Here is a 64,345-nt window from a genome sequence, read left to right on the forward strand (position 1 = left end):
CTTATCCAATATGGCTCATTAAATATAATTTAGGTCCAATAATAATTATCAATATTCTGACCTTATAATTATTGAATCAGTTGTTAGAAACTCCCCTCCTTATAAAAATTCCATCCTCGAAATTTGCTAGACCTCAAATAACTTACAATACTTATTCGCCACATGCTTTCCATGTCTCTTTAGTCCTTAATCATTTAGTCGAATCTAATATTCAAAAAATTTCCGATCGCGATCATATTTTGGTTTGATGCCTCACTAATCATTTAGGCGTACATGTTAGCTTGCTACGTGTTAACACTTAACCATCATACACCCCAAATCCAATTCAAGTCTAAACAAATATCAACCTTAACAATGGGATTGGTAAACTCACCCAACAATTATCTTAACTCCACATACAATAATAAATAACTAACTCGCATAAATAAAATTCTACAAATGACATAATAATAATAAAATTTTTCACCTAAAATGATAACCTCAATAAATCATAACATAAAACTCTTCAAAGTTTGAGTCCTAAATCTTACAACTCGTACTTGGCGATAGAATCGTGTTACCTATAAAACACAAGAGTACCACCAATCATCATGAAATACCATTTACTATACATAAATTTATATCATAACTTCAAAAATCTTCTAAATTCATTCTTCATTTCCTCAGATAAAACCCCACAAAAATACAAGACTATTTCCTCATGAACATATGCACCGTTAATCTTAAAAGCAAAATTTTCTGACTTCACCTTTACAAACTTCCATATCTCATGCTCTACAACTCTTTTATGTAGTAGGTGCATGTGTCTAAAAATATATCTGAAACTTAATCATAACAACAAAACAATAATAGTTCAAGATATCTAATGCAGAGCAGAACATGCCTTGGGGAGACTTTGGCCTATATTTTTTTTTTTTTTTAAATATCATTCTTTGAAAATTTTTCCTTTTTTTTTTTAAAGTCTACAGAATCTTTAAACCTATCTCTGATACCAACTGTCACACCCTGGCCCTATGGTTAATAATAAAGTTACTTTTAAAAATTCTTGGAGAAACATGAATACTATTAAACTGAACTTGACTTAAAAATATTTTCTTTTATTCTGAAAAAAGTGCTAGGTACATATATTTTATAAAATGGCTCTTTATAAAAAAAAACAAAAATACTAAGATCATAAGAGGGAGTGCGCGGAAGCATATATTAAAATTTCTCAAAATCTGTGCCATAAAAATTATTTAAAATCTTTGTACATGACTTAGGCCACTGTCAATGCCTCCCTGGGCTAACTCTCATCCTGCAACTCTTTCTTCATAAATATTATGACCTGGGTGATTTAAAATATAAAAATAAACTAGAATGAGTCGATGACTCAGTAAAAAACTCTTCATAATGTAAACATACTTAACATAAGATTTTCATAAAATATTTTATGATGAGCTTAAAACTATGACTAATCATACTGATGTTTATATTATGGCTAACTGATTTATTTGAATTAACTGACTGACTGGCCAGCACATTTAACCTTGTGTGCACACCGGCCCCACATCCAGCGGCCGAAATGGGAGATGTTGATGGTATTCTGGCAGCTATAGTGGACTACGCTTGAGTCTGTAGCTTGCACATCCACCCTGAAACTGCATTGGTACTATGCATCTGAAAGACCATCTGAGTAAACTGATCTGAGATTATCTTACACTTATTCTTATGAAAACTTATGTGTTTTATGCAACATGAGATGTATGAGATAGATAATATATATAACTATAATATATGGAATGAAATATGATGAATGACGTGCTTGCAAATGTCATGACATGCGTAGTACATAATAACTGGCTTCCAAAGAACTAGTTTTAATAATAATATATATTACTAGCTAACGTATGTTAATTCTAATTTATGATCAAGCTACTTACCTTGTAGAGTTGGTTCCTAAGATTTTCGACACAAAACCAATCACAGTGCGATGAAGGAACGACGATAGTTGTGATTAGGAGGAAGGAAGAGACGATGGTGGCCTTGCCGTGTTTCATGGTGGGGAGATGAGAGTACGTCATGATGAAGGTAAAAAGAGAGCTAAAAACAAAAAGCCTAGGCTTGAAGAGATAGGTGCACATGTAGTGCATGAGACTCTATTTATGGAACGGTATGGGTTTAGGAATTTTAAGGTGAAGAGAATTCTAGAATTGTAAGCCTAATGTATTTGAAATTAAAGACATACTCTAGTAGTTCATTTAATATAGAATTAAGAGTGATTGAAATTGTGTAGGAAACTTCAATCAGTGATAATTTTAAATTGAAATAAATTTCTAATGATCAATTTTTAAATTCTAAAAGGAGTCTAACTCTTTTAATAAATCATAAATGGGGTTTAACCTAGTTATTGAGCCTAATTAAAATTTCTAATCATTCTCAATAATTTATCGTTCGTGAGCTTATCCAATGTGGGTCATTAAATATAATTTAGATCCAATAAAAATTATCAATATTTCGATCTTAGAATTATTGGTCTGAGTGGTTACAGAAAGAGAGAAGGAAGAAAGGGACAAAGAGATGAGGAATGAAAAGAGTGTCAGGAGAAAAAGTGAAAATGTGACATAAATGAGAGAAGATGTGACATAAAACAATGGAGGAGCAGAGGATAAAGGGGGATTTTGCCATATGACTAGAGGAACTACAACAAAAAAGAGTTATTGGGACGATTTTTGTTTGGAACGAAATGAAAATCGTTCCAAAAAATGAGATGTAGGGATGAATTTCAAATTTAATACGTAAAAAATGACGGAAAGTGTTTACCATTTGAACAGTATATTTTGAGATGAAAATTTTTGTCACTAATAAGATAACCGTTCGAACATCTAGAATAAAAAGTTCGAACAGAATAAAATAAACATTCGAACAATAATTTGAAGCGTTTAGTGAAAAAATTTAGCAGGATATTGACTTAACGTTCAAACAATATACAAAAATGTTTGAATTCTAAGGTTAAACAATGTTCGAATAGATATTATTTATGATCGAACAGTAAATTGGTTTCTTCAACTTCAACTTTTTCAGCTTTTTAAACATCACGAGAGGGACTCCAGCTACGAGATCTAAACCAAAAGACAGAGCTCATATCTCCATTGTAAAACGAGGATGAGAGATTATAAAACAAGGATGAGAGACTATAAAACAATCACTTTATAGTGGATCCTCCTCTCTCCAAAACTCCCGTGGACGTAGGTTTAAAGCTGAATCACGTAAATCTGTGTATATCCGTCTTTTGTTTTTTCTGCATTTGTTTATCGCTCACCGCCATATATGTATTCACTGACATCGTACAGCCATATCGGACCACTGCCAGGGGCTCTACACTATACTGATTGAGGCCCGAATAGTTTCATTAGACCGAAAATAATTATTTCTCTCCTTCCGGCCTGTTGCGCTACTTTTAGGCGTTAACATTTTCAATATATATTCATTATATATATATAGTATACACACATAAATACATACATGATTTACACAGTGGCAAATCTACATAGAGTTTGAGGGGGCCATGTTTTTCAAAATTCCAAATAGCCCCTAAATTTTATTCATAATTCCATGAATATAGAAATTAGCCCCCCAAAAAGAAATTATAATTTTTTTTTTATTCCCATATGCTTTTTAAGATTTTGTAAAATTTCAATATACATAGAAATATCTCTATCTAATTTTTTCCTATAACTCATAGATTTTGTATAATTTCTATGTATTATCTATTTTCAAGGATGATGTCCTAATATTAGGAGAAATAATAAACTATTGACATTGACCCCAAAGTTTTTTATTATACAATATTAAGTTTTTTAATATAGAATCCAAAGTGAAAATACAAGAAAAACTATTTAATATTGATGATTTATATAAAAAATAATAGAGATGATTTATCCTCTAAACTTCATTGAGTAAAGAAAATTTTATTTAAGGTCTCGATTGTAGTATTCTATAGTGCTTAATGTGACACCAAAATAGATATATTTTGAAATTTGATAAACTAGCTTAAATATTAGAATGAAAGATGACATTCTAAAAGATCACTTGATAATTTCTAAGAATAAAACAATTCCTAAATATTTCATATTTACAAAAACAATAATGAATGAATATTATTCTATGAAGTATTGTCGTAAAAAATCTGAAATAGACATTAATTAAGTTATGTTTTTAAAATTTTATTTATACGTTATTTGGCAAATTATTGAGATTTAATTTTATATACAATTATATTTATGGTTTTGTAATATTTTTTCATTTTACATAAATATCTTGTGCGGTAGAAAAGTTGGCCTCTAAGAAAAATTACAGGTTCCGCCATTGCATTTTCATATACATGTATTTATTTTATTAATTATCAGTTTATATCATGTATCATGTATGTATGTGTATGTATATTTAGTTAATTCTGAAACAGTACACTGAAATGCACTGATATCGAAATATTAGATTCCAACGCTTAAATTGGAATGATCATCGGAATGGAAATTTAAAACATAAAAAATGATATTTACAATCATAAAATGCGTAAGCGCCATACACTCATTTTAAAAAAACTAAGTATGAGACCTATATGAAAAAATTAATTTTTTAAAAAAAATGATATTTGCAGTTATAGAGTGCGTAAGCGCTGTACACTCATTTTGAACAAATTGAGTAAATATGAGACCTATATGAAAAAATTAATTTCTTAATAGTGGATCTCACTATTTTTCAAAAAGAATACACGGCGCTTGCACAACCTAATATTACTCTTTAAATGTTGGTTGTGGGTGATTAAATATATATACACATTCTTTTGATGTTTTAATATGTTTTTTTAATACATTTTATTCTTTTAATTTATAATTTTTAAGTATTTAGTATTTTGAAGTTAATGTGAATTTTATTTTTCTTCATATTTTAATGTTTAATTTTCTATCTGTTTTTATCTTTAGTTTAGTTAATTTTTGAAGTGTTTTCAAACTTCTTTTCTATTTTATTGATTTATTATTATTATTATTATTATTATTATTATTATTATTATTATTTTATCATTTTTTGATACACGTCCTTTTCTGTTATTTATTTATTATTATCATTGTTTATAAAGTGGTAGCTGTATGTTATGCTAGCATTTTTCATTTACTAGACCAACGGAGTTTTGAAGGAGAAATCAGTTTGAAATGCCAATACAATGGCCTATTTTGAAACTTTTAGACCACAGGTACTAGTTTGAAAATATTTCAAACTTCAATGACTTGTAACTAATTTACCTTTGAAATAAATCAAGAATATAAGAGGAGACTAAAATTTATTCGAATGTTGAGAGGAGATGAAAAATTTATAAATAGTAATAAAATTATTTGTAAATAGTAGTAAAATGATTTGAATTAAAATGATTTATTATGTTTTAGGAAATGAGAGAGAAAATATTGAATAAAAATATTATAAAGTTAAAATAGTGTAAGAATATAATTTTTTAATGTAATTTTTGTTATGAAATTTAAAAAGTTGAATTGTTTTTTTGTGTTTTATTTAAAAATTTGAAAAAATTGTAATGATTAGGTAATAATTAGTTGAAAAAAAATTTAATATTTGAAATTGAAAAATATTTTTATTTGAATGATATTTAGAAATAAAATAAAATATTATAAGATGAGATAAGTTGAAATGATTATACAAACCCGAAACACGACACCTAAAGAATCCCAACAAAGATTACGTTCAAAGACGCAAAATGAAGATGACAAGGAATATGGAACTGAATTAATTGGTGCTTGTAGCTAAAAAGGGAACTGCCTAAAGCTATAATTTAAAGACCTTAATAAGATCACACATGACGGTATTACCATTACCGCCGGGTTTATACCTCAAAGATCGTAAGAATGACTTGCAGTTGCAATTGAACTTTATTTTTACCTTCTTCTTTTTTTTAATTTTGAAATCGTTAAATATTCTAAAAAAATAATATTATATATAATATTAAAATATACAAGTTTCTCATTCTCTTTAAAAGAAAAATAGATTTCATTATTAAAAAATAATTTCATCATATGAATTATTCATTTTTTTAAAATAGAATATGTGAAATTTAAATACGTAATCCGTAAAATTGTAAATATTATTTCTGTTCTAAATGTTGTGTTTATCTCTCTCAATTTAAACCATTCATTTGAATCACAAAATCGAAGACAATCTAATCAAAAAGGAAAATAATTGAAACAAACGAAAATAACGTAGAAATGGTGTGCGTAACTTATTTCTTAAAATTTTCAACCTAGGATAGATAGAGGGCTTGGTGTCGTGTAATCTGTGATCAAAAGCGGTTTTGTTACCATAAAATAACAAATCTAAAAACTATGTTTTAGAGGAAGAAAGTCGGTGTCTGTCGCCTCTTAACAACCAATTCTCACACACGCATCCCTCTCTGTCTCTTTCATCTCCCCCAGAATTCCTTCATCTATCAAGCTTGTTGGGTCGCAAGTTTATATCATTTATATATAATATCTCTTGTTGTCGATATCCAATTCTTCTTCTCTTCTTCCTGTTGATTTGTTGTTGTTGAGAGCTTTCTGTGATTGTAAAGTTTGAAAATTTATCATTAATCTGATTGATTACGTTTGATGGTTGTTTTGGGAGCTGGATTGTTGTGAGAACGATTCCTGTTAATGAAGAAGGATGGGATTGGAATCGGTTGGGGTTTGGGTTCGTTGAATTGGAGGAGGAGCTCGACGCCCAATTCGACAATCGGGTTGGCGGGTTGGTCCGATCGGTAATTGGTTGATTGAATCGTTTTTTTGTCGCTTTGTCTTTGTTGTGTGCGAAGAAGGTTATAGTGGAATCAATGTTGGAGGCATTGGGTGAGGTCAGTTTCTGGGTCGGTGCTTGATTGTGGGACTTCTGGGTCTGTGCCATGGATGAGGTCGGCCGTGTCAATGACACAAAAGAATCGGGAGGCTGTGGTACCGAGGAATTACCATCGTCATCGGCGGCGGTGGCTGGGGGCTTTGCTTGGAAGCCGAGTCAGCTCGTGTTTAGTCCTTATGAAACTGTGAGCAAGGCACGAACTTTGCGCGTTGTTGTACGAAAACCTGTAAGTGTATTGGCTTTTAGTTTCTCTTGCAATTCTCTTCAGTTTCATTTTCATTGTGCATGTTAAAATATGGTTTTGTGTATCCTGCCTGTTGTTTATAAATTGAGACGTCCATTGGCACATACTATGATAGAGCAGCTGCCTTCACAAGTGAACCGTGGGTCAATTTTGGAGGAGTAGGTCTAATGTGGGGGACTTAGAATGTCCTGATTCTCAGAGTGCAAGTTGGAGAGGGGTTTTTCATTTTTTTGTTTTTTAACATCGAAGTTGTTAAGTAACGAGACGTTTTTTTTTTTTTTTCCTTTGTAACTAACCTACGAACCACGTGATATTTGAACCTATGACCTCACCATCATTCCCTTCTGGTTTTGTTGGGGGGGGGGGGGGGGGGGGGGGGGGGGTGGGGGGGTGGGGGTGGGGGTGGGGGTGGGGGTGGGGGAAGTAAGGGGGGATTGGAAATGCCATTTGGCCTGAAGGCCTCTGACATTACTCCCTCAATGTTCAAGAATGCTTAGAGAAAGTTTATGTCTAGCGTTTTCATTAAATAGAGGTATTTCAGAAGATAGGAAGGGCCAGAATGTTTAAGATAGTTAGGCAACTTGTACACCGACTTCCTGCATACTTGGGCTACACCTATTTACTTGATTTAATAAAATTTCATTCTTACTTATCAAAACAAAAATAGTATTGCTCAAAAAAGTTTGCTTTATGCAGTTCCTTACAAAGAACCTTCAACTCCATTTTTAATTATCTGGTTCCTGAATATATTCTAAGATCGAACTTCCTTAAGATCATATCTCAACTACAAGATCTCTCTCTCTCTCTCTCACACACACACACACACACACATTCTTTCTTTTTTGGTAAGTATGGCCATTTTGGGTAAACATTTTCAATAATAGAGCTCGATGTATGAATTGTAGTAGGGTAACCATAACACTAACTGAATTGTAGTAGGGTAACCATAACACTAACTTTCATAGAAATATGTTCACTAGGAAAAATGTTAAATTTCCTTCCTCAGCCTCCCTTCCCTAAAGAAGTCCCTTTGACACGTATGTATAGATTCAAGACTAGTGAAAGTTGGCATGATGTTTATGGTGAGTTAGAAGACGGTTGTTGCGGTATATATAAGTATGGATGGTGGAAGTGATAATACTTGATTTTTTCTTGCTATATCTTCCTATGCAGATTGCCAGATTATATCGACCCTTTGTTCTCTTTTAGTGGCTTGCCTTCTCTGTTGTGCTACTGGCATATTGGTTTGCATCTCCTTGGTGTTGTTACTGAAGTTATTTATTTGAAAATAATGAGACTGATGGTGCCTTTTGATATTTCTCGGTATCGGTGTGCTCTAGCTTAGTAGGAATCCTTATGGCATGTCATTTCCTTATAATTGGTCAAAGGTCTGTTTGGATTAAAAGAGAAGGAAGTATTAGGCTCCATATACTCCTGTGAAGCTATATGGCCTTTGGAAAATCTCAAATTTGGTATCTGATTTGGGGAAAGAATAAAAACCTTTGAAGTATGCTACTTACTATCCAACTTCTGATTTTGATGTCTGATTTCTCATGTTTTAATCCCATTCTGAGTTAGATTTAATGGATTGATTGTAGATTTTCATTATTGATTGCAAAATCATAATTTACTCCTATGTCCAAGGATGCCTCACACTTTGTGGATGTCACACATTGTCCAAAATCATAACTTCCTTCTAACTTCATCTTTATATCACATGTTACCTCATCTTCCATCAAATGCTCTTCCTTGAACAGGGGGAATTTCCCCTTGAATTCTCTGAGATGCACTTGTAGAAAACTCCTTGCCGAGGGCCTATGCACCATAGGATTAGTCGGGACTTTGTTCTGACCCCTGGTGCCAATAAAAAAACAAGATGTTCTTCCTCGGAGAAAATTATATCAAATTTTATCTAGTTGTGGCTTTTGTAAGTCAAAAGATTTTGGCACCTTCAATTCTCTCAAGGGCTACACAACATGGTTGGAATATGGGGATAAAAGAAGGTTTTGAGATGATTGGATGAGAGATTGTGCACATGACATGGCTGTCTCCACTACCTCTATAATTATTAAAGATGCAAAGGGTACTTCATTGAACCTCTCAACTATGAAATGGAAATGCCAATAACGCTCTAAACTCTCCTCTTCAAGCTTGAGTTAGATGTCCATCATGCATATTTTGATATAGGTATCTAGAGGTTTAGATGAAAACATCTCCTAGCTAACAATTTAATTTAACTTATAAGCCATAACCTTCTTCATAACCATATCTTGCTCGAAGTGATAGTCAACCTCAATATACTTTGTCCACATTAAATATAGGATTAAATTCCCACAAGTTGTGTGTGCAATGGCTTTGCTTTCCACCTTCTCGTTAATGTTACGATGTTATTTTATTTTATTTGAAATTATGCTTCCAAGCAGCAATGTTACCTCCATACCAAGCTTAGACCTCCTATCAAGACAATCACTTGTGTAATCTACATCTAGAAAGCAAATGATATCAAGATTATAAGAGGTTTTAATAGAAAACGCTTTTAAGAGTAGAGTAATTGAATATACTACTCTCCTCTCCTATTTTTTTATCACACTTTGTAAATGTGGCCTTTTCCATCACTATTGGACCATCTCTTAAATTTTTTTTTAAAAAAATAATTCAAAGGTTGGTGGGCAAAGCCACCTCATAATAGTGGGATAAGAGCAGGATGATGATGTAGTATATCGAATTTTCCTTAAGAGTATTATTCAAATATCTCAACATTCGACTTGCATCATCCCAAAGTTTGCGTCTTGGGGTTTGCGTGAATTGACTCACTATGCATACAACTGTGCGTACAACACAAACGAGATAGGTCAAATGGTAGTTGAGGGATTCAATTACCCAAAAAGTCTTCTATTGTTCCCAGGATTTGTATACTGTATCCTTATATTTAAGAAGCTCAATACAAGGTGAATTTCTATGAGAATAGCTGTATTCTTTAGCTTTTAAATCATTTCACACCAAAGTTCTCAATCAATATAGATGTGCAGTTAATCTCTTTCATTCTGATGGCATAATAATGACATGATTTATTAGTGTAAAAAGACGAGTTCCTATATTGGTTTTGAGTCTTTCCATATGAATCTCTAAACTTATAGTTTTAGGGTTTGATATGACTGTTACGTAAAGCATACCTTGGAAAGGAGAGTGAACTCGCGATTAACATGTGTAACACTTTGCATTGTGGAAATCCAAAGGGATTTTCAAACTGGGAATACATGGTTTGGGGAAAGGGAATCATGGACCCCAACTAGCCTTGTCAATCTTTTCAATGACTTGGGATTTTCACTTACCTTAGCAGCTAAGCTTGGATATGGAACATAACAAATTAATTTGCTCAAAAGTCTGATCCTTTAATCTGATGAATACTATTATGTTTTTTTTATAAGTGAGATAAGAATTATTAATGATTAAAAAAATGTTCAAACAGGCACAGTCAAAGTACACTGAGAGTATACAACACATGTACCTAGGTAGAGAAAGAAAAGAGCAAGAAAGCCTTGGAAACTAAAGCTGAAGAGACATAATTTGGCTCTCATATAATCTTAAATCGCATTAAAAATTGAAAGCTTTAAGATCTTCATTTTTTCTTCCATATGCACCACATCACACAAATCAAAATCATTCTCCACAGGGGCTCATTGTGGTGGCTACCAATTCGCTCATTCTAGTATGCTAACAGTTCTACCATTTGACTAGGCTCCATCCAACTTAACCCATAAAATAAACACTGCTTGCCATAATGTGCTAACTACCTTGTAATAGAGTAGGAGATGATCCATAGATTCCCTGTTCTTCTTATACGTACAACACTATTACGTGTCTCTTCCTAAGGTCGTCCATGGTAAGAATCTTTCCAAGTGCAGTCATCCAAACTAAGCCAAGTGCAACTAGTAATATGTAAGTCTGAACTCTAGTCTTACAGACTGTTTGGATACATGGAAAGAAAAGGGGTGACCAAAACTTGGGGTACATTCCCCTGTTTGGTTGTGGTGTTTAATGTGCTTCGACTCCCTTGGCATCATTCTACCTAAAAGTGGGTAGATATTGGATTCCCCATACTTTATAGGACGTTTACTTATTAACAGGATTTGATTGACTTGTCACCAATAAAAAAAAAGACTTAACTGACTTGTTAGGAAAAAGCTATTGTGCAGAATCTTGTTTGAACCCTTCATCAATACAAGTGTAGAGTGGCATAACTCTAGTGCACAGAAGGCATACAAAAGGAAATGCCCCAACTAGTAAGAAAAAGAAACCTAATATAGGGGCACTCTTCGTTATTTCTAATCCCCATTGAGAAACTGGATAAAAGTCCCATTTACAATAGCCGATAGTTTACATATAATGGGGATAAAGGATTCCCTTGTTACTGAAGAAACCTACTAGGATGACGTTTATCAAAATTGAGAAATGCACTGAAGAATATAGTGCGCAATCCACTTGCACCATCTCTCCCTGACATTCCTTGAGTAATTATAGCAAAAGAAAGACTTAAAGCTCTAAACTGAAAGCTCTAAAAAAATACTTAAAGCTTTGGAACACTCAATCTTTTGGTGACATAGGGGAACGCAAGAAAATCAAGTTGGAGGAGATCCAGGAGTTAGAGAGGATACAAGAGGATCGGGTTCTCTCCCAGGAAGAGCTATCTTGAAAGATAGAGTTGGTCTCAGAGTTAGAGAGGGTTATCTTATTAGATGAGATCTCTTGGCATAAAAAAGCAAGAGGATTGTGGTTGAATTGAAGCACGAAGTTCTTCCACAAAATTGCTCTCTCATAGGAGAATCGATACCATTGAGATGTTGAAAATCGATGGTGTGGATTGTAAGGAGGATTAGGTGATTCGTGATCATGTTGTTGACTTTTTTGATCATTTGCTTACAGAACAAGAGGGGTGGCGGCCAACGCTTGATGGCCTCTGTTTTGAGTCTATTGAGCCGCATGATGTCTCTTGGTTAGAGAGGCTTTTTAAGGAGGCAGAGGTTTATGATGTGGTGAGGGAAATGGTAAAAGACAAGGCACTGGGTCTTGAAGGCTTTTCTATGGGCTTCTTTCAAACATGCTGGGAAGTAGTGAAGGAGGATCTAATGAAGGTGTTCCAGGATCTGTTCTTGACTGGAAAATTTGAGAAAAGCCTTAATGCCACTTTTATTGCATTACTTAAAAAGTTTGGGGCATCGAAGGTAAGGGTGTTTCGGCCCATTAGTCTAGTGAATGGGGTATACAAGATAATCTGCAAGGTGCTTGCAAATTGCCTAGGGAAGGTATTGGGGAAGATTATTACAAAACTCCAAAATGCATTTGTAAGGGGTAGACAAATCTTAGATGCAATTCTCATCACCTATGAATGTTTGGATAATAGACTAAACCTGGCACTACAGGGATCCTTTGCAAGTTAGATATGGAGAAGGCCTATGACCACGTCAATTGGGACTTCTTACTTTACCTACTTGGGAGGTGTGGATTTGGAGTGGCGGTCGTGGATCAAATGGTGTATATCAACAGCGAAATTTTTCAGTTTTGATAAACGGAAGTCTAGTTGGGTTTTTCAACAGCACCCAAGGCTTAAGACAAGGGGACCTATTGTCCCCACTTCTCTGTCATTGTAATGGAGGCGCTTAGCAGAATGATATCAGCATTGGTTAATAACGGTTTTATGGCTGGTTTCTCAATTGGTGACCCAAATAGGGGAACTATTAATATTTCTCATTTGTTGTTCGCGGATGATACATTAATTTTTTGTGAGGTAGACCAAAACTAGGTTCGAGCACTAAGGCCCTTCTACTTTGTTTTGAAGCAGCGTCCGGTTTGAAAGTGAAATTTGACAAATCAAAAATGGTACCAATTGGAAGTGTTAACAATGTAAGGCAGTTGGCTAGCACACTGGGTTGTAAGTTTGCTTCTCTTCCAATGAACTACCTTGGCCTTCCTTTTGGGGCTACCTCAAGAGCTATTCCAATATGGGACAAGGTGATCGAGAAGATAGAGAGGAGATTGGCAGACTGGAAGAGACTATATTTGTCGAAAAGTGGTAGGATTACCTTAATTAAGAGTACGCTTGTCTAATTTACCAACTTACTTTTTGTCTATATTCCCTATTCAAGCAAGTGTGGCGTCCTGGATTGAGAAACATTAGCGTGATTTCTTGTGGAGTGGAGTGGGAGATGAATTCAAATTCCAACTAGTCAACTGGGACAAGGTATGTTCCCTAATCTCCTCTGGTGGGTTGGGTATTTGAAATTTGAGAATTTTTAATCGGGCGTTACTTGGAAAATGATTGTGGAGATATAATATAGAATTGGAAGCCCTATGGAAGTCGGTGATTGAGAGCAAATATGGAGGTTTGTGGTGGGGGGGTGGGGGGTGGGGATGGTGTACTAAAAAGGTGATTGGGGCTCATAGAGTGGGAGTTTGGAAGCACGTAAGACGAGGATTTGGGGGGGGGGGGATTTACTCGAGATACAAGATTCGTTCTGGGTGAGGGCTTTAGGATTAAATTTTGGAGCAACATATGGTGTGGCAATAGTGCTCTAAAGGACTCATTCCCTTTTGTTTTCCAGGTTGCATGTGAAAAAGAAGTTTCAGTGGCTGATCTTATGGTGATATCGGGGGAGCAAGTCCAATGGAACATCAATTTTAGTATGGCGGCCCAAGATTGGGAAGTGGGCAGCTTTGAAGACTTCTTTAGTTTATTGTATTTCACAAAACTGAGCAACCAGCGAGCTGATATGTTGTGGTGGATACCCGCAGGCAAAGGTACATTCTTGGTTCGCTCTTTCTATAAATCTCTCACACACTCGCCGAATACTCAGTTTCCATGGAGAAGGATTTGGCGACATAGGGGGGCCTATCAAAGCGGAATTTTTCATGTGGATTGCTTCCTTGGGTAAGATATTGACAACATATAACTTGAGGAAACGCAGGGTGATCATAGTAGATTGGTTGAAAGAAATGTGGTGAGGCAGTGGATCATCTCTTACTACCTGCGAGACAGCTAGAGTGTTATGGAATGAAGTCTTCAACAGATTAGAGTTAGCTTGGGTCATGCCTACTATAGTGGTTGCACTTTTGGCAAGTTGGACAAATTTAAGAGGCATTCAACGAATCAAAGCTGTGTGGAAGATGGTCCCTATCTGTATTCTATGGTGTTTGTGGCAAGAGTGCAATGACCGGACGTTCGAAGACAAGGAGTGCTCAATAGAGGAACTAAGAGCTTTTTTATTAGAACTCTATGTACATGGGCCATAGCTGTAGACTTTAATGGCCTCGATTTACATGACTTTCTTGCCTCTATTGCTTCCACATAGATAGGGCATACCTTTGTATATCTTCTTGTGTACTTGGGCTATACCTATTATTTAATAAAATCGTTTAGTTAAAAAAAATTATAGCAAGAATTCCCTCTACACATTGGTTTATGGCTTCCAAATCTAGTTTACATAAAACCCTTAATACCCGGATATATCTATTTTTGCCTTTTCATTCCATTGTTTTATGTTTGAAACATCCGATCAAGGGGTAGGAAACATCCCTTTACTTTTTGCTCCATTCCTTTTGCTTAATTTGTCATTTCCTTTGGATCCCCTTCTTTTATAAACTCTGCAACACTATGTAATGAAGATAAACTATTATGCTCTTAATGGTCCCTACTTTTTTCTGTGATGATATTAAAAGAATCTGGAGCTTATCTCAAAGTCTTGTTGGCTATGTGCCTCACCTGGTTGGATGTTTGATTTGGGAGAAAAAACCAGTTGCCACTTTTATATATAGAAGATGTACCAATGCAAACGGCAAAACATATATAATTCTAATAGCTTAGTATCATTTGACATTTTGCTGTTGAAAGAATGTCTAGATCTGAGTTTTTTGAAGCAGATATATGTAATGACATTTAGCTTTTTATTGTGCAGCTGGCGGCAAGACTAACCAAGGAAATAGTTGAGACGTACCAAATATGCAATCCTCAGTTTAAGTATTCAGAGGAACTAAATCCTAAGAGATATTTGACCAGCCCATCCATTGGAGTCCAAAATGATGGCTTTGATAATGTGAACTCGGATCTTATCCTGACTGTAAACTTTGTCTTGGTCAATTCAGAAACACAGCGAAGGTTTGTTATTCTTACTTTTTTTTTTTTAAACATTTTTTTTTTTTTGCCATCTTCATTGCTACAGAGGGCATTTGAGATTTTTGGTTAGAAGTGAAAAAAATTGAGATTGTCTTCTTGCCTCGGAATAGTTATTCAACTTTGTTAATCACAACTTATTGTAGCTTCAATCTAGGCAAGCAACATCTCAACATCAATTGTAAGCAGGACGAGTTACCCCTGTTGACATACTATTGCTGGTCTATATAATAATTAGTCTCCTATAAGTATTACAAGTGTCTGCGGAGTGTCTGCTTTGTGAACCTTTAACACCTGAAATTACTGATTTAAACTAGTGGTAGCTGATAGATCACCCCAATTAATTTTCTGTTTGGTCGTTTTACTTTTACCTTTTTTTTTTTTGGTGAGTCCTTTGCAACACTGATAAGAGAACTATGTCAGATTATTTTTTAAATAATCTTTGGACAGGGAGTTAGCAGAGCAAATCGATGGATAAATAAATTCAGGAAGAACTTTCATTAGATTTTCTTTATTTTATTTAAAGAAAGACATTAATCTGGGTTCAAATTGAAACTATTCAGATAATCTGACATGCTCATTTGGATAGCTGCTTTCGGGAAGGTTCTTTTTTTTTTTTATAAGTAATAATATAATATATATATATATATATATATATATATCAATAGAAGTAACCAAGTACACTGATGTATACAAGAAAAGCACCTAGCTCATACAAGAAAGCCCCTAATGACCCAAAAGCCCATGAAAACCTACCCAAAATACACCAAGCCCGAATTGGAAAACTATCGATACACCTCCCCGACCCCATCCGCTACATCCCACTACGAGAACGTCTTCACAAAGCCCTCCTTTTAACTTTCCCTCAACTTGAGCTAGCTCCCTTAGTATCGTAGTTGATTGCCTAAGAAAGATTCTTTAACTCTCTACTTTTCTTAAACTTAGATTTGGTTTCAAGTGTGTGGTTCGCCTCGATTGCAATCAGTAGTGCTTTAAATTGGTCTTCATATTCTCCCTGCTCTCCATATGAAAGTTCCAGGGTTTGTAGAAACCCATTATGTTTATTCAGAATTCAATCCGCTGTTGAACCCGCTATATCGTTAATTGGAGGAAGAGAAACCCTACAAACCCATTATCTTTATTTAGAATCCAATCCGCTGTTGAACCCGCTATATTGTTAATCGGAGGAAGAGAAACCAGGGGAACGACATTATCCCCAACCACAGTACCCGACTGCACTCCCGACTCCAAACCTTCCCCCACACAAGGCACCAATGAAAAATCGGTAATTTCCTTCTCTCCAAATGGTTGCTCGACAGGTATATGGTTGTTTTCCCCTCCATCTGTTACCATTATAGGTTCCTCCCCTCCATCAACATTTTGTATATATGCTCCACCCCTCGACGATCCTTGCCGTGCCACTTTGTCTGATCCTACTGCTTCCTCAAGAGGGGAAGTACTACCTTTTGTTACCCCCCGTTTGCATCTTCTAAAAGAGGCTCGACTGTTTCTTCCAAAATACTCGAGACCTTGGAGGGACCCTCATCTTTAACTACAAATGAACCCTGGACAGAAAGGCCAACTACATCTATAACTAGTGCATGAGACCCTACAGCTCCCTCAGAAGGCATAGTGACACTGGCATGAACAAAGATGCCAGCATCCAACGACCCGATCGTTGACACACCCTTTGCCTGCACACTTTCCAGCACACTTGCTGGCACACTTGTACCCACGACTAGGTCCAGCCCCTTATCCACCTTAATCACTAAATCTCTTACATAATCCATAACTCCCTTCAATTGAGATTTGACATCCCTTAGTATTGTTTGAAGGTTCTTAGTTGAATGTTAAGGATTGTTTTCTTAACTCCTTAGTATTGGTCTTGAGGTCATTTTGGTTGCACCATCTCTAGTTTTTAAGACTCTTTAGCTCTTTTCCAGTTGCCTTATTATATTTTTCTACTTTATGCATCCTTTTTACTCAGGCTATACATGTTTTTTGGTTGATAAAATTCTTGTCATCAATTAAAAAGTCATCATGCATTTGTTCAGGTTGCACATTCTTTGAATTCGTCATGCAGTTTTACCTAGATGTCGATTCTTCCTTTGATATTGATGGCCTAAGAGCACTGGCATTGGCCAAATTTTGGCTAAGTAGCTCAAAAGTGGTCTGCATTGGAGTAGTCAAAACTCCAAGGCTCCACTTTTGCGCTACAGTAAATCCATCCCTTTCTCCAAATTTGATCAGCCACTATTCATCTCCAAAACAATATTTTACTCTAAAAATATTCCCAATGGCTACTATTGGATAATTAGGTTGAGGAAAAATATAGTTGGGAAACAAGTAAAAATTAAATTATTAATTAATATATGGAGTATATTTGCAAAATATATATAAAAAAAAGTTATTATTAAAATATCTAATCTTATATTATTATTTTGACTTTTAGATGGATAGTCCAATGTGGATTAATCTCTCCAATGGTTTTGGCTTTAGTCAAAACCTCAACTTTTAGTCAAATTTTGGACTTGCCAATGCTCAGGCCCAAATCAAATGCCATCCTTATCATTTAAAATAATGATAATAATAAATAAGTTTAAACTTCATCTTTATGAATACTTTTTTGATCATGTGACTAGTCGATAGTCAAATTTGAATTGGAGGTCTTGAACTTTGGATATTATAATTTGCAGCATGCTATCCCTCTTGCCTAGTATGGAAGAGTTTTAATCGGAGCCTTTTAATTGTTTGGTTTATCCTTCCTGAATTAACTGTTCAATTAAATTCCTTTGATAATTTGTAGATATATTGTCAAAGATGTTCTTGGCCACGGGACATTTGGGCAGGTTGCTAAATGCTGGGTTGCAGAGACTGACAGTTTTGTTGCTGTGAAGATCATAAAAAATAAACCTGCTTACTATCAGCAGGCATGGGTTGAAGTATCCATATTGACAACGGTAATTATTTTCTCCCTTAACAAGATGTTTTCCATAGTAGTGATCTTGCTGGTGAAATTTAGGCTTTACTATGAAAAGATAGTTAGTAGTGAAAGTCTGCATCCTTTTGCAGTTGAATAAGAAGTATGATCCTGAGGACAAGCATCATATTGTTCGTATTTTTGATTCCTTCGTACATCAACGTCATTTGTGCATCTGCTTTGAACTGCTCGAAACCAATCTGTAAGTTACAAGGACTACAATATTTTGTAATCTATTCAACTACGCATATAATTTGGTTTTAAGTGTGCATGGATCATGGCTATGATATGTCATTGTTTTTCAGGTATGAGCTTATAAAAATAAATCACTTTAGGGGATTATCCTTGAGCATTGTCCAAATGTTCTCTAAACAGGTATAGCAGTTCTAACTTGGGATTGAATCTAGTCTTGTAATGTATCATCTATGGATTAGTTTTGTATGGATTTGACCTTGTATTGTAATGTATCATCTTTGGATTAATTTTGGATGTTTGTTCCTCTCTCTCTCTCTCCCCCCCAAAATAGATTTTATGTGGACTGGCTCTGTTAAAGGAGGCTGGGATAATTCATTGTGATCTGAAGCCAGAAAACATCCTTTTGTGCACAAGGTGGGAATTTTGATTATGGTTTAGGACTTCAAACTATGAAATGTATTTCTGTTGACATTGCTTTGTCTGTCTTAAACTACAGTGTGAAGCCAGCAGAAATTAAAATTATTGACTTTGGATCAGCATGCATGGAAGATCACACCGTTTACTCCTACATTCAGGTTTGCAGTTATGCTAACCACCAGGCAATTTTCCCCATTCCTAGTATGTAGTGGATGATTTTATAATTGCTATTTTTTTTTTCCATCCATTCTGCAGAGTCGTTACTACAGGTCTCCTGAAGTTCTTCTTGGGTATCAGTATCCTTGTCAATTGATTTATTGCCATACTTATGTATAGTTTTGTCTCTCACGTTCAAATTCAATTTCTGCCACGTTTCTTTTGGCCTTATCTCCCTGCTTGCTTTCTTCCTGTGCTACAACTTAATTGGAATCATACTGATCGTCTAAGTTTAAGCTAAAACCTGAGAGTCTAGGATGGGAATGGGGCAAAGGTAGATCCCCTTCAGTTAAGGACAAGTTCAGTTGCGGTGTGAGGCAAGGCCTTCCGTGACATCTTATTCGTTAGGAGTTTTACTTCTTTTTCTTAGTAAGTTTTGTTATCCTATTAACCATCATTTTACTTATTCTAGACATACATACTAAATTATTTTCAAACGTTGACCAAAGTTTATCCAATTGGAGCCACATATATTTGGCTACTTGGGCTATGCCTATTATCTTATGAATATAGCTTCGTGATTACCTCTCTCTCTCTCTCTCTCTCTCTCTCTCTCTCTCTCTCTCTCTCTATATATATATATATATATATATTGACTCCCTGACCCTTGGTCAACTGGAATGCTATTGTATATTATGTAGTCTGAATTGAGAAGATCTGTTGACCCATTCATTGGGAGATTTTTTTTCTTTAGAGTTAATTATTGAATGATTCTTTTGCTCACAATAATTTCTGAGATAGGTTAGTTTTGTATTTGGTGCATTAGAAATCAAAATCTTGTTTCCTTTTTTATCTGTCATCTTTCATCTATTATCACAAGTTTTCTGTTTGGTCCTTAGCCCTGTGTTCAGATATACTACAACTATCGATATGTGGTCGTTTGGCTGCATTGTTGCTGAATTGTTTCTAGGCTTGCCATTATTTCCAGGAGCTTCAGAATTCGATCTCCTTAATCGAATGATTGAAATACTTGGGTATGCCCTCAATTTCCTTGGTGGTTTTAATTCACCTTTGCCTTATTCTGCTTCACTTGATCTGGGATAAATAAACAAATGGTTTTTAGATGCACATGTCATAATTACATGTAGACTTGATTGCAAAGGCAATGAGGCTAAGCTTAATTTATCTTCTTGTTTGTACCTTTGTAGATTTTTATGCAAATATGGAATCAGGAAAAAAAAAAAGAAAAAGAAAAAAGAACAGCCCAGTTGTAGGGTTGACCACATTTGAGTGGATGATTCAGGTTGGAGATTATAGTTGAATAGATGCCATAAGTGCATAGGTTCCACATTGACTTTCAGCTGTCAAAGTGGAGATGGAGAAAAACTATTTCTAAGCACAGTGACATCGAATTTGGCAATTTTGGCCACCACTGTTTAAAGTCTTTATTGTACGACCATACTGATATCTATTGGGTTCTTCAAGTTTCTTAGAAGCTTGAAGTGTGCTTCCTTCCCTGTTTTCTAAAGGGAAGGTGTTCTGGAAATTGCTTATGATAGTTTTTATCTAATTCAGTATAGGGGGATGCCAATGGTCTTTGGACCAGATGACGTCTCCTCCCGTGATGAAGGTTAATTATTTTATAGTGAGTTATTTTCCTCTTATAGAAAAAGAAAAGCATATAAGAGGACATTTGAGGATTCTTTTGGTCTGCATGCATTAATCTGGGATGGAGTGGAGTTGCGTGGTTCTCATTCAAAGTCGATTTAGAGGAATTTTGATGTCAAGAATTGTTAGGGATTGTTCATCTTAGCTTCTTCAATCCCATGCATACGTCATCTGATAATTTAAATACTCGCTCCATTCATAAAAAAAGAGGAAAAATGATCCTCATTCACTCAGACATGTCAAACTGAATGTGATCCGTTTTCTCTCTTGGTAATTAAGCTTAAACTGTTAGCAGTGTGTTTGTAAGCTCCAAGAAGACAACACCATCCTTTATACTATTACTTATCAGGAAAAAAATCTATTGCTTTGTAATGGTCTTTCATCCCTTCATCAAAATATCTTCCTTTTTGAATTATTATAAAATGTTGTTCCCCATGAAAGTAGATTGGTCTGAGATCTCTTCCTAAGTCCCCAATTTTTCATTTGTGGGTGTTAGTCAGCCAGCCTAGCTTCTTTGATGTCATTTATGCTATAGTTGGTTTGTGAACTGTGAAGCATCTTTTTATGTCTGTTTAACTAATCTTGATTCTAGTTTGGCCTTGATGGCACTGCAGTCAATTAAAATAGCTGGGGAGAAAATCCTATCTTTGATTAAAAAGAATTTGATTTCGTTAGGGTAATGACGCCCTTAGTTGGTATCTAGTTTTATATCATTTGAACTATCTGTACATTTTTCCAATATTTGATTCATATGTGGGAGTTTTATCTGTTTATGCTTTATCATTAATTTAAAATGGAATTTGAATCTATTTATGTTATCTTTCGGCAGACTAGTGGTTACTTCAGTGGTGTAAACTGTTTAGACTTAGTTGGATAAATACTGTTTAAGTTTTTCTCCATTCCTCGAGGTATATAATTGTGTAATAAGATAGATATGAAAGGTGTTGATCTGATTGCTTCTTGCTCTCGGCACTCTCTTCTTAGATTCAATATATGCAATTTTATTCCTTTTACTTGGGTACTTAGGGTACTGTCATTACATAAACTGGTCTTTCTCATAAGTTTTGGAATTTTCTTCTGTTTTGTTTCAGGAAAATTTATTGTTAGGTTCATATGTGTGAACTGAAAAGTCTTACTAATCATTACCCGCTAGTTTATTGCATGTTGTTGTTATTGATTGAAATGTCAAACAGCCTTGATATATAGTCAACATTTTGTAGAGGTCAACCCCCAGATTATGTATTAAAGGAGGCAAAAAACACAAGTAAGTTTTTTAAGCGCATTGGAAGTGTCCACAATATAGAGAATGGTGAAGTTTCAACAAATGGCAGAAGTGCTTACAAAGTGTTGACAGAAGAAGAATATGAAGCTGTAAGTGTTCTTATTGTAGTACTTTTGGTAAGATGATATTTAAATAGAAGTGGAAATATACCAAACTTATCCATCAATGGTGTAATCTTTCTTTTCTTACCTCATGGAACGATACTCTGCTTATGTTGTTATTCTGTTGCGTTTTGATTGTTTTGTTGCTGGTTTCTGTTCAGAGAGAGAAGAAAAAGCCAGTGATTGGAAAAGAGTATTTCAAACATATGAATCTTGAAGCTATTGTCAGAAACTACCCTTATAGGAAGAACTTGCCTCAGGAAGATATTATAAAAGGTTTGGTTTTCTGTTCTCTGTTTGAATTGGCAGAGTCCACTTTAGTGAAATGTTTCTACAAGCTCTTGAAGATGTCACTGATGGTTGTCTGATCATGAACTTGTAACAGAAGGGCAAATACGACTAGCTTTGATCGATTTCTTGAGAGGACTTGTTGAGTTTGATCCTGCAAAACGGTGGTCGCCTTTTCAGGTTATAGAAATTTGCTTCCACTGTTGCCCTTCAGTCGTCTACTATTCTTGATGTCTGCTGACATAGAGTATAGAGTCCAAGCTGTGAAATTAGAAATTGAAATCTATGTGCCTGCAGGCTTCAAAACACCCTTTTGTCACAGGGGAACCTTTCACATCCCCATACAAGCCTCCCCAAGAGACTCCCCGTCTGGTAAGTTGATCTGTTTATTGACTTTCTGCATTGATTTATGAAACTTTAATCCAAGTTTCCCTTTATGTACCTTCTTTTCTGCTACTAGTTCATGACACGTGATTTACCAACAAAATATAAAGAAAAGTATGAAACAGAATGTAAAATCTTCAGCCTTGTTTCTTGTATTTATTCCTAGTTCTTGACTAGGTGTCTTCTCTTATATACGTCTTGTACATAGGCTACGTCTATTTCCTTTTATATTAACAAAATTTCATTTACGTATAAAAAAATCTTCAGCCTTGTTTGTAAGTCAAAATCTCAAACTTTTTCATTTTTTTTTTTTTTTTATAATTTTCAACTTCAGTCCAAATATCTTTGAATTTCAAAAGAACAATTCTGTTACAACTTTTCATCCAATCATTTTCCTAGATTTCTATGAAAAGTCAAAAACACAAAACCAAAACAACTTTGACAAAAATCAAAACAAAAAATGCCCTAAACAAATTACATTCAAACAACTTTTGCTGGATAAGGTAAGCATATTTCGCCCAGACATTTTGCTTACTTGCATACTCATGCTCTCATAGTTAGTCCATTATTTCAGTTCTTCCAGCAACTTTCACAAGCTCCAATACGAAACATTTCAAAAAACTATTCAAATTTTCCTATCTACTTGCACAAAACCCAACAAAAACACCTTTCAAAACTTAAATTTTCATTAACAAAACACACCCTTCATTTTTGACATCCTGAATCATTATTTCTGTTAAGAGTTCGGTATGTGTTAGTATGCTTTTGAGCTGCTTTCCTCCTCTTTTAAGGATAATACTTCAAATCAGTGATTATTAATATATTATAAACATGTTTATGTTCTAGTATTAGTATATTATGTTTATGCTGTTTTTCTCTTAGCTTGTAATTAGGTTCATCTCTTGTATACGTCCTGTGTACTTGGTTTTGTCTAATTCTGTGGATTAATAAATTCTTTTTGCTTATAGAAAAGAGTATTAAGTTTAATCAGATAACTACTTTCAATAAAGTTTCAACAGATAATAGATTTAGGGTTTGTTTGATTCCTTAACTGCACTCAGCTCAGCTGAGTTCGGTTCAGATTTAGACCTCTTATAATATCCAAACACCGAAATCTCAAATCACTAAACCCATCTCAATTCAAAACCTCTTTATACGTAGAACCCACAACCTTTTTCAACTCAACACCTCGTTACACGTGGGACCCATAACCTTTTTCAACTTCCCATAAATACATATGAACTCATCTTAATATCCAAACACATCTAAAATCATTTTAGGTGGGCCCCATAGGACTCATTCTATCATCTCAACTCACTACTATTCATAGAGAACTCAACTCAGTTCAACATTCAAACACAACCTTAGATGATCAATAACATTAAATATTTTGCATTTTCATTGAAAATATCCATTTATTGGTGAAGTGGGAGGTGGCTCCAATTTAGAGTCATCAAAGATGGTTTACCTGATGAAGACTGATGCTTGGTCAAACGAAAAGAGATGAATAAAATTGGAGAAATAGGGGTTAGCAAGAGGCTTAAGTGATATGGGTTGACATTAGGGGGTGGCCATTTTCCACCTTACCCCTGCCTTCACCCTTGCTAGCTTGTAGCCATTGAATTGGTAGGTGGATTTCCGAGGCCACCGTCCGGATCCTATGTAATCAGACCAAATTAGACAAATAAAACCAAACCTATTCTGCAGTGGCCTTCAGATTGACACCCACGGTTGTGGTCGTTGGTTTGTGCCTTCAAGACATTGCACATGGTGACAATGACAATGTACCGTGGTGGCTGATGGCTGAGGTGGCTGATGGCTGAGGTGGCGATGGCATGGTTGAGGAGAAGAAGAAAGAAGGACGGGGTACCGTGGGTGAGGACGGGGTGGCGTGGCTGAGGAGGAGGATAAGAAAGAGAAGGGGAGGGAGAGAAATGAGCGATTAGGTTTAGGGTTTATTTAATATACATATAGGTAAAGCAAGCGGGTAAGTGGGATACCCACCCGCTAGTTGTCCACTTTGTCAAAATTTTTATACAACTTGCCCACCGCCCACCCCCAATTGGCATAGTGGAGAAAAATGTGATGGATAGGGAAAGGTGATGCATAATATGAATAGTCGGTTGATCATTTAATCCTTTATTGCGAGGTTGCCGCGACCTATGGTATGAATTCTTTGCTAGAGTAGGACTAACTTGGGTGATGCCATGAAGGGTAGTTATGTTTTCTTATCAAGTTGGGGAGGCTTACGTGGTAATTCACAAATTGCATCAATGGGGAAGATAATCCCATTTGTCTATGGCGGTGTCTTTGGAGAGAGATGAATTCAAGAAGCTTTAAAGATCACGAGTGGTCAATGGAAGAGCTTAGAACCTTTTTTGTTAATAGTTTACTCCATTGGTCAATTGTAATTGATTTCAATATTCATCATAAAACAAAACACTTTTCTCTCTCCTAAAACACTTTTCTCTCCATACACATGCGAAAAATCATGTAGACTCCGTCGTTGATGGTGTTACGTTAATGGCACAAGAGTATTGTGGTGGTGTAAAGATGGGATTCACAAGAGAGCTTGTGATAGAATCAAAACTCGTTTTACTTGTAAATGAAGGTGGATTGTTGCGTATTCCAGAAAGGGTGGAAAAGAGAGAATACATTACTGCTGGGACCAATCACAGTGAAATGGCTTGGGGGAGCGGTGGGGGAATGCTTGAGTGGGGAAAAGAAGGATTTTTATACGGCAAACAGAGAGGGTTATCGAAGCTTTATAGCATAGAGGTGCTCGAATAGTAGAGGTCGTTATATGGTGATAGCAAAGTACTGGGAGGGAGGAAGACGAAGCTTTCTATTCGTACCTAAAGAGGAGGGGGGAAGGGATGGAGGAGACTGAGGGAGGCTCTGTGGGATTATTCTCTGGAAGGAAGAAACAGGGGTGGGTTGCACGGAGGAGCCTAGAGGAGGAGATCGAACACTTTGTCCTATAAGGATGCACTGGATCAAGTGGCGCCACTCTGTGAACAAGGTGGTCGTGACGGTGGGGAGAGGTACAAGGATAGATACCTGCGTTGAGCCCCTCTTGCGGTATGAAATGTGGGCTTTGGCAAGGAGTTTGTCAGCCAGGAGAAGGGGGACGTGCGACGTGCTCTGATGGAAATGCAAGGATAGTTGTGGCATCTACAGAAGATGATGGAGGAGATTCTAAAGTGTGTTGGGAGTAAAAAGGAAAAAAATAGAGGGAGGATTCACAAAGGGCCGGAGGTATCTAGAAGGCCCATCGCAGCCCATATAGGTTCTTCTCTTCAGGCTAAGGGGGTGGGTTCACAAGTTGGGCCAAGTATAAGTAAAAGAGTTGGGCCTCACAAGAGGAATCAGGAAGGAAACACGGGTCGATGGGCTAGGCCTTAGCCCATGGGCAAACCTAAAGAGCACGGGCCTCAGCCCAGAACCCAACCCAGATGGAAGGAAGGCCCTAGGGCTCCTTCTAGCGGCGGGAATGGTGCGCCTCCACCAGACATCATGCCGTGACACAAGCCCCAAAGAGCATGGGCCTTAGCCCAGAACCCAACCCAAATGGAAGGAAGGCCCTAGGGCTCCTTCCAGCAACAGGAATGGTGCGCCTCCACCTAACATCACCCCGAGACACACACCGACGGTGGAGGAAACAACCGGCAGCATCACAGAAGACGCTAGCACCACCAGTGGTGGTCTCCGATGAAGGCCCACACATGTTGAGTGCGTAGAACCTCAAAGTGGCCTCCTCGACACCACGGGGTGGTGTTTCACCATCAAAGGAGGGACAGAAAGTGGCGATATGCAACATGGGTGATGGTCTCACTCCAGCGAACCCACTGGCATAGCTTCTTGAGGATTGTGAGATGGACAAAGAGGTAGGGTGTCTTCTGATGGCTATTCGCATCCGGATAGTGAACAACTACTGATTTCTGATGAAGAAAATTCTAAGAGTTTTACTCAGGCACTAAGTGGGCATTTTGGTTTGGAGGATATTTCTTTATAGAAGAGACCCAAGGCTTGCCAATGGACTGCAAAGGGTGTGATCCAATCCCCCTGAGCTACATGCTGCCAAGTGCACTGTAATCTCTCAAATTGGGTATTTCATAAAGTAAAAGAAATACAAAAATGTGTGGGGATGGAGTGTGAAGGCTTTGAAGAACAATTTATAGCTTTGCTTACCGCCATTGAAGTGGAGCACCAAAGTCACAGAAAAGCTGGATCAAAAAAACAGCATGAGCTGAAATGGTTGACTTGGTCTATGAACTTTGAGGGCAACTCCAGGAGGGGCAAGTCGAAAGGGCAGGGGCAGGTCGAAAGGGAAGGGCTGGCCTTCCCCAATGAAACTAAAAATAGTGTCGTGGAATGTCCACGGGCTCAATGACGCCAATAAGCATCTTCAAGTAAGAAACTTGCTTCGCGTGCGAAAGGCGGACATTGTTAGTCTACAGAAGACTAAGATGAAAATGATTGATAGGAAAATTGTGCGAAGTGTATGGAGTTGTGTACACGTGGATTGGGTGTATATGGCATCTATTAGGGCGTCAGGAGGTGTCTTGATGATGTGGGATAGACGGGTGGTGGAGAAAATTGAGGAATTTATAGGGCTATACTCGATGGCATGATCCTTCAAGAGTGTATCAGATAACTTTTTGTGGGCTTTTGCAGGTTTATATGGTCCAAACTTAGACAATAATAGAAGATATTTATGGGAAGAATTTGCTGGAGTACATAGTTGGTGGGACCTCCCTTGGTGTATTGGGGGAGACTTTAATGTTATAAAATTTTCAAGTGAGTTCGGGGAATAGAAGAGTGTGGCCAGCAATGACAGAGTTTTTGGAGTGCATCTTTGATTTGAACTTGGTGGATTTGCCATTAGCAGGGGGTTCTGCCACGTGGTCTAATAATCAGATATGGTCTCGATTGGATTGTTTCTTAATATTACCAGAATGGGCAAGTCACTTTCCGGATGTTTGGCAAAAGTGAATACCTCATCTTTGTTCGAATCATTGCCTTATCATGCTTGATTGTGGTGGTCTCTGAAGAAGTCAACAGTATTTCAAATTTGAAAACATGTGGCTAAAATCCAAAGGTTTTGTGGACAGGGTGAGACAATGGTGGTCCTCGTATCAGATTCAGGGTACCCCTAGCTTCGTCTTTGTGGGTAAACTGAAAGCACTAAAAGAAGATTTGGGAATACGTAGCCTTTTGGTGATATAGGGGAGTGCAAGAAAAGCAAGGTGATGGAAATCTAGGAGTTAGAGAGGCTACAAGAGACTCGGTCTCTTACACAAGAAGAACTAGACGAAAGACTAGCACAAAATAACGTCACAAGACAACCAACACGAGAAATGAACATCATAGTTATTATCCACCAATTGGTCAATAGAAATCAAATTGGTAGATAATCCAAGAGAGAAAAATATTGTGAAACAAAGAGCCCAAATTATCAACAACAGTAATAGGAAGAGTATTGTCATCAACAATTTGAATATTTTGCATGCCTCTATACTTACGAACACCCTGGAGACCCATCGTGCTACCAATCATATGATTAGAGGCACCCAAATCAACAATCCAAGAAGAAGTTGAATTAGTACCCGTACCTTGCAGGCCTAAAGCCATAAAAGCAGACACAATCATGTGTTGTACCATTGCTGGTGTGAGAACAGATGAAGCAGAGCTTATGGTGGGGGGTGCAGAAGAAGAGGTCTGAACAAAAGCCTAACTTAGGGAAATTGCGGGCAATATGGCCAAACTCCTTGCAACTAAAACACTGCAACTGAGTGGATAACTGTTGTTCTTCACGCAATAAATCTCCCATACAATATCCAAAGAAGGAACCGGATTACGGTTCAATAAGCCAGCCTGGACAGGTTCAAATTTAGGCCGAAGCTTCATCAGGAATTGGTCGCGTTGACTCTCAGCACGAACCACTTGAAGAGCCGCTAGTGCCGCCGGGGGAACCTTAGCATGAACAATTGAAGAATACTTGCTCCAAAGATTAATAAAACCAGAATAAAATTGTTCAATGATCAAATTACCTTGATTATAATTACTAATTTCCAACTCCAATTGGAACTTCTGAGCAGTGTGATCTTGGTGGTAAATACGGTGGAGATAGTCCCACATAGCCTGAGGCGCAGTAAAACAACGAAGATTGGTCACAAGATGTGGCTCAATCATCCCAACAAGCAAGAGACCACCTTAGCATCCTTGACCTCCCATTGTGCAAATTCCTTTTCATCAGTGAGAACTTTAGCAGAACTATCGATATGATTTGACAATTATTTTCCTTTCAAAAACATCTTAAATTGAAATTCCCAAGTAGAAAAATTCTTCCCAGTAAAGCGAACAATAGTATTCTCAATAGACATAATAAAAGGCACGTAGAAAATAGTAGCAAATCCAACCAAATAAACCAAGGCAGGCACGACAAAGAAAATAAACAGATGGCCCAAGTTTAAACAGCAATAATAAGCCCAGGTAACGCAATGAATAAGCTCAATTAATGCCAAAATAAACAGCCCACAATGAAGAAGCCCAAGTAACACAACAAAAGGGCCCAAGCGATGATACTTGCCCAAAAAACCAATCGGCAAACCAAAGTGCTGATATCACACAGAGAAGAAGTCGAACCCAGCACCGTCGCCAGCCACCCCAGAAGTGGTCGACCACCACACAGTCAACACCAGATATTGCCGACAGACTCAGAGATGCGCAACCACCACAAAAAACCACCGAGAGAAGTAGCCCGCAACACAAAACAGAGTTTGCAACTCGGAAAAAACAGGTCTGACGGCCACCAAAACTCAACCCACAAAGTTTGGCACTACAGAAAGCAACGACTCCCACAAAGAGCAAGAAAGAAGAAAAAAAAATCCTCCCAACAATAGCGATAAAAAATACACCCAGTGATTAAGACCAAACCGACGGAAATCAGAGGAGAGTCTCTGGTACCATATCAAATAAATTGGTCTGAATACCCTTTCCAGAGGGTGTGCTTTCAATATATATAAGAGAGTTTACACAATTGTTGCCAGATTTCCAGCGTCCAATCTGCTATACAAGGTAAGTATTTACATCCTAATTGACAATTATGTATAATCTAGCTATAATGGAAAGTATCTAGCTATAAAGGAAAGTATTACTAAAAGTACAATAATTATGCCCAAATCATATCTCCGTAACAAATTGGAGGTGTTCGCAGTATATGACAGCTAGCCAACACGCTGGGGTGTAAGATAGCCTCTCTTCCTATGACTTACCTGGGCCTTCCACTGGGGGCTCATTCGAGAGCGTCCTTTTTATGAGACTCGATGATTGAGAAAGTTGAGCGGAGACTGGCGGGATAGAAAATGATGTATTTGTCGAAAGGTGGTAGGATTACCTTGATTAAGAGTACTTTATCTAATTTACTAACTTATTTTTTAGCCTTACTCCCTATACCTGCAAGTGTGGCGTTCCGAATTGAGAAACTCCAACGTGATTTCTTGTGGAGTAGAATGGGGGAAGAGTTCAAGTTTCACTTAGTCAAGTGGGAGACGGTATGCCGCCCCATCTCTTAAAGGGGGGGCATTAGAAATATGAGAATCTTTAACCAGGCGTTACTTGAAAAATAGTTGTGGAGATATAATAAGGAACCAAAAACCTGTGGAAGTTGGTGATTGAGAGCAAATATGGAGGTTTATGGGAGGGGATGGTGCACTAAAGAAGTAAGAGAGGCTTATCGAGTGGGATTGTGGAAACACATTAAAAGAGGATGAGAGGTCTTTTCTCGAAACACTAGACTTCATTTAGGTGAGGGTTCCAGAATTAAATTCTGGAGAGGCGGTAATAGTACTCTACAAGAGGTATTTCCTTCTCTTTTCCAAATTGCTTGTGCTAAAGATGTTTTAGTTGCGGAAACCATGGGGATATCTGCGGGCAAATCCAATGGAACGTCAATTTTAGTCGGGGAGCACAAGACTAGGAAATAAGCAGCTTTGCAGATTTTTACAGCATTTTGTACTCTATAAAACTAAGCAATCAACAAGAAGATGTGTTGTGGTGGATGCTCGCAGGTTAAGGTGTTTTCTCGGTTCGCTCTTTTTATAAGGCTCTCACACAAACCCAATATTCAATTTTCGTGGAGAAGGCTTTGGAGACATAAGGCGCCCCCAAAGCCGCAATCTTCGGGTGGACAACTTCGTTGAGTAAGATTCTCACAACCGACAACTTGAGGAAACGAAGGGTAATCATTGTAGATTGGTATTGCATATGTAGAGAAGGGGCCGAGTCTGTAAACCATCTCCTACTACATTGTGAGATAGCTAGGGTATTATGGAATGAGGTGTTCAGTAGATTAGACTTGGCTTGGGTTATGCCGGAGACGGTGGTGGCAGTGCTGGCCAGTTGGACAAATCTAAGAGGCATGCAACAAATTAAAAATGTTTGGAAGATGATCCCTATATGCATCATGTGGTGTTTGTGGCAGGAGCGCAATGACCGGATGTTTGAAGACAAGGAGAGATCGATGGAGGAGCTTAAAAAGTTTTATTTTTTAGAACTCTGTGTACTTGGGCCATTGCTATTGACTTTAATGGCATGGACCTACATGATTTTCTTGTCTCTAATGCGCCTACTTAGTTTAGGGCATACTTTTGTTTTCTATTAGTGTACTATGCCTATTCATTGATCGATAAAATTTGTTTACTTATTAATAAAAAATTGATTTCAATGGTTTGAATGTCCATGACTTCCTTGCATCCCTAGTCAATCATACCTACGTGTCGCTCTTGTAGATGCTCTGTGTACTTCGGCTATGCCCATTTTCTAGTCAATAAAATTCTTGTTTACTAATTGTAAAAAAGAAAAGATAGGGAAGAGTAATACATAATACGACTAAGGATAAGATAGAGTGGCAAAATTGGATATATGGAACCAACCTCAATTAATTGACAAAGATCAGATGTATTAAGTTTAGATTGTGGGTATTTTAGGAAGACTTTTGTACATACCCTATGTATTTGAGTGGCTATCCTTTTCATATAATTGACTTGTATAAAGAAAAAGCCTTGCTAAGTTGAGTCAGTTAAGATTTTTAAAACTCCAATGCTATCCTAATCCCTTTTTAACATTGACTCTAGAATTTGGCACTTCTGCTCACACAGCAAACCAGAACTTGGTACTCATTTTTCAACATTATAAAGGCTTATTGTTGTTATAAAAAGGTTCACTATGATGCTCTCTCTCTCTCTCTCTCTCTCTCTCTCTCTCTATATGGTGACTTTTGCTGGTGAAACCTATCATTCTGTGTTTCTTTGCTCTAGAATTATGGGTTGGGTGCCAGTAATCACATATGGGTCATTTGAATCCAATTATCACTGAGTCCAAGGTCTTTGAGTTTCAGGTAGGGGAAGGAACTTCAGTGGTATTCGTCAATTGAGAGAAGCAATGGTGGCCTTGACTGGGTGTCTTTGGGGAAATCAATGTGATTTGGTTGCTATCCTCCATGGGGATGACACTTAAATAAAGTTTTGGCACAACTTGTGGTGCAGTGATCAACATCTTAAGGGGTCTTTCTGGTTCTCTATTGCACTTGTTTTGGATACCTCTGTGGTGGACAATGTACAAAATGTGGACGGCTCCCACTCAATTGGAAGTGGATTTTATTAGAGTAGGATGTGATTGGGAGCTGGATCTCCATTCCTCATTTTATGCCCAGTAAGACCGCTGGCAAGAAGATCAGATGTGTTGGGTCCCCATCAAGCTTGGGCTATTTCAAGTAAAATCGCTTTACCATGTGGTTCCCATAGAAGAAAATATGGAATAAAGCTCCCCCAATGGCGGCTTTCTTTGTTTGGGTAGCAACATTGGGAAAGTTCTAATGTTGGACGATTTGAGGAGCCAACAAGTGATAAATTGGTGCTGCATTTGTAGAAGGGATGTGGAAATTGTCGATCACTTGTTACTGCACCGAGATGTTGCCAAGGTTACATGGAGGGAGAGGAATAATAGAAACTTTGAGGATTGTGAGAAGACTGATGAGGAGCTAAATAATTTCTATTTTTGTAAACTTTATCATTTGATGCCCCCATGCATATGTTCTTCTGGCTTGAGATTTCTGGACTTTTTTAAGCTTATTGCCCTTTCTAAGGTGTTTCAATTGTATACACCCTGTGTGCCTATTGTGCCTTAGTGCTCGTTATAAAATTATTTTATCAAAATATGCAATGTTCGCTGTTACTTATTTCTTTGCTCAATTACAAGTGTTGTAGCAGATGATATACATCTAACTATTATTTTTCTTGGGCATGGTGTGTTTAGCCTGTAGCTCAAAATATCATGGTGGACCACCACCCAGGTGGAGGACATTGGTTTGCTGCTGGTCTCTCTCCTAATGTGAGCTTGCTGTCCCTTCAATTATGCTTCCATTTTTAATTGTTGGACTGTCATTGCTAATTCTTTTGTTTTATCATCATTTATCACATTATGCTGTCACTGAAGTATATGTACGTCATGTAGATTCCAGGAAGGAATAGAGTTGCTCTTCATAACAGCCCACACTTCCCGATAGTGCCATTTCAACATGCCAACAGTTATGGCAGTGTTGGAAGTTATGGTAGCTATAATGATAGTACAGGGCTTGGAAGCAGTTATGGAAGCTATGGAGACAGTAGTAATGTGTTTGCATATTATTCGCCTGTCGGTCCATCTGGGATGAACATGCATCCACAGGGCAATGTCTCAATGCTGGGAAGTAGTCCTGATACGAGAAGAAGGGTTATGCAATACCCACATGGAAGTGGACTTGGTATAAGTCCCTCGGCTGGAAATTTTACATCACTGCCTCTTGGCACTAGCCCCTCACAATTTACTCCACCAAGTTCCTATAGTCAAGTTTCTGCTGGCTCTCCTGGACATTATGGTCCAACCTCTCCAGCAAGAGGCAGTCATGGATCGCCTTTAGGAAAGATGACTGCAGTTAGCCAGTTTAATAGAAGAAAAAGTTGGGGATATTCCGGAAATTCTCAATCTCAAGAGAGCCTGTCATGTTCTCATTGGCAAGGGCAATTTACTGATGGCTCTAGTTCTTCACAAACTGAAGGAAATTCTCAGGTACTTCATGGTTCTCCATCGCATCTGCAATCAGGTTCTAATGCTGCAAGCTGGAAGCAGCATCGTGGAGGCACCAGAATCTCTGCTGGTTACTCTCCCTTTCAGAGCATGCCGGGTTCCTCTACACTTGGTTCTAATATGCAATTGGCACAAACTGCAGGATCAGCTTCTGAAAAGCCTGAGGTTGGCCTCTCACTGCCTGATCCTGGAGATTGGGATCCCAACTATAGGTAAGCAGACCAGATACTCGTGTATCTATACATATATAAATCCAAGAGATACATTTGCTGCCTCTTGCCCATGTATATATGCATGCTTTATTTGTATTACAATATTTTCCAATTAAAACAGTGCATAGCGTAAATTCACATGGCCTAGTTGTATTTATAACTTTTTAATTGAGGCCAGAACTGATGGTGGTATACAACTTACCATAATAGTTTCAAATCTAAATATTGTGAACCTAGAAAACTTAAAGCATCCTAATAAGTCAAGACTCAAACAGCTAATCACCCGTTATCATTGCCTGCTGCTGCTTGTTACAGATTGTGTTGACGTTTTTTTTTTTTTTTTTTTTTTTTTTGGTTGCTTTTTCATTGGTCATGATTATTCAATATTTTGTTATTTAGATATAGTTGATAGCGATTTATGGTATTATACTATTATGATGTATTACACAGACTGATTTTTTGCTACTGCTTTTTTTCTTTTCTTTTCTTTTTTTTATTTTTTGCTATGGGGGCACTCTCTAATTTGAGTAGCTTGAGCAATGACGTCCACAACCTTTTGGCTAGAAATGTCTTGAATTGTAGGCGGATATTGAATGATAGCTGGAAATCAATTAGGCAAAAGTGAAGCTGTGTCCGGGAATTTGAAAATAGAAAACAACTAGCAGAAAGACAATTGCGAAATTGTGTCATTATCATAATTTTTTTTATTTGTGAGATTACTTATAAATGATGAAAAGAGTACCATTAAGTACACAGTTTTTCAGATACACCTAACCAGAGAGAGAGTAAAGAACTAAACAGAATTCTGAAGGCTAACACTAGAGAAACATAATAGGGTAGCCATCCAATGGAGTATATTTAAAAAAAAAAAGGAAGATTTGAGTTTGCACTGCCTTCAAAATGCTGAGCATTTCTTTATTGTCATATACATCATATTAGAAAATTGAATTCATTCTCCACAAGAGCCTGTTGTAGTCATTCTCAAATCTGCCGATCCAGCATGCCACATTGTATTAGTGATCTCACAATGGAGTAAAAGGTGATCCACTGTTTCCCCATCCCTCCTACACATGCAAAACGACTTCAATACCAGGGCATGTCTACTCTGTAGGTTTTTATAATTAAGGATCTTTCCTAGCACTGCTATCGAAACAAAGAGAGTCACTCTTGGTGAGTCCTTACTCATCCTAGATGGACTTCCATGGAAAGTTAGTGCTCTTGTGAAGGATCAATGTCTTATAGTAAACATACTTCAAACACCCCCCTCTCTTGGACATGGCCTATCACATCTTATCTTCCCCATATTGTGTCACCCTAGCAGAATACAAGCAATCATAGAAAAGTCAGAAAGATCAATCTCCCAATCCTGTGCTGCTCTGATGAAGTCTACTGCCTATTGAGGTGATCCATTTGAAAATTGTAAATGATCCAGAAAGACCACTTTAAGAAGTCAACCCCCACACCACACATCTTGCCAGAATTTTATCTAGATCTATAGCCTGCCTCATATCTATTATGTTGTGAGAACTCCCCAATCTGTTCTAGCATTCTTCCATAATTCAACCCCATAAGACTATTCACCTCATTACCTCATTAAAGCTCCAACCATTGCAGGCACAACCATACTTCAATTAATCATGTCTCCATAGGCTCTCTTTCACTTGCATACTGCCATAGCCACCCCTTGAGGGCACTTTTGAATGTAATCGATTTCTTGATTCCTAACCCGCCATTGGAGGTTGAAGAGCACACCTTGGGCCAATTTACAAGATGGAACTTCAGCTCCTCTCTTATGCTGCCTCATAATAATCTCTCTAAAGCTTATTGAGACAATTGGCTACACTTGCATGACGGGGAAATAGACATAAAGTAGGTCGATAAATTCGAACCCTTAATCAGAGTAATTTAAAGAGACCCTCCTTCAGATAAGTTTTTTTTTTTTTTTTTTTTTTTGTCAGTTAACAAAATTAAACAAAATTTTATTGACAATAAGAATAGGCACAAGTCCAAGTGACAAGTATACAAGACATACAAAAGCATTGCCTAAGCGTGCTAGTTCAGTGATACAAGAAATTCATGAAAACTCATTCCATTGAAATCAATTACAACCGACCAACAAAGTATATTATTGAAAAACAATTTCCTAAGCTCTTCCATTGATCATTCTCGATCTTGGATGCTTTTGTCGTTCCTTTCCCTCCAAATGCACCATCATAAACATATTGGGACCATCTTCCATATGGCTGCAATATGAGAGTTACCCTGAAGGCCGCTCCAAGAAGCTAGGAGATCAATCACCCTTCTCAGCATCACCCAAGTTAGTCCCACCCGACTGAAGAAATCATTCCATAGGGTCGTGGCAATCTTGAATGAAGTAATAAATGATCAACGGACTCCCCCATTCTTTTTGCACATGCAACACCACTCCATGACAATGAATTGACGTTTCCTTAAATTATCAAGTGAGTATCTTTCCCAAGGAAGCTGCCCATACAAAAAAGAGTGTGTTTAAGGGTGTCTTTGTCTTCCAAATACTCTTCCATGGGAATGAGTTTGTTGTATGTGTGTTCATGACTTGATAGAAGGAGCGGATGGGAACTTCCCTTTCTTGGAATGGTGCCAGAAAATCTTGTCATCAACTTCCCCCCTCATGTGAGTCAAGTATATGTGATTATAAAACTCTGATATTGTGTCGACTTCCCCCAATCATGTGGATTTTTAAAGAAAGTGACATTCCATTCCATTGAGGAGCACCATTTGATGTAACCAAAAGGTCCACAATCGAGGCTTCTTTTATCCTTGCTATATCATAGACTTCTAGATAAGCTTCCTTGAGTGCCCTATAACCACACCATAGGTCATGCCAAAATTTGATTTTGAATCCGTCACCCACCTCAAAGCAGGTATTGCTAAAGCATGTATCCCATTCTCTTCTTGTGTGCTTCCAAAACCCCACCCCATATGGCCCACTTACCTCATTTGAACACCAACCTCCCCATGTTTTACCGTACTTTGATTCTATGATATTTCTCCACAAGGTCCCCCGTTTTTATGGTATCTCCAAAATCATTTTCCCAACAAGGTCTTGTTAAAAACGTGCAAATTCCTAATACCCAAGCTTCCTTCTAAGACAGGGGAACATACTGTGGCCCATTTTACCAAGTGAAACTTAAACTCATCATTCATCCCCTCACCCAAAAAAAAAAAAAAAAAATCTCTCCATGTGTTACCGACCCTTGGTATGAAGTGGGAATAATGATAAGAAATAAGTCGGCAAGTTGGATAGGGTACTTTTAATTAATGTGACCCTACCACCTTCTGATAGGTACATTCTCTTCCAACTAGCCAATTTCCACTCCATTTTCTCTAGTATATCATTCCAAATTGATTTCGATTTGAATGGGGCACCCAAGGGAAGGGGGGCCAAGATATTTCATCAGCAAATGAGATATCTTGCATCCCAAGATGGAAGCCATGCTCTCCATATTAGTGACATCTCCCATAAGAACTACTTCTGATTTTGTCAAGTTCACCTTCAATCCTGAAGCAGCTTTAAAGCAAAGAAGAAGAGCCCTCAAAGCTTGAATATGATCATGTTTGGCTCTACAAAATATTAGTGTGTCATCGGCAAATAATAGGTGAGATATACTTTCCCCCACTGAAAATCCACAAAGGAAACCGCCCTCCACAACTCTTGAAATCATCTTGCTAAAGGCTTCCATTACAAAAACAAATAGTAGTGGAAAAAGAGGATCACCTTGTTTTAAGCCCCGTGAACTTTTAAAGAATCCATTTCAAACCAAAGCCACATCTCATGTAAAGCAAAAAGGTCCAATTGACATGATCATAAGCCTTTTTCATGTCTAGTTTGCACAAAAGTCCCGGCTCTCCCAACTCGAGTCTACTATTAAAACATTTGTTGGCAATAAGTACTGAATCAAGAACTTGCCAACCTACTTGCTACCTTTTCAAGGATGCCTTTCTAAATTGACTTGGTTTTTAAATGTTCACCTAGAGGGAGGCCAAGATACGCCATAGCTAATGAAGACACATTGCATCCAATGATTTGAGCTAGACTGTCTACATCATCCCCATTTCCTGTTGTAATAACCACGACTTGGGGAAGTTTGTCTTCGACCTTGATTCTGCCTTAAAAGGAAAAAATTTTCTCACTAAAAATCAGTGTTCACTTATGAAGAACAAGTGTTGATGTTTGGATCCACACATAAAGCCTAATAATAAACCTTCATTAACTAATACCAACATTATTCTGTTAAGGGCCTTCATAATGTCTCAGCCAGGGTTTCAAAGAGTTCCATGGGAGAATCATTTACCATGACTGAGAAGCACACCCTGGATATGCAATGAACTATCCAGCTACACCACTTCTCCCATAAGCCACACCTTTCTTTCTTATTATCATCATTTAGACCATCATTGTTTAATCTGTACAAAACAAATAAATGATATCCTCAAGTTGAATTTGAAGTTGGTTTATTTGGATTTTCTGAAGTCCCTTGACAAACTTAAGTTTTAAATACTGTTTTGACTTTTGTCGATTTTTATTTTAGTGATGAACTTCTTCTACAAGAGGATGGTTTGGATATAAGTGCCGTGACAACCAGCTTCAGCAAAAATGTGCATCTTGGACCTGCAGAACCATTGCTCGGGGATGGAAGATTCAACCATGTCTCGAGTACAATTTCAAATTTCTCTGTACAGAGGTTGGCCGTGCTCTGTTTCTACTGTTCACTCATCTTATATGTTTATATTATTATTCCATTTGATTGTTAAATCTAAAAGATTCCCAACTGCATTTGGTGTTCTCAATTGTGAGTATTGAATTCTGTTTGTTTCCCATGCTTTTTTTTAGGGGGGAATGAGTATTTTTTATTTTCTTTTGATGAGTAGATGAGTGATTTTTCTTTCCAATGCTTTCTTTGCATTTCTTCATTTTGTTTACGGTTTCACATGATGTGCTTCAGACAAAATGGACCTGGTCAAGCATTTTCACATATGGAGGTTGGTAGCCCTCCTTCAGCTCATGATCCACTTCACGGATATGTCCGCCCCATGTCAAATCCTTCCCACTTTGTGCCTAATATCTCACAAAATTCTCCTAGTCGTTTGGGACAGCAACCTGTTCAGCGGTTCAATTATGGACGACCACCCAGTAGTCGGGTTGGTGATTCCAATCATGTGGTGGTTCAGCCCCCCTTCTCCAGCTTTAATTCTGGGGGCATGCGTTCTCCTGGAAATAGCTCATTCAGCAATGGCATGCCATGGGGTACTTCCTGTCTTGACTATGTCAAGCCACATCAACATTCACTATTTTTCTTTCTACTTAATAAATTCTAATTACAAATATCTGTATCAAAATGGAAAAGGCTACACAAGCCAGACTATATTATATGTGAGGGTGAATAGAAGCAATGGGATGAACTCTGATAACATTTGCATTCTGTTGTAGGTCGTAGAGGCAATCATCCTATCACAAACATGCCACCGACATCCCGTGGGAGGAAAGACTATGGAAGGATAGCCTAATGTTGAATCAGCTTATTCTTTTTACGATGAGAGGTCTGGCTTGTGAGATAGGCAAGAAAGTCATTCTCAATAGATAGCTGCCCAGTGGGCTGTTAGAAAAATCCTCATCCAGACCATGCTCATTCGTTGTGCTTGCATAGATATAATTTATGACTATGGGTTATTGTGTCTTCTTACTAATCTAAGCAATCAATATTCTTTTAGTCATGAACTTTCAAGGCATTTTTGAGCCTGTTTCTTGAGTGCCAGATTTTTTACGTTTAAATATTGTACTAATACTGTGATTTTTTTTTTTTTTTTTTTTTTTTTGGTTCTCCCCTGTTTGAAGGAATCTAACCTTATTATTGAAGTATTTACATTGCAGCTGCTGAAGAAGAATTGCAACAGGTGTAAGTTCATCTAGGAATAGCCAGTGGGTCTCGTGTTTTCTCTTTGTTTAGAGAGGGTGGAATTGTAAAGAGACATTTTTCTAAAAGAAGTTATTTGTCGTATTTAATTATATCTTGTTGACAAGCCAAAATGGTTCCAAATATTTGGAGCCACCGGCTAAATCCTTGCATGCCAAGCTTCTTGTAAACTACACAAGCTTTTCAATCCCTTGAATATAAGATGATGCTGATGATTTTTATGTAAATGAACAATAATTTCAGAACTTGACTGGAACCCCCCCACCAAAAAAAGAAAAAAGAGTTGTGTTGTATGCTACATATGATGATGATTATATAGAGAACTGACCAGTTACTGGTGTTGTATCTGTTTGTAATATCTTTAACAAATGATCCTGTACATAATTTCTGTCCCCATCATTATCTTAGGTTTTGAAGCTTTTCAGAGCCCCCTTATTCTCTCTACCCCATCTGTTTTGGTTACCAGGGGGAGTCATTGTAAAGAGCATTGCAAATTTGCAAGTGCTGGCTTCATGTTACTCAGAAAAAGTGCAGAATTCCTGCACATTGATTATTGCAAGACCTGCACTTTCTAATGTTATCTTGGTGTTGCATTGATTTTACCATAAATCTCTTTTGAACATAACTTTATTTACACAAAGTATGTAACAGGGTATGAAATCAGAGGCACCTCAGTCCTTCGGCTCTGAGCACAATGATTTTGTAGTTTTTAGAGGCACATTATTATATCGTAAATAAGGTTCTATCTTTCTGAAGCTTTAAAGACGGTCCTTGCAATTTAAATATTGGGATAAATTCAAAATCATTTCTTTCCGAGCTGTGTTTTTCTCAACTTTTTTTTAATTTAATTTCATTGAATTATCTAGTTGTTTTAGTTTACTTTTGTTGTGTTGTTGAATATGGACGCGAGCTTCTGATTGATTTGCTCGTATTGTGCCATCCATCTGAAAATCTAGGAGGAGATGAATGAATTGTAATTCATTGCAAATTTTGTGAAGTCTGAATAAAATAAATTAAGAAGAATTTTATTTTTTGAATTGATCTTGCATTTGATCCTTGAATATTTGGATATCAAGCTAGCTACCTTCATGTTTAGTTAATTTATAAATGAATAAACAATGCCATTAAACAGGAAAAGAAATAAAATAAAATCAACTGAGCATCATCATCTGAGTCAATCCCTCCCTCCCTCCCTCCCTCCCAAGCCAAAAGAAAAAAAATCTGGGCATAGCTCTTTGGACGTAGCCTCTACTGGTAATTTGACACTGAAAGAGAGCTGTTTCAGCATAATTTTAAGAAGAGTGGCTCTACAGCCACATATGTTGGGGGCTCCCGACGGTGCTTTTTTTTTTTTTTTTTTTTTTCAGGTATTTTTTTTAACACTTTTAAATATTTAAAAAAAAAATCACAACATCATTAAAAAATACTTCCTTAATTATCAAGTAAAAAAAAAAAAAAAAAACTGTTGAGAGCCCCAATGTGTGGTTTAGCATTTCTCTTTTAAGAATTTGTTTGGTGGTGTTTTTTGGTGGGATGCGCCTTTACCCAAAGGACATTGTTAGTGTGCACACAAAATATACATCACAAATATGCACACTAGTGCAAATAATGAGTTTTTTTATTTTTCTTTTAAGTATTTTTTAAACATTCTTAACAATTAAGAAAAAATAAACAAAAAATAGAAATTCACTTACTAATTATCACTTCCTTAACTATTAAGAAAAAATTAAAAAAAATATAAATAGACATATTTGATAATCATATTTAGAATTATACCATCATTTTCCTTACCCAAAGTAAATGCCAATGCAAATGAGAGAGAGAGAGAGAGTTGAACAAAAGGAGGACATGACCCATCCAAAAGATCTACCAAAATGGAAAGGGATTGGAAGAGAAAGCGAGAAAGGGCAGAAAGGGCACAAAATGGCACACTCTGCACCACATGAACCTGGACCTAATATCTCTTCCATCCAATAGCATCTCTACCACCCATATCTCTTAACTTTCTTCTACTGCCCATCCTATTATTTTCTTTTCTTTGATTTTATTTTTAAGTAATTTTCCATTTAAATAATCAGTTAACATGAGTGAGATGAGTTGTTAAACAAAAACCAAAATTTTAAAAAAGTTTCATTAGTATAAAATAAATAAAAAACAGAGGCGGTTGGAGGGAGCTCAACTAGCTCTTCGCCTACCACACCCACTAACTACTCACTTCGGGTTCACTGTCTCTTCCTCCTTCATAAAGTTTTCATCTTGGTTTGTGTCTCTCTCTAAAGTGGATGCAGGTACTTGAACGCACAAAGCTTTTTCTTTTCTTCTTTAATATTTAGTTTTCTAACTCATTTTACTAATGAACTTGAACTTAATTCAGTTGGAACTACTTTGCTGCTCTGCCTTTAAAATTTACAATCCAAAATGTTGAGGCTGTCGCAATCTTAATTCATCTTCTTCCTTGTATTCATGACCGAGTGGGGAGTTAAAAAAAAAAAAAGAATGAATCCCCAGACAGAGAAACTTTATGATTACAGTATGAAATTTTCATCAGTTTATAATTATAACTATATAATTATAATACCAAAACTGTTTCATTCACTGAATCTAAGTAGTAAATCTTGGTTTCTATGAAGAATTTAGTTCATCATTTGCATAGGTTTGGAGACCTGTAATTCTGTAATTCATGAGACGTGTTGCATATTTGAGCTGTATTATAGTTTTCAGTTTAACTTCTTAAGAAATTTAAGCTTGTCAATTTGACATAAATGCTCATATCATCAATTGGTGTAGTTCTTATTGGGAAAATGAAGAAAGAAAGTTCCTTGACAAAGAGAGATAGATATACATGTATTTTTTTTTTTTTTTAACAAGGAAATAGGAAATATAATCTTGTTCAGCTTGTTTAGTGCGTAAGATTTTGCCTTAACTTACCAAGTAAAATAAAAAGCAAAAAAAATCTAATCCAGGTTATACAACGCGTAGTTCAAAGTCATAGGTGTCTGCTTGATTTGGATACACTCCTTATTTAAGGTTTCAAACCAATCTTGTGAACAAGTTCTTTGGAAAAAGTATTTGGTGTATAATTCGTATTTTATTGGCTTTAGCAGAAGACTGACAAAGTTATAAGGGGAACAGCTTAAGCAATTCATTGGAGCTGTTGAAGGAAGCACGTTAGAAGAAAGATATTACATGTATATGATTTGACAAAATTGTTGACGGGCGTGTGAAGTTAATTGTACATGCATCAGAAGAAGCCATATGATGGCCACGACTGCAGTGATCGGGCTTAGTGCAGGGAAGAGGCTATTGAGTTCCTCCTACCATTACTCAGATCTCACAGAAAAGCTCCCATTTGTCAATGATAATGCACTAGCACAGTATCAAATCACTTCAGCCAAGAAAGTGATAAGTTCCAAAAAGTCATCTAATTTTGGCCCCAGTTTTCCATCAGCTAGTCGACAAGCAGAGTCTATCAAGGCTGTCAAAGAAGATGTAGATATTATCTCTTCTCCTTCAACTGCAGAGCCATGGTTTCAGAGACCCAACAACCTTGAAGAGGAAAGTTCTGATCCTGATTATTTGGTGGAGGCACTTCTTTTGCTGCAAAAGTCTATGCTGGAAAAGCAATGGAATCTTTCTTTTGAGCAGAAGGTACTAACTGATTCAGCAAGAGGAAAAAATCACAGGAAGATATCTGTCACTTGTTCTGGAGTATCTGCTCGGCAAAGGAGAATGAAAGCTAGGAAGAAAGTTCTGAACAAAACTGGTTATGTGGTTCCACCTTATACTGGTAAGCAGTTGAGATCATTGATCAGTCCAGAGCTGCTTCAGAATCATTCAAGGGGTTATGTCAACGGTGTAGTAAGTGAAGAGTTGCTTACTCATGCAGACGTGGTATGCCTGTCAAAGAAAATTGGTGCTGGTATTTCCTTAGAGGAGCACAAATTGAGGTAGTTGCATGCTCTCACAATATGATGATTGATTCTGATTTCGTGAACTGTTTATTCATATTTAAAAGCGTACTCATTTACAAATGCAGACATAATAAATAAGTAAAATAAATGACAAAAGGATCAATTTTATTCTTTACTTACTGACTCATAAATTGAAGAAAGCTAATCCTGTTGGTTTAGCTTTCCCAATAGTTGGATATATATAGATGCTGATGACTGCAACGTACTTGCATAATTCCAATTTATTTCGTATCATTTGCATAGCAATATCGTGTCATTGATTGATTCCCTTTCTATTTCTAATTTTATGCATAGCAATACATTGTTCCTATTCTATTCATTTAATATTATGTGATAAAATTCAAGGCACTTGTGAACTTGTTTCACGGAAGGTCATCAAAACTGTTGCGGTATGGAATTCCTACTTACAAATATAAGGCTGTAAGAGTACAGGTCTGTGGAAGAGAGAGAATGAGAGAGAGGGAGGGAGGGAGGGAGAGAGAGAGAGAGAGAGAGAGAGAGAGAGAGAGAGAGAGAGAGGGAGGGAGGGAGAGTATCCCTTCCTGGATTTATCTGGTTTAATTGCTGGATGTCATTTAAAAATTAGTTTACACTTGTATGACAGTTCCTTCAGGAGAAAATCTCTTATTGTATGTCTTTTTATTTTTGCATTGGGACATACAGATTGAAGGAGAAGCTAGGATGTGAGCCATCTGACGACCAACTTGCAACTTCATTGAGGATTCCTCGAGCTGAATTACAATCAAAACTGATTGAGTGTTCTTTAGCAAGAGAGAAGCTGGCAATGAGTAATGTTCGTCTGGTCATGTCTATTGCTCAAAGATATGAAAACATGGGTGCTGAAATGGCTGACCTTGTTCAGGTAATTTTCTGCTCCTTGCATAACTTAAAATATATGTCAATGTGTCATAAACTTAAATATAGTATGCAATCTGAGTTTCTGCTATAAGAAAAGAATGTTATTTCTCTCATGTAGGGTGGGTTGATTGGACTACTGCGCGGAATTGAGAAATTTGACTCTTCGAAAGGGTGCAGAATTTCAACATATGTTTATTGGTGGATACGCCAAGTAAGGCTAATATTTCCTGGTTCACATTGTAAATAATGCAATAAGATGCTCATAGCAATCATATGTGTGGAAAGCATATTTAACATGCTTACCACTACATCTCTACCAAGTTTTCGTGTTTGGTTCCATTTCATCATGCATGAAACAATAAGATGGTCAAGATGGTATTTTTAATTATCTGCATTAAAAAAAAAAGGTGCATTCATATTCCTAAACTAATAGCATATGATAATAATTATCTGTCTCAAGATTGTGGAACAGCATCATTTCATAGCTGTAAACACAAGCAAAGTTTTGATATTATCCTTGCATCCATTTTCTAAGTCCACACTGAGATATTCTCTCAATTTTGTCTCCCATTTATTTATTTCTGATCATCATGTTTGATACTGGTGTAAGAGCCAGTACAGAGCAAAATATGCTCACATAAATTTTTGTAAGAAGTAAAGAATTAAATTTCTTCTTTTCCATTTTTTCTTGGGATTTTTATACATCTTTTTCTAGCAAGTCGGTAGGATATCTATTACATGGGATTTTCAAAGCAGTAAATTTGATTTCTAGGGTAGCACTGACTTTTTTAACAGGGTGTTTCAAGAACAATGGTTGAAAATTCCCGGACTTTGAGATTACCTGCTCATATGCATGGAAGATTAGGTTTAATCCGGAATGCAAAAGTTAGACTGGAAGAGAAAGGAATAACTCCATCAATTGATGTAAGTTGATTAGCAATATTTACATTTACTATGTTTATCCTTTACATACAAAAATATCAGTGAGAATGCATAACAGCCTGAACCCACCTGTCATAAAGGAGGCACGTACTAAGATGCTTTACACTGCCATTAATTTCTTCTTGCCTGTAAATTATCTGATTGTTTCCCCCTTTTTCAGAGAATTGCAGAATGCCTGAAGATGTCAAAAAAGAAAGTCAAGAATGCTACGGAGGTACCAATATGTTTGAAATTGACTGTGTCTAGGCCATTGTACTTGGTTAGATTGCACAACAGTGCTTATTGTATGGTACCATTTTATGTAGGCAATCAGTAAGGTCTTCTCTCTTGATAGGGAAGCATTTCCCTCTCTGAATGGTCTTTCGGGAGAAACACATCATAGTGTAAGTATTCTTGACGAAACTTATTTCTGAAATCCCAATATTTGTGGAAGAAGTTTTTCCTAAATATTGTAAACTTCTTCCTTATGCCATTGGTTGACTTTTTATGTTCTTTTTACTATTTCAGTACATTGCAGATAATCGCCTTGAGAACAACCCATGGCATGGAGTGGATGAGTTGGCACTGAAGGTAATTAAATTTAAAGTTGAAAATGCATTAGTGAAATGTCTGTAAGCAGGTGGTAATTCAAACACATTATACTGATTCACTTGAAAGTGTTCCAAGTCAAAATGAATTAGTTCATAATAATTATTAATTATTGTAAGCTCTCTCTCTCTCTATATATATGTATAGTCCTTTTAGTTTGAGTCTTTGGGGCTACCTCAAACATTGGTTCGATCTTATCAAAAGTATGCTCCATATATACCTTCCTGTGGCATTTGGAACATTCCATTCCTAATTATTGTAGTTCTCAAGATTACTCCACATTGCTTTTAATCTCCTTGATAGCTCACGGAGTTTTCGATCTTTGATTATTACTTCTTGAATTGTGAATGAAGGCTAGGCCACTAAAAGCACTTAAGAGATCAAATCATTCCTTAAATTCCAAAAAATTAAACGCTGCCTCAATTTTCTGTCTAATGTTCAAAATTCTCTTAAATCATCTGAATTGTTTAAATTTTCTTTCGGAGTATTATCTGATTTTAGATGTATCCAACAAAACTCATGATAATTATTTCCCAATATCTGGTATTTATTCTAATATTGACCTTTAGCAAATAGAGGAACTTATTTGTGAGTACTGCATGACCTCTTTTTGTGTGTGCGCGCTCGCGCTGTTTGCTTGTTTACTGAAGTCCAGGTGGATTTTCTGACAACTCTCGACACTGTATCTGTGTTCTATGCTAGTGAAGAAAAAAAGCTAATGATATTACTTGTAATAAATACATTTTCAGGATGAAGTAAACAAGCTCATTAATATGACACTTGGGGAACGGGAGAGAGACATCATACGACTTTACCATGGTCTGGATAATGAATGTCTTACATGGGAGGATATTAGTAAACGGTAAGTGCAAAAGTAGATAGACAATATAGTACTACTTATTTCCAAGTAATAAAGCATAACTAAAACCTGTATGTTTTTCTTCGGCCACCAAGTCTTTCAAACTCTTCAGTTGCTTTTTCAAAATAAAGTGAACATGTTTAGCCAGTGAGTTCTGCCCATGATTGCACTTGAACTGAAAGTATGCTATATTGGGTTACATCTCCCAAGAGTGAAGTGTTTTGCCTTACTCTAAACATTAGAGGTTAGATCGTGTTCATGAATTGCTTGTGTTGGTTGATTTTATGCTTTTGGGGTCCTTGCATATGCAAAATAACTGCATTAACAATTGTTTAATAGCCAGTTGTTTTGACGATTGTATTGTGTTCACTACTCTTTCAGCATAGGTTTGTCCAGAGAAAGAGTTAGGCAAGTCGGACTTGTTGCACTTGAAAAACTAAAGCATGCAGCCAGGAAGAGTAAGATGGAGGCTTTGCTGGTGAAACATTAGTTTTCTGTACGTGTTTCAGCAAAGATGCATGCCACAAGTTAAGATACTCATGTATAGATATAGAAAAGAAAAAGTACTGTATCTTCTTCAATTTGTTCTTCCAATCAGATAAAAAAGAAGGTTATAGAAAGATTATTATGCCAGGGTTTTTCACCCTAGCTTTCTGTAACAAGAGATAGAAAACACCGATTATAACCCATAAGTTGGTAGCGGAAAATTTCATGTATTTAAAGAGAGAATTTCATATGTGAAGCACATCTCATATACTGGATGTTTCCTTGACGACCTTGAGCTACACGTCTGATCTTATTCTGTACTTGTTTTGTATAATTAATCTTTTAATTTAGGAAAATTCTACTTACTATGTTGGTTATGAATGTGATTTATGGGTGAAGAAAGAGCCATTTGGGTGAGGAGAGACTAAAGAGCCATGGCGAGGAAAGGCTTCGGTCATGCGGCATTCATGTGAGATAGGGGTGATTAAAGGATTAAACTATATCAAATGCACCATATGGATAAAGTCAAGCATCTATATCCCTCTAATATCAAGATTAGTTCATAGAAATAAATCCTAGAAAGGCGTCACCTTTTTTTTTTTTTTTGAATGAGGACAGCACCTCCATATTTTATTAAAAAACCTTCCCTAAGGCGGAGGAATCACCATATTACAACCAGAAAAAACCCCCAATCTCCCAATACTCCTAACGTCTAACATAAGGTAAGCTTATTCTATCCATACGTATAAGCCCCTTAAGTCTCCCCGGACCAAACTCCTCTCCAACAAAATCTCAAGTTACACCATTAGCCTCATGTTTTGATAAAAAATTAACAATCATATTCGCTTCCCTAAACACATGATTAAACTAAACATTTAGAAAAGAAATAATAGATTGTGCTTCCTCCCAAAAATCTCACAAATACCAATATTTACAAGTTTCTATGATAAACTAACCCACCGCTATACTAGAATCCGACTCCACCAACACATGTCTCAACCCCAATTGTTGACAAAGATAAAGGCCATCCACAAAGGCTCTACATTCAGCAATGGTATTTGTTGCTTGTTCATAGCAATGGGCAAAACCTCCAAGCACCTTCCTTTGTACATTCCGAATCACACCCCCCCCCCCCTCCCACCAGCCAACTCAGGATTGCCAAGAGAACACCCATCCACATTAAGTTTGACAAACTCCCTTGAAGGAGGTTTTCAAGCAACTAACGTTGGTGGCCTTATTCGAATGGGCACCACTCTGGACAATTTAGAGCCTCCATAATTCTCAAATCACGTTCACCCATTGATTTAAAAGATCTCAATCCTCCTGATATCTCTAAAATAAAATATTTCACCATCCGAGTGATGCTCTTCCAATCATACCCTACATCCTCCAGGCGAGCCTCACATCTAGCTCTCCAAAGAGCCCATGAAATGAGAATAGGAACAATACCAGGAAGCCAACATACCGAGGATAGAGCAGCTTGACATCACCACACATTCATCACATCAGCCCATACACATGAACTTGGCAAATGGACAGCAAATAACGCCGCAAAAAAATCTCACACTTTTCTTGGTTCCTCTCCATCACAAAGCATATGATCTAAGGTCTCAACCTTATTTGCAACACAGCATTGGCATTTAGAAACAACCGGAATACCAAGTTGTTGAATAACATCGTCAACCAGGATTGCATTCTAACGTGCCCGCCAACACAAAAATGACATCTTCTTTGACACATGATCCTGCCATAACCATTTGTTCCAAGGACACAAACTTCCACGAGATCTAATAAGTTGCCACGCTGATTTAGTAGAAAAAATTACATCCATTGAATGCTGCCAAACCAATACATCTCTCCCTTCCCTAACCCGCACGTTTGAATGTAAGATTTTCTGCACCATTTCTTCGTCCACCAACTGTCGAGCTGCCTCCAGGTTCCATCCCAACCCTTCCTATACATTATGTACAAGCAAGTTTGGATCACCCACAACTGGTAAAGAAGCAGCAATCGGTCCCTCTCCAAGCCAATTATCAAACCGAATTTTACGGCCCCCTCTCGAACTACCCACTTCGGCCACTTGAGCATGAATGGCAAAATTTCCATGATATTTTTCTAGAAAATAGAACCTTTTACTGCACCTTCAAGCGCTGTAATCTAACTATCCCCAATGTATTTTTTCCTGATAAAATCAGACCATAGGGATCCTTCCAAAATTAATTTCCAAGCGAGCTTCAAAAATAAAGACTTTCGAACCTCTGCAAGATCCCGAACACCCAACCCTCCTTCATCCGTCGGAAAACAAATACAACGCCATGATACCCATTTCCTTTTTTTCTTCTCCGCATTAGACCCCCAAAGAAAGTTCGAAAAGATGCTTTCCAACTTAGCAAAAATTCCTTTAGGCAAATCCAATACCAACAACAAATGTATGGACATACTAGAAAGAACATGCTTTATAAGAATTAATTTACCACCAAAAGAAAGTAATTTACTCTTCCAATTCACTAATTTTTTCTGAATTTTTGCCAATAAAGGATCAAACATATTCAAAGTCCTTCTTCCAATGTCAAGTGGCATCCCCAAATACACACAAGGCCAATCCCCTTCTATAAAACCCGAAAGTTGCAGTAGTTGTCTCTTACGACTATAGACAAAATTCTTTGAGAAAAAAATAGAAGACTTACTTGAGTTAACAAGTTGCCCCGATACACTCTCATACTTCCGAATGACCCCCATTAAATTTCGAATAGAAACCTTACCACCGTTTGCAAAAATCAAAAGATCATCCGCATAGAGCAAATGAGATATCCTTATTCCCCCATTCGAATTAAACACATTTATTTTTCCAATCTGAAATTCATGTCGAATCATTCGAGAGAGCAACTCTTCCAACAAAATAAATAAATATGGGGAAACAGGGTCCCGACTTAACCCACGCAAAGGCTTGAAGAATCCCTTACTGCACCCATTTAACATAACCGAAAAAACTGGAGAAGAAATCGAGTTAAAAATTAGATACCTCCATTTTTCTAAAAAGCCCAACCGCCTTAGCCCCTCCAATAAAGACCCCCAATTAACTCGATCATAAGCCTTCGCCATATCAATCTTCATCATCACATTGCCCCCTCTCGCCTTCCGATTCAAACCATGAACAAGCTCTTGAGCAATGGTCATATTATCAAAAATACTACAACCCCGAATAAAGGTTGCCTGTTCCGACAAAACAATTCCCCCAATAATTGGTGCCAATCTAAAGACCATGATTTTTGCCATGATTTTATAGACCACCGAACATAAACTAATAGGCCTAAATTACCCAAAGCTCCCCGGAACATCCACCTTAGGAATCAGAACAATGTTAGTCACCCCAAAAAAATTTGTCAAGGGAATACCTTCAAAGAATTCTGTCGCCATATCAAAAAGATCTTGCTTCACAATCTCCCATGCAAGGATGAAAAAAACTTGCCAAGAATCCATCGGGTCCCGAACTACTATCCTGAGGAATAGACCATAATGCAGCTTTCACTTCATCAATGGTTGGAGGTGCACAAAGCATCTCATTTTCTCTATCGGTAACAACAGACTCTAACAAACGTAAACACTCCTCATCGACGTCTACTGGTTCCGCTGAGAGCAAATTCTAGAAAAAAATTACCGCTGCATCCTGCACTTCTTCTACCGATTGTAATTGAGTCCATCACTAAGTCTCATACACTCAATCAATTAATTCTTCTTCTTCACACGTAAAGAGGCATGAAAAAAGGCTGAGTTCGAATCTCCCTCCGATAACCATTTTATTCTCGACTTTTGACAACCCAAAATTTCCTCCCGGTTAATCCACATCAAATGCTGTTGTTTACACAACAAAAGCTTGCTCTCCCTTTCTTGCGTGAACTCAGCACCAAGCATTTCTTCAAGCTCCACAATTATTGATTCCACATTTTTAATCTCCACTTCAACTCTTCCAAAAGTTTCGATATTCCACCTCCTCAAAACCTGCTTCATTCGTTTCAATTTTTTACTCACCCTCACCCATAGCACAACCCTCAACCCTCTGAGTCCAACACTCCCAGACCAGCAGTAAAAACTCCTCATGCAACCCCCACATCCGTTGAAACCGGAAATATTTAATCCCACTCCTCCTCTCCATCTTCAAATAAATTAACATAGGGCAATGATCCAAACAAGTTCTCGGAAGATACTCCATACGTGCATCTCCAAAAGTATTAAGAAACAAAGAATTTACCAAGACCCTGTCCAGTCTAGCCCAATCCTCCTTCCCCCAAGCCTTCCATTACACCAAGAAAATTTATTCCCCATGAAGGAATCTCAATGAACCCACAATCTTGAATACACAAATTAAAATCCTCTCTAGCCCGAGGTGCTCGTAACAAGCCCCCGACCTTCTCCCCATTACTACGAACAATGTTAAAATCACCACCCACAAACCACAGCCCACCATCCACATCTAGATCATAGAAATAATCCCATAACTCCCTACGCTTCCTCTTAAAACAACTTGCATATACAATGGACGCCAAAACCTTCATATTCCCACACACAAACCATCCCGACAAAACTTGATCAGTCATTGAAATGAATTCAAAATCCAAACTATCATCCCAAAACAACCAGACTTTACCACCAACTTCAGCATTATTCACAAAGTTTGAGAGGCGACCATTGCCGACATTTATTTGAAGAAAGAAAAGGTTCTAAAATCGTTACCACCAATGGTTTATTTTTATTCAAAATAAGCCGAAGCCTATTCTTCGACGAAACAATCTCCCTAATGTTCCATATAAGAATCTTCATAAAAAAATTAAAAAAAAAAAATTGGACCGAGTCCTTCTCTCCATGGCACCCAACTGGTCTTTTTTCTTCACCCCTCATAGCCGTTTTAGAGGAATTTCCAACTCTGAATCCGAATCAAAACATTTACTGGCACCCTCTTCCACCGCCTCATCCAGCTCTCCCTTAAACAACAAACACCATTTAATAATTCCACCGTCCTCTCGAGCACCCCCCACACTCGCCAGTCTGGATAACTCAAATTCAAGGACTTCATCCACCACTCTCAGCGAACTCTGAGGCGACCCTTTCCTTACTACAGCAAGAGCAACTAACTGCTCCTTTACTGGTAATGATCCCGACTCTTCTTCCGAAATATCAAACCAACTAGGCGACCCTGTGTTCATCAAAGGCAACTGTACGTTATGAACTCCTTCAGAACCACCCTTCAAACTGCCACTCCCCGTTTCCTCGTCAAAATATCTCTGAGTTCGAGACTCCCCCTTATCATCAACATACAAAACTCCCACCTCAGCCATCTCCACCCCCCGTTTACGTTGATTAACTTTATTCAAAATCTCTTCCCTTCTCCTTACACAAAACTGATCTTTAACCATCCTCACATCATCCTCAACATTTTTATTTTCCACTCCCTCTGTCGTCCCCTCTGCCCTCACTTCCTCATTAATATTTTTACTCCCCACTACTTTCCACACCTTTTTTGCCCTCTCTCTTCCTCCGTCATTTTGATCCTTCTTTCCAATTCCAGTTGTAGGTGCGCGTTGTCGATGGCCACATCGATTCTCCTCATGCCCCTGTTTTCTACACAACGAGCAGCAGAGGAATCCTCTTATATAGAACCTCTTGACAATGACTAGATGGCAAGCCCGGAACTCCCAACCAGAAAACATTCTTCGGCAGTTTAGATACGTCAATCTCAACGCAAATGTGCACCGCCTCAGGCCGAGTGACACACGTTGTTGCATTATCCCGCTTCAAATACCTCCCAAAACCGCCACCAATTGTTCTCAATATAGACTCATGAAAGAAATTCGGTGGCAACCCTAGAAGGGATACCCATACTGGAACCAGCGGAGAGTCTTCTTCCTCAACAAGATCCAGTGTCCAATGAAATACTCAATTCGGTGCTCCTGATATCTCAGAGTTTCCCCGAGCCATTACCGAGATAAAATCATCCTCGTTGGATAACCGCACAAGAAGATTCCGAGGGTTCCTCAACTGCCCAACAACCAGCATAGATCTCAGCCCCCAACGAGATTTGATGTACCCACGAACCTAATCTAGCGAAGGCCTTCTTCGCAAGAATTTCAAGACAACCAAAAAATGGAAGGCTTCAGCCGATTTGTTGATCTTTGCTCGGGAAAAAAGGAAGAACATATCATCATCTGTAAATTTCGGGTCTCTGAATGCAATCTCAACCTCAGGAAGGATCTGAGGACGATCCATCACCACCTCCACGAAGCCCCTACCTCCACTGTTTACCGCACCCAACCTTTTCTTTAGACTCGCCGTCGCCCACTGATCAGAATCACCATTTTGTCCCCCCCCCCCTCCCCCCGGCACTGAAGGGGCTTGCAGCTGGGACCATTCAAATTTGCAACCCTAATCGCCTCATGGTCGAGAGAAAAATTCTTCAAGTGCCACATCACCTATTTTTGATGTACTAATTGTATATATTTACAGACCTAGAAAGGCGTCACCTGTATGGAAATCCAGCTAACCGTATTCCGATGAGATATGGATCTATCAAGATAAGTACAAGCGAGATATCCTCGTTGGATGGATGCCATCAAAATCCAAATTGTGCTTCAAAAGGTAACATACCAATTTGGATAGTGAGACTCATGCTCAAGGAGAGGTTTCGCTACAGTAGACTACCTCAACTCTTATAAATAACCTACAAGTTACCTACTATCGATTCATAAATTCATTAATCATTGAAAGAGCTTAACACTTTGCTTGCTTAAGCACGAGAGGCATCCTCCAATGAGTTCTCTGATGCAAGTCGTTAGGACACACCACAAGCATACTTGGAAATTACATCAACATAACATCATCATCTCACACTTAGTCCACTATTATGAAATGACATTGTCTATCAACCTTTGAATTTAATATTTTTTTAAAAATAGATGATCTAAAGGTGATAGAAAATGTTGCATTTATAAAATTTAATGAAATTATTAGAATAATAATGTGCTATATAGTATTATTCAAAAATAAAAATATTATGTATCGCATTCTCATCTAAAGTCGATGAGATGACATTGCTAATGGACTTTGGCTTTTCTTCTAAAGAACACAAGACACAATCGAAAGGTGATTAAAACAAAAAAATTATCAAATTTATAAATTGGGATGAAAGTAAAATAACAATACAGTATATTAGGATTGCTGTTTTAGAAATTACATCGTCAATTCGATCGTGAGTGTGTCCACGCATCCACGTGTTTGAGAGAGAGAGATCTCCAACTCTTTAGAAGTGTGATTACGTGCCATCTTCATGGGATTGAGAACCACGACCTGGTCACCCAGTCACCCTCATCTTGTTTTTTTTTTTTTTTTTTTTTAACATGAATAATATTATATACAGTTATAAATTATATAAATATTATGTATTTCTTTAAAAAAATAGAGTAAAATTTATTATTAAAAAATTAATTTTTTTATATAGATCTCATTTTTTTCACTTATTTTTAAAAGAGTGTATAACGTTTGCATAATACAAATATTATTTCTCTTTTATTTTAAGTAAATATTTAATTGAAATAGGATAAAAGTATAAAGTTAAGGTTTGAATTTTAAATTTTTTATTTTTAATATATCAATAATTTTCTAAAGAAATTAAATCATTGAATTATTTAATTTAAAATTTAATTAACATTCTAACATGATTATATTATCTTCACATATGAAATTATCTCCATATCCTTAATGATGTAATACTCTCATTTTAAAATAAAGGATATGATATAATTAAAATATAATATTTACGTAAATAGTTTTGGTAACATGATAATTTATGATAAAATAAAGAATAATTCTCAAACAGCCCTACTAAAAAAAAATAAAAAAATATTCTGACAACTTGTGTCTATCAATACTGTTTTTCAGCCTCTTTAACATCTGTTAGCATTTTGGCAGCCACAGAAGAAAACAGCGAAACTCCAAAGTTGAGGGGAATCAAACGTAGAACAATGGCCAAGACACTGATGGTGCGTCCGTACGTTGTTACATCCTCGTCACGCGGGGCAAGCAGGCTCTTCCTCCGACAAGCTCAGCCACCGAAATCCTTTGTGTCCGCGGTTTTATTGAATAGAAGTATGCACGCCGGGTGTACTAAACTCCACGCTCCTAGAAATTGTATTGGAGAAGGTTATGCTCATGGAAGGTCATCTGGGTTCAGGTTCGTGCCGGTGGATGGTCGGAGGTTCAGCACAAGAGCCACGCATGTGAACGATGTTGGGTCCATAGACTCCCCACTCAGGCAGTCGATGGAGAAAAAGGTACGCAATATAAGCACTGTGTTTCTACTGTTTTTGTTTCCGAAAATAATTTTTGCTTTGATAGATTAATTACTTGGTCTTGAGCGGCTGAGTCTCGATAGTATGGAACTACGATATTTAATCAAAACAGAACTTTCGAGTCTCGAAATATGTAAAGACACGTTTTTAGAATGGTTTGTGGTGAGAAATTAGTAATGATATGTTGGTAAAGGGGGTGAAGTTGAAGGAGGCAATTATGCTAGAAGAGAAGAAACTGTCTATGGGATTCAAGAAGAAACATAACAGTTGGGCGGACAAAAACTTGGGTTATTAGTGGGTTTCCTAATTGTCGCCTTATTTTGCATTTTTTGGATCTGTGGTCTCAATATCCTGGTCACGAATTCTGAACTACCAACAAGTTTCAAATTTGCACCATCAATTAAGAAATAACAGTTGATATGGACAGAAAATTGGTAAACAAAGTGTATTTTCATTCTTTCTTTTTTTCAATTACCACATTTAATTACCTGCCCTTTTTGAAATTATATGTTGCAATATGCTTCAACAGATCAAGGAAGATCTCAACGCAGAGTCAGTCACTGTAAAAGATGCTCATGGCGATGGTCGGCATGTCAGGCAAGCTCATGTGCTTGCTGGCTTATGTTTTGTATGATAGGAATAGTCAAATGCTTCATCAAATACTTTCGTTCTCTGTTTTTCTAATTCTTGTACCAATCGATTGATATATCACTTAAATAAATGGATGGGAATTTCTGGGTAGTATGATTGATGGCAGTTCCCAATATTTATTGTTGTCTGTGTGTATATCACAGTATTATCCCAGTAAATCAGTTTTAATAATGACATCGAACTTTCAAGGTTTTCTTGTGATACCTTGCTCTTATTAGTGCCCCAGAGTTCTCTGTATAGTATAATAATGCTTCTCTCCTGTAAAAGAGTTTGAATAAATTGTTGTACGGGCAATCACAAGCATCAACAAGCCGCCCCCCCCAAAAAAAAAAATGATAGAATTTCCTTTGTGCTTTTGAAAATAAATCTTGAGGATGTATATTATAAATGCTCTCAGAGCTTTCTTAATCTACTTAAACAATGCTTTGAGAGCACTACACGTGACAGACCTCAGGGAGGCTTTCCACTCCAGAACATGTTCTTATTTCGGATAGAAACCTTGTGTTTCCAGTGAATGTAAACTCTTGAAAATGATCAACACTCGGCATTTCTCTGTTTACTTTGTAATGTCCATTAATGCACTTCAGAAAATTATAACGTATTACTTAGTAAGTTGTTTGTGTCTTTGTGATGGAAATATTTAAGTTTTCAATATGACAGATTTGAATGACCATTCTTGCAATATGTAATTGACTGCACTATCCCCCCCCCCCCCCCCCTCCCCCAAATGTTAATGTTTATTTGTTTTCTTTACTTATCTATTTTTTATGGTGAAGCATTATTTTTTTTCTCCATCACGCATCAAAATAATGTTGTGATGCTAATATTTCATTTTCTTTGAGCAAGTAAAAGAGGTTCCTGTAGTTGCCCCTATTATGTCTGAAGTCATGTGAATGTAGGCCACTTTAATGATTACAGGGGTGGCTTGAAGGTGATATTTTCAATTTAGTTACGAGACTGATTTAATTTGCCATGTGCTTGCAGCATTGATGTTGTCTCTTCAGCCTTTGAGGGACAATCAGCTGTTAACAGACAGAGGATGGTGTACAAAGCCATTTGGGAGGAGCTTCAGAGCACAGTGCATGCAGTTGACCAAATGACTACCCAAACTCCCACTGAAGCAGCTGCTGAAAAGTAATGAAGCCTTAAGAAAAGCTTAGTCTGAGGCCAGATTCTCTTTAACGGATTTCCTGGTTGTGGACTTATAATAAAACTCTCTGCCTCAGCTCCCTGTTGCAGTCACTGGCTTCATCTGAACTCCATTTATTTGAACAGCTTGCATTTGACAGGACTCGTTGCTATGGTAATTGTGAGTCTCCCAGAATGGGGGTGGTGACTGGAGATTCACCCCCAGTTTTGTTTTTGGTATTTTTTTTTTTTAACCTTTTTTATTTTGTTGTTTTAAAATCCTGTGCATCTTTGAAGTTAAACAATTACTAAAGATTGTTTCTGGGGAGAGTTTTATGGGACTTTGACTTGGAAACCTTGGAAGTGCCCCTTCATGTCTTGTTTTACTAGTTCTTGGATTCCAATCTAAATAAAGGTGCACTACCAAAGTGTTTCAAAGATATTTTTCCATATAATTCTGGTTTTGTGTAGAGAGGAACCATGGATTTGTCTTGTGTCAGCTTAAGCGTCAAAGATGTGCAATAAAACGCTTTAGAACAAAGTAGTCTTTAGCCCACTGAAAGGAATGAAAAAGATGAGTTCTACCATTTTAGAAAGTAAGTAGAAAACAGAGGAAGATGGAAGGGTGAATATGAGATTTTTAACTGCTTTTCCATACAAGATCAACAAAGCAGGCAAAGTAAAACGCTTTTGGTTATCTGCAATCTACTACTAGATCTCAAACGCTTATATTTAGGGCTCGTTGGGCTCCTTAACTGTATTCAGTTCGGCTGAGTTCGGTTCAAATTTAGACCTTTTCTAATATTCAAATACTCAACTTTTAAATCATTAAATTCATTTCAACTCAAAACCTTTTTACACTTGAGATCTACGATCTTTTTCAACTCAATACCTCTTTTCACATGGAATCTATAATCTTTTTTAACTTCTTATAAATACATATAAATTCATCTTAATATCAAAACACATCTAAACTGTGGGTTCTACAAAATTCACTCCATCATCTCAATTCATTACTATTCATAAAGAACTCAACTCAGCTCAACATCCAAACACAGAAGAGTTTAATAAAAAAAAAAAAAATTAAAACCTCGTGAGAACAATCAAGCAGAAAGTTTTGATATTTAAAATTTCTAAACTCTTTAAAATAAAATTTTTCACGCTCTAATTTGTAGTGAAAATTGTTGTTTGTTTTTCCATCCGTATTAAAAAAGCTACACCCGGACTAAATAAAATGAAACAAAGATCCATTACAATTTGACAAGAGCTGTCGTTAAGCTCCTGCATCCATACGTATGAATGTTTGTTTATATGTATTTTTTTACACACTTTCTTGGTATATATGTATTTATGCATGTTAAAGGTCGTCTCAAGGCTTGGGTAGAGATGCTCAGATGAGCTGATTATTCATCAGGATCTGTTTATCTGCAAGGGTAATGGAGGAGTCTTTTCCTCCATTTCACAGGCGGGAGAGATGGTTCCATTTTAAAAACCAGAAGGAGACGGATCGTGAGTTAGTTTGTATTTAGCGGATATAGACATTGCCTGTTGGGGGAAGAAAGGCAAGGAGAGAGGGAACCTTCTTCTCTGGTGAGTGACTTTTGGAGAGGCTTTTCAGAGTTTTTGGATAGAATTTAAAGAGAGAACTCTACGATACTACTCATTTCTGAACTATTAAGAACAGTAGTTCCAAAGAATTTTCAGCAGCCTGTGCAGTTTTTGAATTCTTTCCCGTGTGCGATTCATTTAGTGATATTCCCTCGGTTTTTATCCTTCTTTTTAAGTCTTGAATAGTTGACATAATTTGCTGGCTGCAGCAAACTAGATATGGAGCTTTTAGCTATAAACATTTCAAACATAGTAACAGTCCTGAAATTATTTAACATGTTCATGAATCCAGCGACTAATTTCAGTCATGATATGTACACAATCTTCTGCTCCTGAAGTTTCTGTTACATTGGACCGGTGGTTGTCCTTCCATTCATAATCACTGCCAGCAACTCTGTCATCTCTTTCCTCTTAGTAGCTATATTGCTGTGCATAAACAAAGACGAACCCATCAAAGCAGCAAGCTCAAGTTTCATCTTTGCTAAACATCATAGTTCCACTCTTAGACAGAAGTAGGTCTTTCATTTCTCTGTAACTCCTGAGCTCTTCAAGGGCATCAGCTGTCTTTCGAGGCATAAAGAATCCAGAAGCTGAAGTAACTCCTCCCTCAAGTTCAATCTTCATTGAGTGGGATGAGTAACAACTTGGATCTTGGCGAAGAGGAGGTGCTGTTCTCAGCCTGTGAACGAGAATGCCAACAGCAGCATCTTGTGATTTTCTACCAATTGGCAATGACTGTGAAGTAAACTCGGAAGCTTTTTTCCCATCAAGAGTTTGACTGTTTCACATTTTTTAAACAAAGTAAAAACGACATGATACTAAGCTCTAAATCATGCATATTTGGAAAAAGACAGGCTATTAAGACAAAGCCATAAGATGCATGATCACAAACTCAAGCATGAACAAAATGCCTGAAATGGATAAATTTAAAGTAAAAAAAAAAAAGGACAACTATTACTTCCAATCAATTATAGTCTTTAAGCATCCTCAAGTTTGTAAACTATATGTAACTCAAGTTCATAAACTATATTGTATATCCTCAGATCTACAATACCAAATAAGGACTAGGAAATTATTTGGAAAGATCCATAAGTTAGGATAATATTTGCTTGATATTTCGAAAAAGGCTAGCCATGAGCATTGCCAGTCCACTGCCATTCCCATGAACACCAAGACCAGAATACATAGACAATTGAGAGATGCTTGATGGTAAATTCTAATATGACATACTTATCCAAAAAAATTCTAATATGACATTGTTGCCAGCACTTGGCAAGTGAAAGAGAAATAGAGTCCCACAAGTCAGAATTCTGAGTTACAGCTGCATCCATACAGCTAGGGACCACAGTGAATCCCACATACAAAGCAGGAGCTGAACACCTATGCATCCAGCAGGTGCAGGATGTAACTGGAGTTATGGAAACCAGGAACCATTGGGCTTTATAGACTGTGTGTATACTTGGTGCATGCATACAAGAGTGAGAAGTTTTATAGGCCAGATTCATTAAAAACCCCCATCAGACATATAGGACCTACTCCACAAATCAAGCTTGACTAGAAATAGGTATGACTGTGTCTGTTTTTTTATTGGAATCCAAAATCATTTTGGTGTTTGCTAGTTATGGGGTGTACAAGCAACACAGGTATTAAGAGTGTCCCCAGGGAAACGATAGATTAAGAAGAGAGGGTTTGGATGTTGTTTGACCAATGAAAGGTAGTCTAAAGTTAAAGCATAGCGGTGTTAACAAGTCAATCTCATGTAACTAGCCCAAGGTACTTGCATGCTACTGTGTCATGGACACAAATTAAGTACCAAAGATTCGCAAAGAAATATCTTTTTTTATAAGTAAAGATTCATGAAGAAATCTAACATGGTAGTTAAAAATAAATAGAATAAACCGAGTTACTTGTACTATACTTATTAAAAAAAAAAAAAGAGTTACTTCTACCATAACAATTATAATTGCTTCTATATTTTTACATTCCAGATAAAAGCCATGTCTGAACTAAGATAACATACACAGCTCTGTATCATATGCCACTTGATTTTGATGCCATAAATTGAACAATCGTGCATGATTGGTAAATTGAACAATCCATGCATGATTGGTATAAGAAGCAAATGGTGCAGAATTTCCCACATGATTTTTATTTGTTGGTAAATTGTAGCCAATGATGATATTGAAAAGAAAAATAGTAGCAAATCATGATATATCTATTTTAATCCCCGATTTAATCTTTTTTAACTTCAACATTGGAGGTTGAGATTTAAATTACACTATCATTATGATTCATGAACCTCCCAGCAATAACATTCGCCTCATTTGTATCTCTAGGTAATTTGGAATTTGGTAAGGTAATCTGAAGATCCAGGACAGTTGTTTTTATAAAACATTAAATAGCATTCGGCAGTTCCTTTCACATAAGCATGATAGTAAATTTATGACTAGATAAGAAAAGCTGTGGATTCATGCTATTGAAGCCAAAAATCTTCACAAAGAGCACCCTTGAATCCATCGGGCAAGCTTTAAGCTTGCCCACACTATGCTCAATAGACTCATGAATCTTTTTCCTCCTGGCTCTTGCTTCCTCCTTATACTCTAAACAGTTCTTTAGGTATTACATGCTTCCCTAGTCCAAATGGAACCCTTAACTTAGGCACATGGGCACGCACACCAAAAAAGAAAAGAAAGACAGATCCCACTCCCCAAGCATTATTCCTCTTAGTGACTGATCATTGTACCCAACCCAGATGAGTCATTTAGTTTCTATCATAAGATGCACATCAAATTGTTGGATAATTTGTTTCTTATAATATTTTTTTTTATAAGTGTTTTGTTTCTTATAATATTATTTAGACCTTTGCAAAAAAAAAAAACAAAAATTCAAAACTCTCTCCAGAAAACTTCTCAATATCTAGTGATCAAGCAGTTCGAAAAACTGGAAGCCTAGTTGCCAACAGTTGGAAAACTATAAAGTTTGGTACAACCAAGTAGCTGGGATAATGTAACATTTGCATAAAAAAATAACTGCGATAATCTACAGGTAAAGCTTTGAATAAGTAAGACTCCTGGCATCAAAATTGATAATGAGCCTCAAGATAAATTATGACTTCATTGATAACGATGATTACGAGTTAAATTGAGGTACCTGGCTTCAAAATCCAATGTGTCAACATCATCAACATCAAAAGGACATGAAAAGTCATTATCATCCAAGTCATCCTGGAAAGATAATCTGCTTGAGCTTCTAGAAAATCCAATACGGGGTGAGCCACTGGAAGATAGTAACCCTGAGAACCGCCCCGAATCATCTCTGCTATCTCTGATCATCTATGAAACACCAAGCACATAACAATTCATCGAAAAAAAATCAGGAGTCAGGAAGAAGGACTAAGAAGTATCTGAATAAAAAATACAGGATTACCTTCTGGCCAGCATAATGACTCTGCATCTCTCCAGACCTTAAAGCCTCTATTTTCCTAAAAGATGCAGTTCCACATGGAGATTCCTGTGATGAAGGCTCAGTCTTTCTGCTTCTTGGAGATAAAGGTGGAAGGGAACTTCTATTTGGATCAAAAGAATTGGGAGAAAGGAATCTAGAACTTCTGCCTGTCATTGGAAATGGTATACTTACAGGAGCAGTTTCTGGGCGCATAAGTGTGTGCATAGGATTACCACTGGAGATGTATGATGGAGAAGATGGGGATGGAGATGGAGAGAATGGGGGTGAAAGCTGATAATCATCATAGCTGATGGCCCTCTGATGGATTGGCATTCTATAGTGTTGAGCTCTGTTACCATACATATCCGCAGGTGGAGATGAATAATCATATGGCACAGCAGATGGGTGATATGCTGGTGGAGATCCAACAATAGGTTGATTCTGTGCAGAAAAAGCTGCTCTGTGGAAGCCACTTGTCCAGCTGTGTGGGCGTTGAAGTGGCACCGAAGATGGAGCTCGTACTGGTCTCAATGGAAAAGAAATAACGTGAACACCCTTCTCTGAAGAGGGAAAAGACCTCAGAGGGTCAGTGTCGGGGCTACCAACATAATCTGTAATAATCCTCGGTGGCAATAAGGTTGAAGGCTCAAGTTTGAACTCAGTCAGTGTAGAACGGTAAGTCACAGATATGCAAAGGCGGCCAGGGAAGGCCTCTACAGGAGTGAAACTGTATTCCTCCATCATTTCCTCATCCGCCCTTGAGAAGGGCTCACTAAACGAAGACACCTTGTAAATGATATCGAAATTATAAGTCTGGCTTGATGTACTAAGCTGCCGAAATATCTTATATGCTGGGAGAAGCCTCATATGTGTATAAAGAGCCCGTAAAAGTATTATCGACCTCTTGTATGTTTTCTTGTACAAGGCAGAATTTTCACCAGTTTGAGCAGCCACAACTCGTGGATATTCATACTGAACAACCCACCTCTCAATAACAGTCTCAGCAGATACTCCCACTAAATTAGACCCTTCACGAACAAGTATCACATCAATTACCATTGGATCCATCAGATTTCTGTGCCAGAAACTCAAGTTATCCAGAGCTGCAGGGCGGTCACCTAGAACTAAGTTGAACCATTTGTCACTTTTTCTCACCCGAGAAGCCGATGACAGGTCCCCACTACGATCATGTGGATGAAGAGAAGGAACCCTCGAGTCCAGAATGATGTGTAAACTCTTTAATAGGAATTTGTAAACGATTTGTTCCAGTTTTCCCAATTCGGACTGAGGATTACTCTGCAAATCCATATCTCTCGGCCAAAACATACTAACTACAACCCCTTTCCCCAATCATCGCAAACAATCCATAGCCAGAATAAAGCCACCGTTTGCCAAACTTACCATACTTAGTCACAGACAGCAACTT

General features: G+C 37.2%; 4 protein-coding genes across 8 annotated transcripts in view; 3 read left to right on the plus strand and 1 right to left on the minus strand.

The window, feature by feature from the left end:
- The first annotated feature begins 6,251 nt into the window (after nt 1-6,251).
- LOC121257203 (dual specificity protein kinase YAK1 homolog) lies at nt 6,252-40,307 on the plus strand. 2 transcript variants are annotated; one of them, XR_005939173.1, is made up of 19 exons: nt 6,252-7,099; nt 15,067-15,266; nt 18,088-18,241; nt 18,354-18,463; nt 18,567-18,636; nt 18,788-18,870; nt 18,953-19,031; nt 19,129-19,169; nt 19,941-20,063; nt 21,918-22,068; nt 22,242-22,356; nt 22,466-22,548; nt 22,666-22,740; nt 33,070-33,144; nt 33,268-34,091; nt 38,663-38,815; nt 39,077-39,378; nt 39,562-39,689; nt 40,003-40,307. XR_005939173.1 is itself a non-coding variant. In XM_041158136.1 (18 exons), exons 1-18 carry the CDS (start codon nt 6,920-6,922, stop codon nt 39,636-39,638), a joined length of 2,895 nt encoding a protein of 964 aa, XP_041014070.1. In that variant the 5' UTR covers nt 6,252-6,919; the 3' UTR covers nt 39,639-40,307. The 2 variants fall into 2 exon arrangements, 1 of the variants encoding a protein (XP_041014070.1); XM_041158136.1 differs by having other exon boundaries at nt 39,562-40,307.
- A 1,736-nt stretch (nt 40,308-42,043) lies between these two features.
- LOC121258144 (RNA polymerase sigma factor sigA-like) lies at nt 42,044-48,035 on the plus strand. 2 transcript variants are annotated; one of them, XM_041159519.1, is made up of 10 exons: nt 42,044-42,333; nt 43,150-43,992; nt 44,680-44,878; nt 44,993-45,085; nt 45,670-45,798; nt 45,977-46,030; nt 46,122-46,199; nt 46,324-46,386; nt 47,154-47,266; nt 47,645-48,035. In XM_041159519.1, exons 2-10 carry the CDS (start codon nt 43,301-43,303, stop codon nt 47,751-47,753), a joined length of 1,530 nt encoding a protein of 509 aa, XP_041015453.1. In that variant the 5' UTR covers nt 42,044-42,333; nt 43,150-43,300; the 3' UTR covers nt 47,754-48,035. The 2 variants fall into 2 exon arrangements, with proteins under 2 accessions (XP_041015453.1, XP_041015452.1); XM_041159518.1 differs by having other exon boundaries at nt 42,105-42,333; nt 43,147-43,992.
- Nucleotides 48,036-55,664: 7,629 nt separating this feature from the next.
- LOC121258451 (protein BOLA4, chloroplastic/mitochondrial-like) lies at nt 55,665-58,189 on the plus strand. Its single transcript, XM_041159957.1, has 3 exons — nt 55,665-56,070; nt 56,618-56,685; nt 57,724-58,189. Exons 1-3 carry the CDS (start codon nt 55,762-55,764, stop codon nt 57,875-57,877), a joined length of 531 nt encoding a protein of 176 aa, XP_041015891.1. The 5' UTR covers nt 55,665-55,761; the 3' UTR covers nt 57,878-58,189.
- Nucleotides 58,190-59,716: 1,527 nt separating this feature from the next.
- Nucleotides 59,717-64,345, minus strand: part of LOC121257662 (autophagy-related protein 13a-like) — a 5,529-nt gene continuing 900 nt past the window's right edge. For 2 of the 3 annotated variants that reach the window (XM_041158795.1, XM_041158794.1), the window contains exons 3-5: nt 62,902-64,307; nt 62,626-62,807; nt 59,717-60,253 (exon numbers count right to left, since the gene is read on the minus strand). In XM_041158795.1, the coding sequence (XP_041014729.1) occupies nt 59,941-60,253; nt 62,626-62,807; nt 62,902-64,245 (1,839 nt within the window). In that variant the 5' untranslated portion in view covers nt 64,246-64,307 and the 3' untranslated portion in view covers nt 59,717-59,940. Of the gene's footprint in view, nt 60,254-62,625; nt 62,808-62,901 lie in introns of all 3 variants that reach the window. The other variant, XM_041158796.1, reaches the window with a different exon arrangement.

This window comes from Juglans microcarpa x Juglans regia, chromosome 3S, assembly GCF_004785595.1.
Source record: "Juglans microcarpa x Juglans regia isolate MS1-56 chromosome 3S, Jm3101_v1.0, whole genome shotgun sequence".
In the NCBI taxonomy this organism is placed as follows: domain Eukaryota; kingdom Viridiplantae; phylum Streptophyta; class Magnoliopsida; order Fagales; family Juglandaceae; genus Juglans; species Juglans microcarpa x Juglans regia.

Bases quoted from the DNA above. Each gene is read 5' to 3' on its own strand.
- LOC121257203 (XM_041158136.1), top strand. From the start codon at position 6,920: ATGGATGAGGTCGGCCGTGTCAATGACACAAAAGAATCGGGAGGCTGT. The intron at 22,069-22,241 runs GTAAGTGTTCTT...GTTTCTGTTCAG, and splicing joins CAGAAGAAGAATATGAAGCT to AGAGAGAAGAAAAAGCCAGT. The intron at 22,357-22,465 runs GTTTGGTTTTCT...AACTTGTAACAG, and splicing joins TCAGGAAGATATTATAAAAG to AAGGGCAAATACGACTAGCT.
- LOC121258144 (XM_041159519.1), top strand. From the start codon at position 43,301: ATGATGGCCACGACTGCAGTGATCGGGCTTAGTGCAGGGAAGAGGCTA. The intron at 46,031-46,121 runs GTACCAATATGT...CATTTTATGTAG, and splicing joins AAGTCAAGAATGCTACGGAG to GCAATCAGTAAGGTCTTCTC. The intron at 46,200-46,323 runs GTAAGTATTCTT...TTACTATTTCAG, and splicing joins CGGGAGAAACACATCATAGT to TACATTGCAGATAATCGCCT.
- LOC121258451 (XM_041159957.1), top strand. From the start codon at position 55,762: ATGGCCAAGACACTGATGGTGCGTCCGTACGTTGTTACATCCTCGTCA. The intron at 56,071-56,617 runs GTACGCAATATA...ATGCTTCAACAG, and splicing joins GGCAGTCGATGGAGAAAAAG to ATCAAGGAAGATCTCAACGC. The intron at 56,686-57,723 runs GCAAGCTCATGT...ATGTGCTTGCAG, and splicing joins GGCGATGGTCGGCATGTCAG to CATTGATGTTGTCTCTTCAG.